This window comes from Nicotiana tabacum, chromosome 2 (assembly GCF_000715075.1).
Source record: "Nicotiana tabacum cultivar K326 chromosome 2, ASM71507v2, whole genome shotgun sequence".
NCBI lineage: Eukaryota > Viridiplantae > Streptophyta > Magnoliopsida > Solanales > Solanaceae > Nicotiana > Nicotiana tabacum.
In genome coordinates this window covers 121289044-121361132 of record NC_134081.1, presented here as the reverse complement: position 1 = coordinate 121361132, position 72089 = coordinate 121289044, and the positions used below count along the sequence as shown (strand labels likewise).

At 38.9% G+C, this 72089-nt stretch overlaps 2 protein-coding genes across 2 annotated transcripts; both read left to right on the top strand.

The window, feature by feature from the left end:
• Positions 1-9856: 9856 nt before the first annotated feature.
• On the top strand, positions 9857-11509 carry LOC107795998 (zeatin O-xylosyltransferase-like). Its single transcript, XM_016618705.2, has one exon. It carries the CDS (start codon positions 9947-9949, stop codon positions 11345-11347), a length of 1401 nt encoding a protein of 466 aa, XP_016474191.1. The 5' UTR covers positions 9857-9946; the 3' UTR covers positions 11348-11509.
• A 14370-nt stretch (positions 11510-25879) lies between these two features.
• LOC107795997 (uncharacterized) lies at positions 25880-47398 on the top strand. Its single transcript, XM_016618704.2, has 8 exons — positions 25880-26186; positions 33366-33439; positions 33524-33622; positions 45653-45756; positions 45835-46265; positions 46340-46906; positions 46990-47079; positions 47149-47398. The coding sequence occupies exons 6-8, from the start codon at positions 46367-46369 to the stop codon at positions 47329-47331; spliced, it is 813 nt and encodes a 270-aa protein (XP_016474190.2). The 5' UTR covers positions 25880-26186; positions 33366-33439; positions 33524-33622; positions 45653-45756; positions 45835-46265; positions 46340-46366; the 3' UTR covers positions 47332-47398.
• Positions 47399-72089: the final 24691 nt, after the last annotated feature.

The window sequence follows — 72089 nt, the reverse complement described above, 5'->3', positions numbered from 1 at the left end:
AAAGCCTTCGATGCCCAACGATGAAGTTTGATTAGTCCTTGAAAGATTTGACACCGATACAATCGTATGAGGTGATTCAGGGAAAAATCCAGCCCCCGGGCTTTGATGGAGAAGAAGCGAAGTAGGATTACTATATGCCATAGAGAGGGATGAATTTGACCGAGGGTGACCTGATATCTTTTGCTAAAATCAATGATCATCGGGTCGACAGGACCCAATGTGAAGGGATAAGTGTAAACACTTAAAAACCCCTCCACATGGGTGATAACGCTCTCTTCGGGGGATGGAATTTGTAACACAACCTCGGAACCCCAGTTGCAGTCTTTCCTAACTACCTCGAGATGACCCTCTGTTATAGAGCACATGTACATCAACATGTGCTAGCATCAACCCCGAACAGATGAAGGATTCTCAATCTTAAAATCGATCTTCAGAGTACACGGGCTGGGAACATAGTCATAGGTGGACGGCTCCACCGGCGCCTTGTCGCCGGACGGCCGTGAAGAAGAACCTTTCTCCTTCTGAGGTACAATTTTCGAAGTTTTGGCCATTGATATGAGAGGAAGAAAGGCAAAGGAAAGTGAAAAATTGACGACACCAAAACTCTGGTGTAGATGGCTCTGCAAGCGACGAGATAGAGAGAAAAGATAAGAAAATTTGGAAGAGTGAATGCATAAAAATGGTAAATGTTAGATGGAAGGGTTATTTATAGGCTCGCATCATGATGGTTTAACATCAAAGGTGGCCGACCGCCATCTGACAAGCATTAAATACCTTGAAAGACTAAATTGATGGGACAACTATCATATACGTCATAATCGATCCCTGTTAAAACGTCAAATTATAACCCGATCGAACCGTCGAAAATCATATCGATTCTCACCGCATTCTTCGTGAGAAACGATAGGACTATCTGTATATGGTCGAAATAGATTTCGGCCTTCCTATGTTCGATCGAGTTCAAGTGGTAAGAAATCAGAGTGGGATTTTGGGAGTGAGCTCCGAAGACAGTACTAACAAGCCTCGAGTCCTAAGGCTGCTCGAGGAGTCGGCTCGATAACCTTATCAAGCCCGTGAACAAATCGATCCACAAGGCATTTCTTCGAGGTCGGAAATACGCGATGCCCATCCCGAAGGTCGAATTCGAGTCAAGACCGAAGGACTCGACCCAGTAACGAGTTCGAGCCAGTATCGAGCTCACAGACAAGAGCCGTTGCAACCGCACCAAGAGAGAGAATCTTAGCGGGAATCGAGGAAGAGACAAATCATCATGGGTCCTCCACTATATACTTTATTTTATTATTTTTTGTTATAAATAAAGTAATGACCATCTACTATAAAAGGGGATCCTTGTAAACTATGGACATACTGAATAGACTAGAACAAAAAATATCTCCTTGTGCTTGTTTTACTTCATTTTATTCATTCTTTCTGTTCATTATTCCCATTTTTATAGTCAAGAATATTCGTATTGCTATCTCTCTATACAATTTGTATCATAATAATAATAATAATAATAATAATAATAATAATAATAATAATAATAATAATAATAATAATAATAATAATAATAATAATAATAATAATAATAATAATAATAATAATAATAGTAATAATAATAATAATAATAATAATAATAATAATAATAATAATAATAATAATAATAATAATATTTATATTAATATGCATTCTTGAGAAAGAAAATGCTATAATTGTTAGCACTAGATTTAGTGATACTGCACACACATATAGAAGAGAGCTATAATGAATTATTGTTCATTGTATCACAACGCATAAAAGTATTATTCTCACCGTAGAACAATCTTTATATTATTATTCACTATTCTTTCCGGTCCTTATTAAGTAATTTTGGTATTTTTTTTATGGTCCACAATATTTGATTTTTTCAGATATTAAGAAGGAATTAACTTCTTGTTTCCAAAGTTTCCCTTGGAGTAAAGAGTCTAGGAGTAGTTTATTATATTTCCAACGAGCAAATGAAGGTTAATATGGTTAATTTCGTTGTTAATTAATGCTAAAAGATAAATTTCTTAATATGTGTGAAAATAGCCAAAAAATCACGACTAGGGGGATACTATGAATAAATGATTGCTCGTGGCATTTACCAAACAATCCCTAATTGAATAAATGATTTCGTAATTATCGCTTGATTTATGAAAGAAAGAATGATGCAGGTAGATAGAAGTCGTAGGAGTTCCCGACGATGGGCAAAATGATTCATTTAGAAAAGATCCGATACCAAGTAAGAGCGCACTAGCTGGTTGGTGTGAATGATAAAGTCTTAAGTCAGTCTTTTTGGAACGCCACATCCTAGAATAGCTACATCCTTCTGCCCGCCCATTTTGTCTCGCCCTAAATAGAATGGCTCTCTTAGTTACGCTACGCCCCGACTCAAGTCCCCACGTCCGCTTTTCTCCGCCCGCAACCCAATAAGTTGGCAAAGCCAACACAAGATTAGGGTCGTCCCCTTCATTCTATGTTGACCCCGGCCCGAGCTGGCTTCTTGGGAAGCCCGTTCCCACCGTGCTCACGACCCGGCTGGCCTACCAACAGTAGTGGGAATTCTTCCGTTCCCTGGTCAAAGACTTAGTTGGATGCGAGATCTGTTCCACGAGGAGCGGTACAAACGTAGATGATATAATCACAACCTCTCTTTTCGTACTGCTAGGGATGCTTAACGCAACTTCGCCAACTGAGGATTAGTTCAAATGCTATCAGGAGCAGAAAACCTGCAGTGACTTTAATATAACTACGTCACAATTCCTTTGTTTTAATTTTGTTATGTCACTTGGAAGAACTAATTTGACATAATTCTGCCATTCAACTGCAAGCAGTATTTCAATAAGTTGTATTATTTTTAGTAGAATTTTCTTTCTCAGAAAAAAGAAATAAAAGGATATAAATAGAAGTGTATCAACTTGAGCAGAGATCCCTCTTTAATTTGATCGAAAAACATAGATACTATACTTATCGGTCTATAGTTTGTGTATACACTAATTTTACATTGAAGACCATTTTTCATGTAGAGAAAAGCCTAGATTTTAAACTTCTCACAAGATCTCTTCAATGAGCTCATAAATGTGGACTCGTAGAGCTATATGTCGTATAACAAATCATGGAGTACCTGAAACTGATATAGCTCAAGTCCACAAATTGACCATCGAACAAGTTACTTCTATGAAAAGTTGTCCGCTTCTTCTATAAAATAATACAAAGCACTAACTTATTAAGTTCGGGCCCGGGCTCAGCACGGGCCATTCTCCATTGGTAATTTTAGATGCTTGAGTAAGCGTATTATCATGTTCAAATCTCAACGGAGACAAAAACACATTACGTTATTCTTTTCCAAAGGCGGAGCCCTTGTTAGAAGGTTGGTGGAACTGTACAGAGAGAGGAAGAAGGATCTGCACATGGTGTTTATTGACCTAGAGAAAGCGTATGGCAAGGTTCCTAGAGAAGTTTTCTAGAGATGCCTGGAGGCAAAAGGTGTGTCGGTTCCCTACATTATGGCGATTAAGGACATGTATGATGGGGCTAAGACTCGGGTTAGGACAATAGGAGGTAACTCTGAGCATTTTCCGGTTGTAATGGATTTACACCAAGGTTCTGCGCTCAGTCCGTTCTTATTCGCCTTGGTGATGGACGCGTTAACACACCATATTCAAGGGGATGTGCCATGGTGCATGCTATTCGCCGATGACATAGTTTTGATTGATGAGTCGCGAGCCGGTGTTAACGAGAGGCTCGAAGTTTGGAGACAGGCTCTTGAGTCTAAGGGTTTCAAGCTGAGCAGGTCGAAGACGGAATACCTGGAGTGTAAGTTCAGGGCTGAGCCAGGGGGAAGTGGGCATGGATGTGAGGCTTGATTTGCAGGTCATCCCGAGTAGAGGGAGCTTCAAGTACCTTGGTTCGGTTATCCAGGGGGAAGGGGAGATTGACGAGGATGTCACACACCGTATTGGGATTGGATGGATGAAGTGGAGGTTAGCATCTGGAGTCATGTGTGACAAGAGAGTGCCAGCGATACTCAAAGGTAAGTTCTATAAAGCGGTGGTTAGACCAGCCATGATATATGGGGCTGAGTGTTGGCCCGTTAAGAACTCACATATCCAGAAGATGAAAGTAGCAGAAATGAGGATGTTGCGGTGAATGTGCGGGCACACTAGGATAGATAAGATTAGGAATAATGATATTCGGGAGAAGGTGCACGTGGCTCCCATTGATGACAAGATGCAGGAAGCGAGGCTTAGATGGTTCGGACATGTTCAGAGGAGAAGCCCAGATGTTCCGGTACGGAGGTGTGAGCGGCTGGTTGTGGAGGGCACAAGAAGAGGTAGAGGGCGGCCTAAGAAGTATTGGGGAGAGGTGATCAGGCAGGATATGGCGAGGCTCCAGATTTTTGAGGACATGACACTTGATAGGAAGATGTGGAGGTCGAGTATTACGGTTGTAGGTTAGGAGATAGTTGAGTCGTGCCTTACTTCGTACCATTGTGGGACTAGCCATGTAGGGTTTTTGTCGAAAATAGCTAGTGGCAATGTTGTGTCTTACTATTTCGCTTTTCAGTGCAGGTCCTATTTACTAGCTATCGCTTTTGCTTTGCTTCTTTCTTCTAGATTTCATGGTGTTCTTATTTTTCTTATGATTGTTGTGGTGATACTAATATTGTCTCCTTTTGCTTTGCATCTTTCTTCTGAATTTCATGGTGTTCCTATTTTTCCTATGATTGCTATTGTGATACTAATATTGTCTCCTTTTTGTCCTTTTTTCCTTTTATTTTTTTGAGCCGAGGGTCTTTCAGAAATAGCCTCTCTACTCTTTCGGGGTAGGGGTAAGGTCTGCGTATACACTACCCTCCCCAGACCCCATTAATGGGATTTTACTGGGTTGTTGTTGTTGTTGTTGTTTTTCAAAGGCGGAGCCAGAATTTGAAGTTTATGGGTGCTAAACTTGCGGCTGAATCCATAGCTCGTTATAGTTCCCGGGTTCACAATTGAATTTTATACAATTTTATTGAATTACCAAATACAAATATAGGGTTTAAGCAAAAGTTAATGGGTTCGTCCCAACCCGTACCTTATATACTCCCTCCGCCTCTATTTTTTTCTATTTGTCAAAATCTTGGTGGACAGAGTTACCTACTCAGTTACTCAGAGCGTGTCATAATCATATCTTTCGTCACACCATCAACACCAGATTTTCTCCGTTTAGCGTGGCACTTTAGGGAGTTAATATTCTCAAACCCGCCTAAACTATACAATATTTGTCAATTTCCTACCTAAACTATCGTATGTCCCTGAAAACCCCCTAAGCTATATCCCCATTCATAATAAAACCTCATGCCGCTTATGTGGCATATTGTGTGAAATAAATCGCCTAAGAGCGCATGAAGGGTGACAATAACCATTAAAATGGTCGCACCTGACAGCAACTAACGGCTAATTAGCCCCTTTTTTAAAAAACTTATATTTTCTCCTCTTTTTATTTATATTACACCTTTCTTCTCCATTTTTTCACCTTTCTTCTCAATTTCTTCATCTTAATCCATTAGAAATTCTCTCTCTTGTTATTATTGAGTTTATTTCTTATTTTTCTCGTTTTATCCATCCTTCATTCTTACTCAAATTTATTTGAAACAAGGAACACAAAAGACAAATTCAAAGTAGCACCGAAAAAACAAATTACTAATAACAAGACAAGAAGAGAGTTAGAATAAAGAATTCAATATATTTTAATACTTACTCATCTTCTATGTTCTGTTCAGCTTTTTCTTCTCTATCTTTGTTTACCCACAAAAATTATAAATCTCAACAAACAATGACAAAACCCTAGATTTAATCCCAATTTCGAAAGCAATAATTGACAGAGAAATTGATGGTAGAAACCCTGATTAATGAAGAGAATCGCTACTTAGAGAAGGTGTCTCTCATCTCCGATGAGAGAATTTTTCGGATGAGAGCAAAGAGACCATACTTTGAGAGGAGTAAATGACGGACTAGTGTAACAAAATTCCCTTTTTTTTCACGTAATTAGATTAACATATATTAATTAAGCCTATTTTTAAGATTAACATAATTAAATATCCATGTGGATTGCCACATGGCAGGTTTAAAAATTATTTTGAGTGTATATGACACGCACTAGTAAGAATGAAACGGTGAGGATTTATTATAAAGGGGATATAGTTCAAGGGGTTTTCGGGGACATACGATAGTTTAGGTAGGAAAGTGACAAATATTGTATAGTTTAGGGGGATTTGAGGGTATTAACTTCACTTTAGGTTTGACTTCTTTTATTTACGGACTTATTATGATTTTGTTGTTTTGTAACTTATTATATTAGCATCAGTTATTTACGTACTTCAGAGCAGTGATTGAATCTTGATATCTGGAGCTTCATTTTCGAAATCTTATGAGGTTGCGTTGTCATTGTTGGGGAAAGATATTTCAATAACTGCTTAGAATAATACTTGTATAATAAGTTACAAACGACAACGATCATACATAGTAGTTGAGATCGAAACTTTCTTCTGAAAAATAAAAACATATTAATGCTCATTGAATTCCGCAATCCTTTAGTCAGCACCATTTCCTATTTTGCATGTTTCTACGACTCATAATGATATGGAACAAGTCCTGAAATTTACATTTTATATCAATAGATAATTAAGCTCGCGTGTGTCAATCTTTTTGTTTTGTGCAATGGTGTATCTTCTTTTCGATATTCAAGCAAAATTAATCACAAATACAATTTTGAACTGGTATCTTTTTTCTAGAGTTTATGAGCACAAAGTTTGGAAGATAGCTTTGATAATAGCCATTTATGAACAAATCCATTCAAAGGGCCTATGCTATCTCAATTATAATGTTGTTGTTTTCTCGCTAGCTCTTTCACTTCTGCAACAGAGAACGTCCTTACCCCATGTTACATTTTGTTTCTTCTTAACTAGAGATGCATGCTAGCATGCAATTGCAAGAATATCCTTCAGTAGTAAATGAAGAGAAGAGGACTATGTCATCTCATATTCCACCAGCTCGAGCATGCATTAATTATTGCATGGTCCACCCTTGAATTATCACACCTACTGCAGTACTAGTGAAGTAATCCCAAACAGATAGCTATGCAACAGGATTGAAAATAAATAGATGATCAGTGGACTCCACTGTATGTAGTTAATTAAATGACAACATCTACACATTTGATCTCTTGCCATGGCTTTTCTACTACTGTATTTTTCTTTTTATAATTGAGATGACTGTGTTTTGCTTGAGCCGAGAATCTCGGAAACCACCTCTTTATCTTTATCAAGATAAGGTAAGGTTGCATACTATTGCAGCCAAACGCACACGCAAGTATACGCGGTCGTCAAGTAATAAAGTGACTAAAAGTCGGATGTCGAACCCACGAGGACTTGTGATTAACTATTAACTAAATTAGACTATCCTAATTATCTAAACAAGAATTAAACCTAAAAAAATTTGATTCTAAACTAATTAAATAAAAAAATATAAATAATGAACTTTGAACAGAGAAAGAGTAGATTTTTATGATATCAATGTAATGAAAACGATCTAGGGTTATGGGCTATCTAACAATCCTATTGTATTCTTTAATTGAATTGACCGACTAATTTATCTAGCTTATTGGTTGACACGGTTAATATCGCTCATAAGAATCTGTCGAGTTCTTGCCCGCCTATTCAAGCTAACCTAACGCCTATATGTCTATGGAGTTAGAATCAACAAGAACGCATTTATAATTCCTGTAAATCAACCAAGCAATGCAATTAGGTATATGTCTATCCTAACCACGAATCCGTTCCTCGATGCCCGAGTTCAAGAACTTGCTCTACTCAATCCTATATGCAATATAGAATTCCCACTTTCGAGTTCAATTCTAGATTCGTAGATAGTATTCAATTGGTGATCAAGCAATTAAATAATTAAGCGCAAGATTGAATAAATAAATCAATATGATAAATCAAGAAGGCAAAATTAATATCCGAATAATAATATTCATGAAAGAACCACAACCCTAGAATGTGAAGTTTAGCTCCACATAGACATGGTAGCCAAACTACAAATCATACAAAGAAACATAAAAATTACTAAGTTTGGGGGGAGAAAGATGGAAATTGATGAATTCCGGCCTCCACGGCGGCTCTGTGCTTGTGTTTTTTCTCTCAAAAACGTCCTCTCTCTTTTAAAATAGGTTTATGTTGGCTTTTATATGAGTTGGGGGTGTCTAGGGATCGAAATAACCGAGTCCTAGTCGAAAAAGGACACTTTCCCGTCTTGAGCGTCCAGGGCAGCGTGGGGCGCTGGCCCTGGCGCTCAAATATTTTGGCTACTGTAAATTGCGCCACAGCCAGCGCCCCACGCTGGCTGTGGCCCTCAAATCTCACTTTTTGCATTTTTGTCCCAATTTCGCTCCAATTCGCGCCTTTTCATCCCAAATTGCATCTGAATGATCCGTACACATAGAAATACCAAAATTTAGCATAAATAATCAATTAAACATCTCAAATCGTCGAGACATGAGCAAAATGTGAGGCGATATATATTAAAATATGCATACATTAAGCCGATTATTACATACACACCTTTTGTAAGAAGTAGTTTGTTATTCTTGTGGGGAATGTGAGACTTTCCCACATCAGTAGCCTAAAGCTACTTTATGGGCCTTTTAAGTTCTTGTCTATTTTATATATTTGCTTAAGAATACACACTATTACACACTATTAAGTGTGTATTAAATTAATATTTTTATTTTTTATTTCTAAAATAGAAAATCAGTTTTATTTGAATTTAAAATTCAAATAAACAGACATCTGTTAATGAAATAAATTTACTTTTTAGAAAATGCCTGACTTTTGCTCTATAAATAAACGTGAGATTCCCTACAAAGAGATTAAAAAAAATATGCAAGTATCAAATAATGACTTGTTGTATTCTGAAGAAGATTGTATCTATTTTTTCCAAATCTGTATACGGGCAATAACTTCTTTAAGGAAAGTCGTTCTCACGCCTCAATCCTTCTCAATCGCGTTTTTCAATTATTATTTTTCTAATACCCTTCTCGTACTCCACTTGTGAGATTCCACTTAGTTTGTTGTTGTTATTGACCTTCACATTTGACATAATTACATATGCATCCAGTATACAGAATATCATCTACCTGTATACATTAATATTCTATGCCAACTAACCCACAAAGAAAGTCATCTTAAATGTAAAGTCTGGCCATGCATTTATCTCAACTTCAAGAGTCCCCATGCCGAAGACCGTGAAGATGCCTTTTAAGTGGGGGGTCCAAAACGCAATGTCTTTTTCTAAGTTTGGTCCTTGTTTTATGGAACATAGTATATTTAATTAGCTTCAATAGTAGAGCACCATAGCAATATCTCTTCTTTAAATTATTTTAAAGTATGTGTTTTTCTTTAAAAAACATTTAACTAGAACGAGGTTAGATTATTTTATTTTTATTTATATCTTAAGATATAATTTTTTAATTGAGTATATATCATATTTATGTGTTATCTCTATCTTCAAGAATAATTATTATTAAGTATAAAATGGGGAAAATATAATTTATTTTATCTTGAACTTTTAAAATGACAAATAATTTGAGACGGAAAGAGTATTTTTTTTCCTCAGGTTTTTTGCCGTTATTCACCTTAATGTCTTCATTAATTTCATAACTCTTAATTATTTTCCTTGTCATTTTATGCTTTTAATTTTCCATATTGTAACGTTTCTTTTACATTTACTACCGCAAAAATGCTCCTTCAAACAACTAAGTTCGGTAGAAGTATTTAATTCATCAAAAAATATCATAGTTTTGAATTTGTCAGATTTGTAACATTATTTCTTTCTCATATATAGTGCTCCTACATATAGCTAGCTCCATTTTTTGTGTCTCTTCAATGGCTGCAAACTCTAGTAATGTAGCTGTGGTTATGGTGCCCTTTCCTGAATATGGGCACCAAACTCCATTTCTTCACCTTTCTCGTCTTATCTCTTCCTATGATATTCCAGTCCACTATGTTAGTATTGGTGCACGAAATCAAGAACTCAAACGTCGGTTACAAGGATCAAATCTTGATCAATTCCCTAACATACAATTCCATGACCTTTCAATTCCTTCAACTAAAGCTGAAAAGGAAGCGGAGGAGGAGGAGGAAGAGGAAGATGAAGACGACTATATGTCGTACTTTGCATCCTTGGAACTACTAGGCGAGCCCCTATGTGCAATTTGTCATGAACTATTAAACACTTGTAAAAGAGTGGTGATAATCCATGACTCAATAATGCTATCAGTTGTTCAAGGTGTGATTTCAATAACCAATGTCGAGACATACATTTTTCATGTCATCTCTGCTTTCACTGTTTGTTCGTTGTTCCAGCAAGTTAGCGGTTCAGCTGAAAACTATGACTTGTTCTTCCCTTTGCAACCCCACATTCCTTCATTCCAAAGTTGTTATCCACCGGAGATGCTGGAATTCATAGAGATGTTACGCGATTGGACGTTCAAATCTGGAGAAATCTTCAATACCTGTAGAGATATAGAAGGTCTGTATCTAGATGCACTCGCTAAACAAAGCGAGAAGCCATTGTGGGGTCTTGGTCCTTTGATCAATCCTGTCTATTTACAAAACGACGAGTACTCTGCTTCACCTAAAATAGTAAGCCACAGATGTATTGAGTGGCTTGATAAACAACCCAAGAATTCTGTCATCTATGTTTCATTTGGAACAGCAAGAACCTTCTCGCTTGAACAAATTATTGAGCTTGCCCTTGGTTTAGAGAGGTCAGAACAAAAATTCATATGGGTTCTAAGAGAAGCAGATAAAAAGGGGAATGATTTTACAACAGACGTTCCGAAGATTGAGTTGCCAATAGGGTTTGAAGACAGAGTAGCAGAGAGAGGAATAATAGCAAGAGACTTTGTACCTCAAATGGAAATTCTAGCACACCCTTCTACAGGTGGTTACTTATTCCATTCGGGTTGGAACTCCTTCTTGGAAAGCCTAATAATGGGAGTGCCAATGGCAACTTGGCCAATCCATTCCGATAACCCATTCAACGACGTGCTTATAACAAAGGTGTTGAAAGTTGGGCTAGTAGTGAAGGATTGGGAACACAGAGATGAATTGGTGAGAGCAAATACAATCGAAAATGGGGTGAGGGATTTGATGACTTCAACTGAAGGAGAAGAGATGAGGCAGAGAGCGATAGAGTTGAGCAAAGCTATCAAGATGTCTGTGAAAGATGGCGGCGCAATTAAGAAGCAAACGGAGTCTTTCATCGCTCACATCACCAGATAATTAACTGGTCATTTTTGAAGATGGTGTTACAAAGTCTCTTTTGTTTGAATAATCTTGAATAAGTAATGTTAAAATGTATGATTCCATGTTGAATAACTTAATTATAAGCTCGCGCGTGTCAATCCTTTTGTTTTGTCCAATGGTGTATCCGTTGGAACCAAATTATCCTATGCACAAGTTTATGCATTTCTAATTTTTTCATTTTATTTTGGTTAATTTTGATGTATGGTGGCAGTGCCCTCTATATCAAAACAAATGAAGATCAACATGAAAAGGCTGGCTCTACTGCCACTCCCTTTTCAGTCTGCAGAGTAGTGACATCCACTCTGCATCAAAAATAAAGGTTGCTTCCTTTATATCCATTTAATGTGCATATATATGAAGACTGATAGCAACAAATCTCTCACTTCTCCATGCAATGGTAGGCAGTCAACTTCTCCACATTCCCAAATATTCCAAATGATTCAGCTATAATATTAATTAATGTGACTGTATTTTATTCCAAATGACTAGCTACAATCCAAAACATACAACAACAATCCAGTATAATCACATTAATGGAGTCTGAGAAGGGTAGTGTGTACGCAGACCTTACCCTTACCCTGGGGTAGAGAGGTTGTTTCCGAGAGACTCTCGGCTCCCTCCCTCCAAGAACTCTCCACCTTGCTCTTGGGGTGACTCGAACTCACAACCTCTTGGTTGGAAGTGGATGGTGCTTACCTATATAGCAACTCACTCTTGTCAACAATCCAAAACATACGTGGGCTACATATGTTTTTCCACTAATGTGAAATAATCTATATCTATCTATATTATTATAAAATCACGAATATTCCACGCTAAATGTTGGATGACAAAAATATCCTTAAAATATTGACTAACTTTTATGCCCTTAAATAGTTAAATAATTTATTAGAAGATATCGGACAAAATAGTAATATATAGTCTTTGCCTAAATAGACATTGAATTCAACTAAAATTCAGACTAATATGAAATTATATGGACTTCTAATATCAATCCACTTTGGCATTCTATAAGTAAAATAAATAACTACAAAATTAACTTTTTTCTCAAAGAGCGCTAAGTTCCAAAGGATTAGGAATTGTAACGATCCGACCGGTTGTTTTGAGAGTAATAGCCCCGATCCCCTATTAACAGCTTTTTTCAAATCTTTTTCTGCTATTGTGACTTGCCGGGATGATTGATTTTGAGTTTCGGGGTATTTTGGGACACTTAGTCCCTAAATGAGAGCTTAAGTCCTAAGATTTGGACCGTAGTCGGAACTATGTGAAGATGACTCCGGAATGGAATTCTATCAGTTCCTTTAGCTCCGTTAGGTGATTTTGGATTTAGGAGCGTGTCCAGATTCTGTTTTGGAGGTTCGTAGCTCATTTAGGCTTGAAATGGCGAAAGTCGAATTTTTTGAAGTTTTGGACCAGTAGTGAAATTTTTGATATCGGGGTCTTTTTTTTATTCCGGAAGTTGGTGTAGGTCCGTAATATTGATTATAACTTGTGCGCAAAATTTGAGATCAATCGGACGTGATTTGGTAGGTTTCGACATCGGTTGTAGAATTTTGAAGTTTTAAATTCTTTAAATTTGAATTGGAGGGTGATTCGTGATTTTAGCGTTGTTTTATGGGATTTGAGAGCTCGACTAAGTTCGTATGGTATTTTAAGATTGGTTGGTATATTTGGTCGAGGTCCCGGGGGTCTCGGGTGTGTTTCGGATGCTTAACGGGTGAAAGCTTGGACTTAGAGGAATTTCTGATTTTTGCTGGTTCTGGTATTTTCGCACCTGCGGTGGGGAGTTCGCAGGTGCGGCCTCGCAGAAACGTGGCTTGCAGGTGCAGATGCGAGAAAGTCGAGAGTTGGCCTGAGGTCGCAGGTGCGAGGAAGTTCCGCATCTACAATGCCCGCAAATGCGCAAGGTTGTTCGCAAATGCGTAGAAGCGGAAGGGACGTCCGCAGGCGCGAGTGTGCAGGTGCGGCCCTTCCATTGCAGGTGCGAAGGAAGAGGTGGTAAGTGAGTTGCGCAGATGCACATGTTTTCCGCACAAGCGCACCCACAGGTGCGAGCCCAGGTTCCGCAAGTGCGAAAATAACTAGGCAGTGATTAAAACCGAAGGGCTTCGCAATTTTTATCATTTTTGGCTTTGCAAACTCGGGTTAGGGAGATTTTTGAGAGCATTTTCGAGGCATTTCTTGAGGTAAGTTCCTTGTGCTTATTTTTGGTCAATAATCTTGCCTTGCCATGTGTCTTTAAGGTGGAAATTGGAAGTTGGAGACTAGGGATTTGGGAGTTTGAATTGTGGATTGGAGGACCATTTAGTGTCGGATTTTAGTAAATTTGATATGGTTGAACTCGTGAGTGAATAAGCTCTCTAGTTTCATGAATTTTGTCGGGTTTTGAGACGTGGGCCCCGGAGGCCGGGTTTTAGCTAATTTCGAGGTTTGACCTAATTTTGTAGTTTTTCTTGTGGGATTCATTCCATTAGCGCGTATTGATGGTATTGTATAGATTCAGGCCATTTGGAATCGGATACTCGTGGCAAGAACGTGATATCAGGTTAATTTGAGCGGTTCGAGGTAAGTGGCTTGCTTAACCTTGTGTTGGCGATTTTTCCCTTAGGATATCTTGATATTATTCGGTGTGTGGGCGCCGTATACGTGAGGTGACGAGTACGTACACGGGCTATTATTGCAAAAATCATGTTTATCCTTTTTAAATCATAAATTGCTTCTCTTATTAATTGTACTAATATGTTTAATTGTGTAGTTTAGACTAGAAAAGCATGCTTACGTGTTTTAACTACCTAATTGACATTCTGTGCGTCATGTTCAGTTAAGTCCTTATTTGCCTTATCTGTGTCCAGTATAAACTGTATAACTCGATGTCATACCTTTCATTTCATCTTGCGTTGCATATTTAAATTGGGACTACAGACATATTCCGGGAGATCCCCTTGTACTGCATATTTACTTTGGGACTACGGACGTATTCCGAGAGATCCCCCAGCACTGCATATTTACTTTGGACTACGGACGTATTTCGGGAGATCCCCCTATACTGCATATTTACTTTGGGACTACAGACGTATTCCGGGAGATCCCCCTGTACTGCATATTTACTTTGGGACTACGGACGTATTTCGAGAGATCCCCCAGCACTGCATATTTACTTTGGGACTACGGACGTATATTTCAGGAGATCCCCCTGTACTGCATATTCATTTAAAACTACGGGACGGTATCCCGAGAGATTTCTCACTGTATTTACCTTGTTTTGAGTCGATTACTCCCTTAACTGTTAAATTTTCGAAAATTTCTTTAACCGTATTATCGTAAATCCTACTTATATCTTTTACTATTTAATTTATTATATTTACTCCGGTAGGGCCTTGACCTGACCTCGTCACTACTCGACCGAGGTTAGGCTTGACACTTACTGGGTACCATTGTTGTGTACTCATGCCCTTCCCTACACATATTTTCGTGTGCAGATCCATGTGCGAGCTATCAGCCTCGGGGTTAGTACGTGATGCTGATTCTAGGAGACTTCAAGGTACTTCTGCTTGCGTCCGCAGATCTTCGGAGTCCCCTTCTACTCTCTCGCCTAGATACTTTCTTTATTATCCTCAGACTTTTGTATAGAGCTACATAGATTATAACAGCTTGTGACTTAGTGATATTTCGGGTCTTGAAAAATTATTTTGTATATGCCGAGTGGTACTACTCTTGGCTATTTATAATATGTTGTTTATCCTTAAAATGTTGTGTTTCCTTTATATTTTTTGCAATAGTAGGCTTACCTAGTCGTAAAGACTAGGTGCCATCACGACACCTTACGGAGGGTTAATTTGGGGTCGTGACAGGAATATTGAGCTTTGGCACTAAATTTTCTCAAACCAGTTGTACTCAATTCATCAGTCTACCTAAAATATGCTAAGAGATCTCTTCCCGTTGGTATATAAAAACAAGATCTATTATTTATATTTTGTCGTTCTGGCTTTAATCTTCTATATCACATTGACAATGTGATCTCACCATGTTGGTTGTTATTAAGTTTGCTTATCTTAATTTATCAGTTTGCAGTTCAAAATATAACTTGGATGATATGGTGAATTGACTTTATTATTGCATATTCTAATTAGTCTGATGGTTGGACTAAATATTATAAGTGAAGAAACTGATAGAGGTTCTGATCAAAATTTTCTAACGAGCTATTGGCCTCCATATGAAAGTTGACAATTACAAGGTTTTAAGGGAGGGGATTTTTGATCAATAAATAAAAGTCATAATGAAATATTGATGGTGTGAATATATTAGCTAAACAATTGCCTTTTTGACATTTTCATAAGCGGCATGAAATCAACTTTTTTTTTTTGTAATAAGAGTTAGTCGAGTTTATTTATATATATCTCTAATATCTACTATGTCACGTTGCCTTTTTATTTTCTCATCTCTCTTCTTAGTTCTAAGGTTTTACGTGCGAGGCACGTACATAGAGACTAGTTATATTAAAAGTGGGAAGCCCTTAACTAAAAAATCAAATTATATGAATACCCTTCTAAAAATTCTAAATACCCTATTTTGTAAAATTATTTAATAATATAATAAAACATCATTTAAATAATCGTAAAAAACTGATTTAATTTAAGTGTCTTTTCTTAAAAGTTGTGTTTGTTCCTATTAACAACTAAGTCTTTCAAAATTAGTTTAACATTTGGCTTTGAAACGACCTTATTCAACCGTTGCCTTAAAAGTAAAACGAATTTGCATATTTAAATGCTTGTCTCTTTCTGTCGTGGGGTAGAAGTCCTAACGGAGAAGAAGCCAATTAAAGAATTACTCCTAAGAATTTACTTTCATCTGAGTAGATAATCCGATAAAAATTAGTTACTTTGGAGTAAAAAGTTTAATTGGTTGAAAAAGTCTTGATCAATGGAATCTATTTCAGCAACTACCCACAATTGTTTTTTTTTTTGTTAAAATATTTATATATAGTAATCCAAAAACAGGAATCAAACGTTTACAATTTGTCCAACAACCAAATCTAAAATTTGCAAAGTTACAACTAGCTATAATATAAAATCTAGTTATTACAGTAGATAAAATAGCCAAATTCCAACATAAGGTGTTGAGTGTATCCACATGCCAAGCGCAAAACCGTTATGTAGCACCTCCAAAGCTCTCATCGGGCGCCAAGTTTTGCATTTCAAAGGACAAAGCATCTGTGAATCTCCATTCAACACCAACAAGTTCTGGGAATGACCAAATAAGCTGCGTCTGAGTATAGCCATCCAACCTGCAATTAACAGTGTAGAAAGTGATCTGCCTCTCTCCCCTATATCATTGAATCCGTCCCAGAAATACACATGAGGATTGCTCCTATCTTCTGGATCAAGGGATGAACCAATAGATTGCTGTTGGAACCTGTGCATAAGCACCACTCCTGCATCGAGAACAACGAATATACACTGCAACAACACCTCCAGACTGGGCATGTTAGCACACCACTTAAGAGCACCACCAGAATGAGCATGATAGCATGCTAATACCACTGGAAAATGGCCTCAGCATCATACTGTTGCATTCATGATATTCCACTAATGATGTTATCTTGTTCTGCACTAAGGGATTTTGTCTGTTGTTCTATCTTTGAAGTTTCAGCATTCACCGATTAAGATCATTAAATTTTCATAGTGGTCTCGTCTTCAAATGTGAGACAAAAACTGCCTGAAGCTCTTAGCAGTAGCTTGTGAGGTTTTGTTGTAGCCTTTTTTATACATGATTATCTTGTCAATTCTGTATGTTGTTAAAGCACCCCCAGGATGAGTACGATTACATGCTAATACCACTAGGAGGTGTTTTACCAACACTCAGAAGTTCACAAGAGAGCAGCGTGTTCAGGCATTGCATCAAGTGTTGTGGCAATCAATCAGTATCCTTTCTTTTTGCTTGCCTTTGTTGTAGCATTTGTAATGCCTGTAGCATCTGTAATGCCTGCTTGCCTTACCAAATTCTGTCTGCTGTCAAATCACCCCCAAGCTGAGCATGATCACATGCTAATACCACTGGGGAGTGATCTTCTAACACACAAAAACTATTGTCTTCCAGTACACAGAACTATCACTCCAGTTGAAGCAATGTAAAACTAGAGTGATCTTCCAGCACACACAACCATCAATCCAGCTGGAACAATGTGAAATAATGTTATGGTCGTTAATGTGGAGCCTTTCTTTTTGTTACTCTAATCCTAAGATTAGGTATTTGAAATTTGTCTAGATTAATAAATCTCCTTCCTGCACTTGGTAAATCAGATAATGAGTGAAATGATATTGTACCTACAACAGAAAAATTCAGGTTAGCTAAATAATTTGCTACTGTATTTCCTTCTCTTAGTACATATTTAAAGATCATATTGTATTGATCCTTCAATCCCTTTATCTTCTTTACTTCTGTCCCAATGCACCAGGGTGGATCACACTCCCCATCAATGATCCTTTTTATAACCAAAGAGCCAGTCTCAATGATGAGAGGGTGAAGTTGTTGCTCTACACAGTGAGCTAATCCTTTACCAATTGCTTTAGCTTCAGCCACAATATTGGTTGTGTTATCAATTTATTTAGCTTCAGCATATACCAAATCTCCTTTACAATCACGCACACAAAAGCCATAAGAACTAGATCCCGGATTGCCTCTAGAAGCACTATTTGTGTTACACTTGAAACATCCACCATATGGTAACTGCCAGACTACTGTCTTGGTCATAATATAAGATTTATAATCTTTAAAGAATTTAATCATATCCGGCCATAATAATGGGATATTTAGCAACCAAGGATATCTCACCTTTGCTATGTAGTGTAATGTCCTATTTACCTCATGAATCACCCTATTACAAGATACTGATCCACCATTATTCTTTGTATTTTTTCTCTTCCAAAACTCCTATGTAATCACTACCGGTATTGCCTGAATCAGTGGCTTAAGCTTTGGAAAGCATTGAATATTCCAGCATGTCTGTATAAGTTGATGTACTTGCACTAAGTTAACTATTATACCTGTTGCTTGAAGAAATATTTTCCACACCCTTGTTGCAGTATCACTTGTGAGGAATAGGTGTTGAAATATATCTTCTTTTGGTGACAAGCAGCACCAACATTTAGACACTACCATATCGCCATATCTCCTTCAAAGGTCATCAGTAGGGATCTTACCTTTTCACAATTTCCATAAGAAAAATAAAATTCTGAAAGGCGTGCCTTTGATCGATAACATCTTGTATTCTTCATTTGTATGATCTCTTTGCCTTAGAATCTGCCATGTACTACCCACTGTAAATCTACCTGATATTGTTGGAATCCACTTAGGAGTATCCCAATATTCATCACTGCCATCAAAATATATCTCTTGCCTTATGTGATCTGCAATATCATCTGGAAAAGATTGCTCCAACATATGCTCTTTCCAGTTGTCCGGATTTCTCAAATCAGCCACTTCCTCTAGTTATTCATTAATAAGAAATTCTGGAGGCATAACATGATACAATGCACCTAATACTATCCAATTTGCATGCCATACATTGGTAGAACCCCTATTCATCTGCCATAATATCTCATATTCCACCTCTTTCCTTGCTTCTAACATTTTTCTCCATAGATGTGAATCTTTTTCTAAATTGAACTATTGTAGGTATCTCTTTCTTACAGTACTTGTTCCGCATGTAGTTTGACCATAGTGACTTTGATATTTTGAACATCCACCATTGCTTGGAAAATAGAGCCTTAGATACATCAAACAGTGACCTAAAACCTAGGCCACCTTCCTCTTTTGGTAGGCATAAGTTAAGCCATTTTGTCCAGTGCCTACTTCTTCTTTCTTCTTTGTTACTCCAAAATAATCTAGAAAAGGTCTTGTGCAAGTGTTCCAACACATTATTAGGGGGATCCAGTACTGATAGTATATGTGTTGGCGTACTTTGAAGAACACTAGTTATAAGAATTTTCTTACCATCATAAGATAGTAGCTTTCCTTTCCAGGAATGCAGCTTTGATTTCACCTTCTTGATCACCTCATTATAATAATCCTTCCTCTTTCTTGTATAGAAAATAGGACATCCTAGGTAAGTAAATGACATCTCACCTTTTTGAAAACCAGTAATTGCACCTACAGAGGAGATAATAGATCCTGCTATCTTAGCATGCATGTAGTATGAACTCTTTGTCTTGTTAATAAGCTCTCCAAAGGTTTGTTCATACTATGCGAGGACATCAACCACCTTCTTTAAAGAGTAAGGATCAGTAGACACAAAGATTATTGTATCATCAACATAAGCCAAATGGTTCAATGGATTTGTCCACTTTGGCATCCCAAATCCTTTGAAGTTTTTATCTTCAAATAACATATTCAATGATCTTGATAGTACCTCAGCTGATAGTATGAACAAAGCTGGAGATAAAGGATCGCCTTGTTTGATACCTCTTGTTGACTTGAAAAAACCTGAGGCTTGGCCATTAACAATCACTGAATACCAATTGTTTGATATTAGATTCCATATCATGTTAATGAAGTTCTCAGCAAATCCCATCTTTCTCAACACATGAAGTAAGTATTTCTATGACACCCTATCATAAGCCTTGGCCATATCCAATTTGATGACAACATTGACTCGTTTCCCCCTCAATCTTATATCTGTTACAATCTCTTGTGTAAGCAGGATATTCTCAAATATACTCCTTCCTTTGACAAATTCAGATTGATTAGAGGAGATCAAAGAAGGTAGAATCTTCTCTAATCTAACATACATTACCCTTGAGATCACCTTGTTTATGAAATTACTTAGACTTATTGGTCTTAAGTCTGAGAATGTATGAACTAACTGCTTCTTATGTATTAGTACCAGATTGGTGTGAGTAACTAATTTTGGAAGTGAGGTCCCATTGTAAAAACTCTGCAGCATGTTAACCATGTCTTCACCTACTATATCCCAACACTCTTGATAAACACTCCAATGAAACTATCAGGTCCACTTGCATTGCATCCACTCAGAGCAAAGACTGCTCCCTTAACCTCCTCTATAGTTGTCATCCTATATAGCTCCATGTTTTTATCCAGAGATGCCATAGTAGGAACAATATTCAGAAGATCAAAGTTTGATGGATCACTTTCATGACTAAACTATCTTTGGAAGAATTCTATATAGCTGCCTTGGCCAACTGGTCATGTGTTTCAATCCACATACCATCTTCATTTTGGATCCTCTTAAGTTATAGTTTCTGCCTCTTGCCATTGACATGGTTATGAAAGAAACTAGTATTTCTATCCCCTTCTGAGAACCATGTCATACCTGCCTTTTGTTTCCAGTAGTGTTCCTCTAAGCTCAAGTATTTCTTCATTTCTGCATGTGCTTTTTGGAGCACAATTCTGTTGTCAATTGTTGGTTCCTCCTCAAATAGCATCTCCTTGATTCTAATAATATATTTTCAAATTGCCAGCTACTTAAATATATCTCAAAATGTGAGCTTACACCATTTAGATAGTGCAATCTTCACTCTTTTCAATTTTTGCTTGAGCATCAGGAATAGATCTCTCAGGAAGTCTGCAAACCAATTCTGTCTGACTATATCTTTGAATGTCTCATGCTTTGCCCAGAAATTGAGGAATCTGAAAGGCTTCAGAAATTGTGCTGCATTCTTTCCACAATTCATCAATAAAGGTGCATGATCTGAGCCAGTTCTTATCATATGGTCTACCTCAATGCTAGGAAACAAAGTTTGGAAAGGCTAATTAACAAATATCCTGTCCAACCATTTGAACATACACTCTGCATTTGCCCTCCCATTCCACCAAGTGAAGGGACTGCTTGTATATCCAAGATCAAACAATCCACATGAGTTAACACAAAAAGAAAAGTCTTTATATTTTGGAGGATGTACCGGCAGTCCTCATATCTTCTCCTTTTCACTAAGAATCATATTAAAATATCCTCCGACTACCCAAGGCAAGTCCATGTCACTTGCAAGATAATATAGGTTATCCCACAGTTTTAATCTTTTCAATGATGAACATTTTACATATACAAAAGTCATCATGATATGGTTACCTATATCATGATAATACACCTTGATGGTCAGCTGCTGCTCAATATCAACCAATAAATCCCATTCCACCGATGTATCTAAGAATAACCATATTTTCCTATTGACATTTGATATAGCATTTTCCATGCCTAGTTTTCTCCTGTATTTCTGAATTAGTCTTTTCTTTTGAAATGGCCCCATAAGTCCTACGATGAAAACCCATGTTCCTGTTGCATGTTGATGACTCTCTGAAAGTCCTGTTGTGTCTTAACAGACCTTATGTTCCATATCAACGTTTTGATCATCATTTAGTCATTGAGACTGCCCTTTTGGGCAAGATTCTTGTAGGGTGCAGAGCTTCTTTATTCTGTTGTTTCTTACTCTTCTTACCACTTCTAGCTGATACTCTAGGTGATAAGCCTCCTTCTCTAGCTACTGCTTTAAAATTCCCAGTAGTAGATTCATCATCTCCCTCATATTGTTGTTGTTGCTATTCCACCATTGCAATGTGACTTTCCACATGCATAACCTTGTGGGTGATTATATCATGCAACACCTACTCAGGAGATTTTGATGGCATACTGATCTATATTTGCATTGGGTGTCCATCACTTGAGGCCCATGCCAAAGGCATTGTCTCAATTACACTTGATTCCTTTGGTATTATGGATTGTTTAATTTCATCATTATACCTCTTTGTTACCTCATTTAGTATTTCAGAGTGCCTCTCCATGTCTCCCCCATTCCCCTTCAACACTTGAAGATCGTATATGGAACACATATTTGAATTTACTGTGTTTGTCTGTACCTCGTTCTCAAGCTCCTTATGTACCAAAGCCCCTTCATTCTCTAGCTCCAACATCATGAATTGCGCATCCTCTCCGTCTACGTCTCCTTTGTTGTAGTCAAATTCATTTCCAGTATTCATGTTCCTGGATTCATCTTTGTCAAGTATGCAGTGAGAGGACTTGTTGAATTGACATTGTTGCAAGTAAGTGTTACATCCCGTGCTTTGATATTATGATGAGTCGTAGTAATCCATATGAACTTGAAGGGATTAAAACCATTCATGAGATTATAGAGGATTTGTGACTATGTTATTATAAGACCCCGTAAGTTTAACAACCTTGATACCGTTATATACATTTGATATGGTATTTTGAATGGAACATTTTTGTAAAAGAAGGTTTGAAAAATATGATTTTATATAGTTATTAATATTACTACTTTCGAATATGCTTTAAATTATACACATAATATGAGAAAGTTTATGAGATTTTCTTTATTGTAAAGATAGCAATTATTTTCTCACAAGAAAAGAAGGTTATTTTTTTACCATTTTAAGAATTAAGCGTATGGAAATTTGTATTCTTTATATGAGACTAAGAAAATTAGAAGTTGAGAAAATATATGTATTTTTACATGGATGTTGTAATGAAATAATAGTGTATACATTGATTTTATATGGTACCATAATTTATTAATATTTTAATAGTAGTATTTTAAGTAATTTAGGATAATTCTCATTATGAGAATAATTAGATAATTATTGATTTAATGAAAGATTAGCAAGTTAATTAAGAAATTTATGGATAAGCTTAATTAAGATATTTGGATAAGCTTCAACGTGACAGCAAGGCCTTAGGTCATTGTGACTCTTTGGTCTTGATAATTATGTGGTATGTGTAGGGAACTTTTGGATAAAATAATCCCCAAAAGTGGGGCCCACAAAATTCTATTTTGGATAGAATTTCATATATCTTGTAAGTAAGACACTTATGTTGCTAAGCAACGGGTGAAAGTCTCAAACAAGATTTCATATGAATCTTTTATAAAGTGAGGAAAGAAAGCATCAGCAAGTATGATACAAATTTTGGCATGGCAACATGCGTACTTCATCAAATTCATACAAGACTACAAAGTCACAGATGGAATTCAAGGATTTATATGATCCCTTACAATGCTTAGCAACGTGAGAATTGCAATCTTAAGGGAATACGGTGCAATCTTTCTCAAGAATATCATACGGAGTTTTCCCTACTCCGATCTTGCCATCACGTATTTTATCGCGATTGTCGTGTGTTAGAGGGATTGTCAAGAGAACCGACTCAGGTATGTTAAGGCTATCCCTTATTTTTTTTGGCATGATCCAAGTAATGATACGTAAATGTAATGTTATTCCATAAATGGTTCTACTCTTAGCAGTTAAGGATGTCTATGTTATTCATTTCGGTAAAGTTATATTCAAGTATGTCTAAGTACGTTCCTAAGTCTCTATTGAGGTATATGATAAAGATGTTAATGTTTATAATATAGTGATATATGCATCTTTATACATTTACCACCGAGCTACGCCCGGTCGGGCAGTCATACATTTACCACCGAACTACGACCGGTTGGGCAGTTACATATTTACCACCGAGCTACGGCCGGTCGGGCAGTCATGCATTTACCACCGCGGCAGTTACCACTAATCAGTTGGGTAGTCATGCATCATACGATATCAATAATAGTCTCAAAGAGAAGCATTATATATATAAGTATACTAAGTATGTATATATGGTGGCACTTCAGAGATTCGGGTTGATTCTTGTATGTCTTTAATTAATGTTGACTTATTGTTATGTTTCAGTTCCGCCTTACATTCTCGGTATATTATTCGTACTGACGTCCTTTTATTGAGGACGCTACATTCATGCACGCAAGTCCTGATAGACAGGTTGAAAGTCCTCCAAGTAGGTTATCAGCTCAGCGGAAGGTATTGATGCACTCCATTTGTTCCAGAGTTGCTTATGTGGTCAGTATGATTAGGATATGTATTGATTAGTATGGCGGGGCCCTGTCCCAACCTTTATGACATTTATATATCCTTAGAGGCTTGTAAACATATGTCGTGTACGTGAAAGATTGTACGGCCTTGTCGGCCTATGTTCAGTGTAATTTTGGTCTTATAGATCCAATGTCACATATATAGGTTTTTATGTTAGATTGGGTCGCCTTATATTGAGTATAATCCTTATGTTTATTCCGGTTAGCCCAGTATAGCCCGTTTGGCCTATTTGCCAATGATAGTACTATAAGTAAGATATGTTACGTTGGTACTCAGTTGAGTAAGGCACTGGGTGCCCGTCGCGGCCCATCGGTTTGGGTCGTGACAAAAGTGGTATGAGAGCAAGTCGTGTCCTAGGGAGTTTACAAAGTCGTGCCTAGTAGAGTCTCAGTTATGGGTGTGTTACGCGCCACATTTATCATTGAGAGGCTATAGGGCATTTAGGAAATATTACCCTTCTTTTTGTTTCCAGATCGTGCCATAGAGCTGAGTCGTAAGAAGTCAGTATGAAGCTTTCACAATATTCAGTATGCACCAGAGGTGCAGGTATCACAGTAGAGCTTTAAGGCGTAATTTCCACCTATGTGGAAGGGAGGTTATGAAAGAAACAAAAGATATGACGCGAGATTGAAAAGTGAGTAACGTAAAGGTGAAGAAGGTACGAAATACTCAAGTACAAAAGGTTGTGAATAGTCGAGACATCAGATAGAGGTTGGATTTTAGTTTAGTTTACAGAGGAGACCCTAGCAAAAGTTTTGTAAATCTTTAAGAGTTAACATTCGAGGACGAATATTTCTAAAGGGGGGAAGGATGTTACATCCCGTACTTTGATATTAGGATGAGTCGTAGTAATCCATATGAGCTTGAAGGGATTAAGACCATTCATGAGATTATAGAGGATTTGTGACTATGTTATTGTAAGACCCCGTAAGTTTAACAACTTTGATACCGTTATATACATTTGATATGGTATTTTGAATGGAACATTTTTGTAAAAGAAGGTTTGAAAAATATGATTTTATATAGTTATTAATATTACTACTTTCGAATATGCTTTAAATTATACACATAATATGAGAAAGTTTATGAGATTTTCTTTGTTGTAAAGATAGAAATTATTTTTTCACAAGAAAAGAAGGTTATTGTTTTACCATTTTAAGAATTAAGCGTACGGAAATTTGTACTCTTTAAATGAGACTAAGAAAATTAGAAGTTGAAAATATATATATATTTTTACATGGATATTTTAATAAAATAATAGTGTATGCATTGATTTTATATGGTACCGTGATTTATTAATATTTTAATAGTAGTATTTTAAGTAATGTGGGATAATTCTCATTATGTGGATAATTGGGTAATTATCGATTTAATGAGAGATTAGCAAGTTAATTAAGGAATTTGTGAATAAGCTTAATTAAGACATTTGGATAAGCTTCGTGGCAGCAAGGCCTTAGGTCATTGTGACTCTTTGGTCTTGATAATTATATGGTATGTGTAGGGAACTTTTGGATAAAATAATCCCCAAAAGTGGGGCCCACAAAATTCTATTTTGGATAGAATTTCATATATCTTGTAAGTAAGACACTTATGTTGCTAAGCAACGGGTGAAAGTCTCAAACAAGATTTCATATGAATCTTTTATAAAGTGAGGAAAGAAAGCATCAGCAAGTATGATACAAATTTTGGCATGGCAACATGCGTACTTCATCAAATTCATACAAGACTACAAAGTCACAGATGGAATTCAAGGATTTATATGATCCCTTACAATGCTTAGCAACGTGAGAATTGCAATCTTAAGGGAATACGGTGCAATCTTTCTCAAGAATATCATACGGAGTTTTCCCTACTCCGATCTTGCCATCACGTGTTTTGTCGCGATTGTCGTATGTTAGAGGGATTATCAAGAGAACCGGCTCAGGTATGTTAATGCTATCCCTTATTTTCTTTTGGCATGATTCAAGTAACGATATGTAAACATAATGTTATTCCATAAATGGTTCTACTCTTAGCAGTTAAGGATGTCTATGTTATTCATTCCGGTAAAGTTATATTCAAGTATGTCTAAGTACGTTCCTAAGTTTCTATTGAGGTATATGATAAAGATGTTAATATTTATAATATAGTGATACATGTATCTTTATGTATTTACCACCGAGCTACGGCCGGTCGGGCAATCATGCATTTACCATCGAGCTACGACCGGTTGGGCAGTTCCACATTTACCATCCAGCTACGGCCGATCGGGCAGTCATGCATTTACCACCGCGCTACGGCCGGTCGAGCTGTTACCACTGATCAGTTGGGCAGTCATGCATTATACGATATGAATAATAATCTCAAAGAGAAGCATTATATATATATATATATAAGTATACTAAGTATGTATATACGGTGGCACTTCAGAGATTCAGGTTGATTCTTATATGTCTTTAATTAATGTTGACTTATTGTTATGTTTCAGTTATGCCTTACATACTCAGTACATTATTCGTACTGACGTCCTTTTTTTGGGGACTATGCATTCATGCCCGCATGTCCTGATAGAAAGGTTGAGAGTCCTCCAAGTAGGCTATCAGCTCAGCGGAAGGTGTTGGTGCGCTCCATTTATTCCGGAGTTGCTTATGTGGTCAGTATGATTAGGATATGTATTGATTAGTACGGCGTGGCCCTGTCCCGGCCTTTATGATATTTATGTATCCTTAGAGGCTTGTAGACATATGTCGTGAACGTGAAAGATTGTACGGCCTTGTCGGCCTATGTTCAGTGTAATATTGGTCTTATAGGCCCTATGTCACATGTATAAGTTTTTATGTCAGAATGAGTCGCCTTATATTGAGTATTCCCTTATGTTTATTCTGGTTAGCCCATGACGGCCCGTTTGGCCCATTTGCCAATGATAGTACGATAAGAAAGATATGTTACGTTGGTACTCGATTGAGTAAGGCACCGGGTGCCCGTCGTGGCCCATCGGTTTGGGTCGTGACAATAAGTTTGTTGTTTCTCCCTGTTGACACTGTCAGTATTCTCCTTTGATGTAATAGATCCTCTCAATTTGTTCTTATCATTCTCCTTAGGCATCTCATATTTTTTATTTGCAACTGTGGTATGCGACTGAGTTTCTGGCCAGGATTTATTAGTGGTAGGTAAGTTCCCATTAAAAGTTCTATTCACCTATTGTGCAGTAGTCTCTTTTAAACCTTCTCCAATACTGCCTTTGCTTATTGAAGCCGCTGCCGTAGTATTCTCTTTTAACCCTTCTCCAGTACTCTCTTTTAAAAGTTGCTGGTTGTTCTCAGCCAGGTCACTTTCTTTCATCTCAAGTGCTGCATATTTGTTAGCAACTTGGATTAGTTTTTTGTTAGATGCATCTGTTTCCCTTCCAGATCGATCAACTTCTAGTATTTGCCTGCCAGTCTTTCTCTGAACCTCCGTCTGCTTTGTATCATTTTTTATCCGATTATCTCTTACTTCTTTCCATTGTTCCCCTATGTTACCAACAACCTTACCACTTGACAGGATCTTAATTGGACGGTTATTACTTGTCTTCTTCCTTCCATTTTGCTCAGCACCTTCCCCACCATGAACAGTTTGCACAGCGCGTTTGCCTTTATCATTGTGGTCCATTAATTCTGGATGAATATGCCAACATTCAATTTGATCATGCCCTTGTAATTTACATTCTTTGTAATACTTAGGAAGCTTATCGTATTGAATTTTAACCCACTCAGTCCTTATCTCCCCAGTTGTCTCATTAAAAATATCCATTCGAACTTTCTGAGGTAACTCAGCTAAAAGATCAATAAGGAACTTAACCCTCGCACAGCTGGGTCTCGTCTTGTTGATAGTAGCCCTATCCAGATGCAGGGGCTTCCCCACTGCTGAAGCTAAAGATAATAAACTTTCTTTGACAAAATAAGTCGGCAGTAAACCTGGAAACGAAATCCAAGCCCTAGCCATTGGAGTTTCTTCCCCAACTTTGAATTTTGCATCATAGATCAAAGGTCGCAATTGGTACTCACACCCATCTTTAGCTTTAACATAGTAGGCATTTTCGGACGTAAAATTAATGAAATCTTCCCATAATGTCAATCTAATCAAGACATGTCGATCTCTTAGGAGGCCAACACTACATTCCCCTTTGATTCCATATTGGCTTGGAATGCTTGTACGTAACTCCAGGATGTCTGGCCAACCATACGACAATTTTCCGACCATTGCATATTGTAACCCTTCGATTATATTCATGCGATCAACCTCAGCTTCTGTAAATCTGACAACAAGTTCTCTATTTAAAATAGTAGCCCGTCACATTGGGATAGGATAAACCGTGGGTGTTGAATAATGGTTCAAGTGCTTGGGACTGTTTTGTTGAGCTGGTTTCAAAATGTTACTATAATCTAAAGGCTGGGATTTGTTGTTTGTGGTCGTAGTAGTTGGGGCGATGGTTGTTGAAGGCTGGTTTAGTGGAGCTGGTAATTTGTTTATCTAGAGCTGGGTACTTTGGCTAGAAATTACAAATGTTTTAACAGTCTGTGGGTTCTTTGGTTTATCAAAATTGGTTGAGATATTTAGGTATGTGGATGCAAGTGATGACTTGGTGATTTGGGTTTGTATGTTGGGTTGAGGGACCTGTGCAACATTGTCGATAACTGCATATTTTGGTAGAAATTGTTCACCACAGTTGTGAGCTAAACCTTGAAATGCGACTTGACGATTAATCTCCTGATGCCCCTGGACAACATACGGGATGGCTTTATCCCCTAAAGGCACTGTAGCGTTGGCTTTGACATTTTGTCGAATAGCTGGCAGGCTCAAATCAGCGGGAACCTCTTTTTGTATTGTTTTGTAGTTTGCCTCAGAAGAGTGTGGATGTGAAATGTTTGTAGCAGTCTGCTTATGGTCTTGAGCTAGTTGGATTACCACTTCTCCGTTTAGCTGTTTCTTGTTGGATAATTGTAAGTCTTCTTTGTGTGCGATTGGGGCATTGAAATGTTCTGAATCTATGCGGAGATGAAGAGCATGAGCTGGAAAATCTCCACTGTTTGGAGTCTCACAATTTGTCGTGATGGGCATCAATGTTTCGCCCTAGTATGCTAGTTGTTTTTATTAATTAAGTTTACATGTAGCGAAGATTCTGTTTAGAGCCGAGTGGGAAGCCCAAATCAAAAAGTTAAATTATCATTATACCTCTTATATATATTTATATTTATATTTCATATTTTATAATAATAATTAAAGAACTATTACATTTATATTGTGCCTTTTCTAAATAGTTGTGTTCTTTCAATACTAACTAATTTTTAAGAAAAATTATTTTGTCGTTAGAAAAGAACCATTGCTTTTCCAAAACTACATGTGGAGGGCCTGCTTTTCAACTAATACCCCTATTGAATTATATTATCTCATTGCAGAAAAATTGGAAGAATAGAAGCGTAACTTTCCAGTACATGAAGACATGGGAAAATTGATGGAGATGACATTTTGTCATATACTTATGACTGCTTATTGAACATATAAATGATGCCACTAAACAAATTATTTTGCTTTTAGCAAAAAAGAAAGTCAGTAGCAGGGATTTACTTGGTTTACATCTAATTATTATTATTGTGAATTTTATCTTGATTTAAGAAAAGGATAGAGATCTATGTGGATTGCATTTGACGTATTAATTTTATTTCCTTCCTCTAGGAGTTTTACATTATGACGTAACAAAAAACTCTGGAAAAATGCATGGTTGACATGTAATCATCCAATTTTCTCAACGAATTCACCTATCATAGTATAAATTATATATTCTTAATTTGTTTTGAAAAACTCGTGACATTAAAGAAAAAATTCCGGATAAAGATCTTCCAAGTCAGAAGGATTACTGGGTGAGAAGTTTATGCAGTGAATTTCTACATACTCATTACATATGCATATTAGTCTACTTATCTTCATTTACATGTGAAGGTTTAACGGGTTAATTTAGTGAATATGAAACACTGAAATAAAGGACCGGCAGTAGTTTTTATTGTCGATACTAAGTGTAACGACCTCGCCGGCCGTTTTGAGTATTACAGCCTCGTTCCCTATTTACTTCTCAATTTATGATTTATAGTTGTTGTATGACTTATCGGGTTAGTTGGTTCGGGCCCGGAGAGATTTCGGAATGAATTGAGACACTTAGTCTCATAATGGAAAGTTTAAGTTGGAAAAGTCGATCGAATATCGATTTATGTGTAAACAACCTCAGATTTGAATTCTGATGATTCCAATAGCTCCGCATGGTGATTTTGGACTTAGGAGCGTGTCCGAAAAGCTATTTGGAGGTCCGTAATGGAAATAGGCTTGAAATAGCAAAAGTCGAATTTTGGGAAGTTTGACCGGAGATTGACTTTTTGATATCGGGATCGAATTCCGATTCTCGAAATTGCAGTAGGTTCATGGGGTTATTTAGGACTTGTATACAAAATTTGAGGTCAATCGGATATGGTTTGATAGGTTTCGGCATCGTTTGTGGAATTTGAAAGTTTAAAAGTTCTTTAGGCTTGAATCCTGGTGTAATTGGTGTTTTGATGTTGTTTTATGTGATTCGAAGGTTCGACTAAGTTCGCATGGGGTTATATGAATTGTTGGTATGTTTGGTTGAGGTCCCAGGGGCCTTGGGGGTGTTTCGGATGCCCATCGGAAGGAAATTTAGACTTAGGCATTGTTGGTTTCTTCTGGTGTTCTGGTGTTTCGCACCAATGGTGGGAGTCCGCAGGTGCGGCCCCGCAGAAGCGAAGAGGAGGACGCAGATGCGGGCAAGGCTGGATTGGACTGGAAGCGGAGGTGCAAGGTTAGGAGTGCATTTGCAAAACCGCAGATGCGGAAGGAGAGGCGTAGATGCGGAAAAAGGCTTGAGTAGGAAGGATCGCAGAACCGAGCAGGGCCCACAGGTGCGCACTCGCATGTGCGAATATGTGACCGCAGATGCGGAATCTGGGAGCTTAAGTGGGATCCACACCTGCGATGGAATTTTCGTAGGTGCGGCATCGCAGATGCGATAGGAGGTCCGCAGGTGCGGTTTTTGCTGGGCAGAACCTATAAATAGAAGACTTTGAGATTTTTTTCACCATTTTCACATTTTGGAACTCGGATTTTGTAGGATTTTGAGGAGGATTTTGAAGTGTTTGCTGAGGTAAGTTTCTTGTGCCTATTTATCTTCAATAATGGTGTTTACCCACTGATTTTACACTTAGTCGGTGAGTTTTTGAGGTGAGATTTGGGAGATTAAGGCTTGGGAATTGGAGTGGCTTTTGGGGATTTGGAGGATCAAATGATGTCGGATTTTGATAAATTTAATATGGTTAGAATCGTGAGTGGATGGGTGTTCACATTTTTGTGATTTTGTTGAATTTCGAGACGTGGGCCCAGGGGCATGTTTGAGCCTATTTCGAATTTTGGCTTATAGTTTCATGTTTTTCTTGTGGAATTAATTCATTTAGCTTATATTAATTATATCGTAATGCTTGTGGCTAGATTCGGGGCGTTTGGATAGTGATTCGAGAGGCAAAGGCATTTCGGAGTAGGATTTTGCACGGTTTGAGGTAAGTAACAGTTTTAATATGGTCCTGAGGGTATGAAACCCCGAATTTATTAGATTATGTGAGTATATTGGAGGTGACGCACATGCTAGGTGACGGACGTGTGGGAGTGCACTGTAAGAATTGGGACTTGGTCCATTCCGTGGAATTGTAAAGTTGAATAACTTATTGCTAGCTATATGGTTTCCCTGTGTTATAGAAATTTGATTGCAAATCAAGTTAGAAATCATGCTTAAGCTACGTGATGGTACTGTTGGGACCCACAAAGGTCGCGTACATGTTGAACTATCTGCTTAATTGTTATTTTGTACTCAGTCACAGTTTATTTTTTTCTTTACCTCAGTCTCTATTGTTTATTATTGATGCATCATATTATTATTGTTTGGGCTAATCTTTATGATTTCTGAGAGCCCGAGAGACTAGAGAGATTCACAACTGAGTGAGGCCGGGAGCCTGTTTGTGAGGTATATGATACGGTATCACGTGAGTTGTCCGTGCAGCATGTGAGTTATCCGTGCGAATTCTGATATGATACTATAGCACGTGAGTTGTCCGTGCGGATCTTGATATGATACTATAGTACGTGAGTTGTCCATGCAGCACGTGAGTTGTCCGTACGGATTATAGCGCTTTGGCTGAAAGGAGCCCCTCCGGAGTCTGCACACCCCCAGTGAGCACAGGTACCTATTGAGTGTGAGTAGTGAGGGCTGAGAGCCGAGTGATTAAGCTGTTATGACGAGTTGAGTGTCTATTGCCCTGAGAGGCTGTTCTTATTTTTTTTTTCATTTGTTGATGCACTTAGTTGCTATCTGTTATTGTTGTGAAATTTTTGAAAGATTCTATATCCGGATTACCTGCACTGTAACTGTATAAACTGATTTGACTTGAACTGCCAGATTTGAAAACATGTCTATTCTTTGCTGGAATTATTGAAAATGAACTGTAATTGTATAGCTCGTCACTACCTTCTCAGTTCCTTATTTATTTTTATTACTTACTGAGTTGGTTGTACTCACGCTACACCCTGCACTTCGTGTATAGACCCAGGTATTCCCGGTCGTAGCGGGTGTTTATATTTGAGCAACTGATTCCAGATACTATCGAGATAGCTGCATGGCATCCGCAAGCCTTGGCTCTCCTTCATTATCTTATTCGCATTTCAGTTCTTATTCTTTAGATGTTATATTAGACTGCTCCTGGTATAGATGCTCATGTATTCAGTGACACCCCGATGTCGGGCTATTTTTCTGCACTTATGCTTTGGGTTTTACCCCATTTTTATGAAAGACTCCGGTTATTTTAAATATATTAATTTATTTCTGTTAAATGTTGAAAGTGTTTTGGAAATGTCGGCTTGCCTAGTATCACGATAGACGCCATCATGACGGGTTAGGTTTTGGGTCGTGACACTAAGGAAGAAGATAGTCTTAACCACTTCTCATTTTTTAATTGTTGATACATTTGGTTTGTGCACCGTTATGTTATTAGTTTCTTTAATCTTTTAAATATTTAATTTATATTTTGGATAGATTGAGGTCATTGGAGGCTATTTAGTTGGTGTTTTTTTATACGTTGCAAGGTTGGAGAACTTTCCGTTAGCGAGGTAAGTGAGACTTTAATCTTTGATTCTTGCGTTTTCTAAACCTGTTTTGAAAATATATTTTGTCTGCTTGGTCCGTTCCTTCAGATTAGAGCAGTTTTGATTATTGAGGTAATCAAAGAGACAATGTCAAGGCGACGACGCAAAATTTGGAGAGCTTGAATATATTTGATGTCGTTATACCGGGTTCTACTTTCTTAACTTTATTTATTATTTGTTTCTCTATTACGGGCTTATTATTTTCTTATGAAGTCTTAAATTCTATGAATGATAGGGTAAATATCTCATAAAAGCGATTACCTCAAAATATATCATGTATGCATCATGTTAATTATTATTAAAAATAGCATATTTAATGGTTATAGTTGTTATTATATGAAAAAATGCAAATAATTAGTTGGCATATAGATATGTCACCTACATGAAATTATGTGAATTTTAATTTCAAGAAGTAGAGTGACATGAAGTATATTATTTGAGAAGAATTATCGCTACACTTAAAAGTTGTTGTATTGTTTTAAGATCATGAAATAAAAAGATATTCTTATTTAGATATTATTTTGAGTTTCTTTAAAGGTTGGAGACCATTAATAAATTTGATGTTGTTCTTGTGATAAAGAACATAATATATCCTTGATTATTAGATTTCAAGTTTAAGTATATGATAAATGTTGCTTTATCATCTTAGATGTATTCTTTGTCATGTTGAAGTATACATATGATCAAGCCATACTGTCACGATCCAAAATTCATTAAAGGTCATGAGGGCGTCTAACACCGCAGTCAGGGAAGCCAACAATAAAAGATTATCTTAATTACTCATATTAGTATTTGAAATCATAATTTTCTTCAATTACATAGTACAAAATGAGATTTACAAAGTGAATGAAAATATTTTTGCAACTACATTAATGAATAACCCGTAAGCACCCCCAAAATCCGGTGTCACAAGTGCATGAGCATCAACTAGGAAGTAAAATAAAATACAGCATCTATCCGGGAGACAAATTAGACAAAAAAATACAAATAACTCTGAAGGAGACTCTGCTGGCTGTGGATCGTAACCTGAAATGAAGCTCACGGCAAGTCCCCGCATCATCCGTGCCTCCGCGCCCAAAAGACCACAGGACATAAAAGTACCTGCACAAAAATATACAGCAAGTGTAGTATGAGTACGTAAATTCACGTGTACCCAGTAAGTATCTAGCCTAACCCCGGAGGAGTAGTGACGAGGGGTCGATATCGACACTCACTAGTGGTCCAATAATATCAGGTGCAGTAAAGAGGCGAACAAATATGAGGCAGAGTAAATAAATAAAATAAATAAGTGTAAATATGTGGTACAATTCTTCTCGCTACAATAAACTCAAGCTCTCAATTAGCAAATTCCTCCTCAACTGGAGCACATATAAATATGTATAATGGACCTCACCAAATAGGTTGTAATAATTCGAATCAGGGAAAAAACTCACAGATACCCTGGCTTCTTGCCAAATATTACGCATGATTCCATGAGTATATTTAATAGAAATGCCAAGGCGTACAACCCGATTCAACATAAATATTAAATTGTGCACTGCCGAGGGTCGAACAGCACGAACCATAGATGCGTCTATTAAACTGCCGAGGCGAATGTCGCGCTCCCATGAGAGTATGGTACATAATCCTGTCGAGGCGAACGTCCCGATCCCATTAGAATAAGAAGCTTTAACGGGTCCTTGACCCCACTCACGAATAAACGTATGAGTTATATTATTTAGGAAAACCTTTCGACGAAAACGCATAGCGCGGGAGATATCCGTAAGAGGAACACAATTATTCCTCGGCTAATCATGAAACTTGTCAAATCTCTACAATAACAAGTCTATCACTCTTTGCATGTCTAGTCTCAAGTCGTAATGCGAAATAAAGGAATTAAACGAGCAAAGATAACCCCTATAGTACAAGTATAGCATGGTGTGAACCTAAGTCTACCCGGACAGTAACATGAATATAGTTACGTACAGACTCCTGTCACCTCGTGCATACGTAGCCCCCACAACAAATAACACATATCATATACATCACCTAGGGGTAGTTTCACCCTTACAGAGTTAGACAGGAGACTTACCTCATCTCAATGCTTACTTTCCGGTCCAAAATTGTGCTTTAAATCCTCAACTCGGTGCCAAATGACCCGAAACTAGTCAAATGTTATATAAAATAGTCAATACATGATCAATAGTTCATATCCCAACTATTAAAGAGGTTTTTCCAACCCAAATTGAAGAATTCCTAAAATTCACCCCCGAGCCCACGTGCTCGGATTCCGAAAATCTTTGAAAAAAATTGTTACTCATAACCTCATGAACTCAAATATATGATTTTTATCTAATTCCATAATCATTTTCGTGGGTTAATCCCATTTTTATCAAAACCCTAGGTTTTTAATCTAAACCCTTGATTTCACCAATTTGTTTACATGTTAATCTACCCCTAATCTATGTATCTACCCTGTCAAGGTCGCAAATGCGACTGATTTCTCGTAAATGCTAGCTATGCCCAGATCAGGTTTCTTCGCAAATGCAAGGTTCGCAAATGCGAACTATTTCTCGCATTTGCGACACCTGCAACACCAAAAAAGTAATACCAGAAAACTGAAGCTTCATCCTTCCGAACATGTCCGAAACTCACCTGAGCCCTCGGGCTCCACAGTCAATATCCACACATGTCTAAAAAATATCATACGAACTCGCTCGCGCGATCGAAACACCGAAATAACATCAAAATTCACGAATCGGACGCCAAAATGCATGGATTAACTCATGAACTCAAAAACTTCTAAAATACTTTCACGCGTCCGATTCCTATCAAATCAACTCAGAATGATGCCAAATTTTGTGTGCAATTCTTAAATGATATTACAGAACTATTTCAGGTCTCAAAATCCTATTTTGATCTCGATAACACCAAAACTATTCCAAACCAAATTTAAAGAACTTCAAAAACCTTCAAAGAGCCAACTTTCACTATTAGGCGCCGAAACGCTCCTAGGTCATCCAAAACACGATCCATATATACGCCCAAGTCCGAAATCATCATACGTACCTATTGGAACCGTCAAATCTCAATTTCGAGATCGTTTACTCAAAAATTACACCTTAGTCAATCTTTCCAACTTAAAGCTTCCGAAATGAGAATTTTCTTTCCAAATTAACTCCAAACTCCCCGAAATTAAATTCCGACCACACGTACAAGTCATAATACTTGAAGTGAAGCTGCTCATGGCCTCAAACCGCCGAACGATGCTCTAAAGCTCAAAATGACCGGTCGGGTCGTTATATTCTCTCCCACTTAAACATACGTTCGTCCTGGAATGTGCTAAGAACTGCTCTGGAATTTGCCGAAAGCATTGGTCAACACCTCGTACACCTACCCGTGCTACCACAACTCAGTTGAGCACATTAGCTCAAGCCAGTCCGAAGATCCTCCCTTTTACTTAGTCAAATAAGCCTTAGAGCCAAATTCCAACATCCAAAATTCTCTACCAGGCCTGTTTCCAACATACGAACACCGTATCAGCCATTACTCGATGTACCAAAACATGATTATATACTTGTTCTGAATTCACACCATGCACCGCGTAATTCACATGACTATAATAACATCCTCTGACAACAATATCCACAATTCCAGGAATCTGATGCCCACAACACACCTCATGACACATATAAGTCATGTTCCAACTCTTGCAATACTTCCACGATGGAAGAGATGTGCAAAAATTTATAACCAACTGCTGGGTCAACAAATCATTGAGTTTCTCCTCCTGACAAGAACCATTACCTCATTATGAACCAAATAACGATATTGGCCCTTTAATATACCCTTTATAACTCCGATCGCACTGATCTCAGGTCCAATAACCTCACCTCGCCCAGTACAAGCCGCTCAGGCAATAAGCCATCTCAGACACTGCCAAAAGTCTCATATGATTCCATCAATGTGCCAACAGGCCACCACTCAAATATGATATATAAGGAAAAATGAACCTTGGGAAAGAACTACCCAACACACGTAACTAATACGACCACTGAAAAGATGTTATGAACCTTTTTCAGAGAATGAGAAACAAAATGCACAAGAATAGATATAGGGAACCATACCCATCATCTCGCTGTTGCGGCGTGCAACCCGATCCATACGTGATACCGTTGTGGCGTGCAACCCGATCCAAACAACATATCTGTGGCGTCGTGCCACCCGATCCACACATAACAATAAGTAAGAAAATACCCATCAAGCCATAATTCTAATACCTATGAAATACTCGAATATCGACCACAAGCACGACAAGTGCAGAAACACAACCCTGGGGAGACGGATAGCGCCATATGCTACAAAACCCAAGCACAACTAAGGTGCAATAAATGACCTGCATCTCGAGAGCCATCCTGCTCTCACAACACCAAAGACTTCATGGGATCTCAATACATGCGCGAATAATCAAATCATCTCACAACCCACATAGCACAATAGAGATTACATGGAATGGCTGACGATGGAAATGACATCCAAGGTTTGAAGACTCCTCCGTAAGCAGCTATGTTGAAATGAACACATTCACATTTAGATCCATCCACAGACCTCAAGCCGATTTTGATCGTACCGTACTGGGCTAATAACCTTTCAAGGATCCACAATAACCTTTTCCCATGACACACAAGAAGAACCGTCAATTCCAGAACAAACTCACAGGTCCACAACCCAAGGAATAAAATGCCTCTCAGGCGTAAACTCTCGCACTTGCGATATTACCATGACTTCCATATTTGGTTTCAATCTTTAACAATCAAGTGACTGACATGTCACACTTATACAAATCTCCCCATGGGGCATGCTCCTACGACCATTCCGCTCAGGTAGCAAAGTCCGCACATCCATGCCACCAACCGTTCTAATTCTGTAAAGTGAATCAAAAATCCGCAAGTCAATACACAAAGCCTCTTCCATATGACACCGACCTCAGGTGATGCTAAGGACAATAACAACTTACTATAAACATCCGAATTCTTTCCTGCTCATCCGACCTCGTAACATTCTTCTCAATACTGAACTGCAACCTTGATCCTCAGTTTCTAATTCACATGCCGCTCACTGCGCCTATTATGCTAATACGCGCGGGTACAAGAATTCCATCATAACTCATGAACCACTAATATAATAATCACCCCATCATATAGAGACCTTTTACTTAACTCATTTCAGGAGGACCATTGCAACACGCGACTGAATTTCCATAACCGCAGAAAATACAAACCTCAAGTTGTGGTCTAAACCACCGTAACTTTTTCGGGATCCATCTATACATAATAGGCCTTAATAATTGAATTCCTCCAAATAAATCAATTTACAGCAGCCATCAAGCCTCGTACGTACCACCACCAATCACTTGTATAACTTCACACGCTGAAGGAACTGATCATTGCCACCATCACACCGATTCAACTATTGCTAATCGAACCAACTTCTTCTAATTTACTCTGGACTTGCCTTAGAAGTAATAATAGCTCCATTAAAAATATAACGAACTCAATCCGCACTCATCCTGAGTGACCCAATTCACGAGACCACATTGTCTCAAAACCCACGAACCATCTCATACCCTTCATGTGCGTACAATAACATCTTCAACTGGTATACCCATTCTGATAATTCCTCTACGAGTTCGGAATTATTTTCTCCCATTTCTCAAATGCTGCACTACAGACCGATGATAACATAGAACACTCCAAGTCCCTTTCATAATCCACTGCAAAAGCTCGATACTTAACCATACCACAGACTCAAAATCCTTAGGCACCACACTTTAATTTTTTGAACCTACTAGGACCGTTGTTGAGAGTCACCCACTCTGACTTGGTCCCGAATATAATCAATTCCAAGGCTCTGCTATCACATGAACACCCTCTCAAAGAAGCAACCGGCTGAATTCCCTTCCTTGTACATCACATCCACACAAAGCATAAACTCTGAGTCTTCCCAAAACCTGAACATGAATCGATGAGGCCAAATATAGTACACATCCCTCAAATCCTTTGCTCGAATTACCACTGATGTTTTCTTTCCTTAGTCGTAATAACCCACCAATACACCGATAACCAGAAACCTCACAAGTAGACAACCATGCAATCCAATTGTAGATGGTGGGGATCCCCCACTTAGCTTGAAGCTACAATTACTTAACCCTGGAACCCACCAAGATTCCTTCTTTCCCATTGACATCAACTGAAAGTCCAGCAATACATTCCAAACTCGAATTCATGTTGCATCCAAATAAAATCCGTGGACCTAGTCACTTCCCACCATAAATACCAAATCACTCTAAACTTTTCCCAAGGCATGTAGCTATCCTACCACAGAACCCATATGATACTCTGCCATTCTCCCACTTAGGTTAAATCCTCTCTTTTAGGCAACTTCCCGACTTCTGCTTTTCATACTTGACCTACTAGTAATCCAACCACCACGAGACTCCTTCCGCCATGTACTTCCTCATCCTTCGCTGCCCAAATACTGCCTCAAAGCAAAAATCCATCTCTGTGGCACCTGATCTGACCAATTGCTATCAACTCTAAGCCTCCTCGAAGATCATCTTTTTCGAGCCATTAGCATTAGGAACGCTGACTCGATTCTGAAGCCAACATACACCTTCCATATCTGACAACCGTTTCTTAGGCACTATTTCACAACATCCTGCCCCGAAGGCAATTCAAAGAAAACCATAACACCGGCGAATCTTAAAGCGTTCCAACAAGGACGACGACACCACATCAAAATGAGAATTCCACCACACTCGGGAGCATCAAGTCTCGCTACTCCATCAACCAAAGCCTGAGCATTCATAGGCCGATTGCCTTTCCTCCGCTGGAAAAAAATCACTGAAGTTCTGAATCATGCACTGAGAAAAACCTCCTTTCAAGTTGCTCACTGCCCCAACACATAGACAAACATCTTACCATCACATCAATACTGTGCGATAACAACTCATGAACTTCATAACAATCTATGCATAGCCTCAAGAACATCGAAAATACAGCTACTGAGCTGAAATGACAGAACACCCTTCCGCAAGGCAACGACATTAACCCAATCGAATACACAGGGAGAAACATCCTGCACCACCTCAGCCGTGCCATCACAATTTCTCGATCCCCAATTGATAACAAGCGCTTCACGTCGCATAAGATTGAATAGGAAAGAAATGAAGGCATAAGCCTCAAAGGAATCAAGTCGCACGATGAGGAATCAAGAAGGGAAGTGCTCCTAACAGCCATGTAGCCTCTCGAAGATAAATACAGGTGTCTCCGGACCGATCCGCAAGACTCTACTAGACTTGCTCATGACTCATGAGACCTAAGTGAACCTAGTGCTCTGATACTATGTTGTCACGACCCAAAATCCATTAAAGGTCGTGAGGGCGCCTAACATCGTTGTCAGGCAAGTCAACAATAAAGGATTATGTTAATTACTCATATTAGTATGTGAAATCATAATTTTCTTCAATTACATAATAAGAGATTAAATTTACAAAGTGAATGGCAATATTTTTACAACTTTAATACAGAACAACCCAAAAGCATCCCCAAAACCCTGTGCACAAGTGCATGAGCATCAGCTAGGAAGTAAAATAAAGTACAACATCTGTCCGGAGTACAAATTAGACAGGAAAATTACAAATAACTCTAAAGGAGACTCTGCTGGCTGCGGATCGTAACCTGAAATGTTGCTCGCAGTAAGTCCCTGCATCATCCATGCCTCCGCGCCCAAAGGACGCACAAAAATGTGCAGCAAGTGTAGTATCAGTACGTAAATGCACGCGTACCCACTAAGTATTTAGCCTAACCCCGGAGGAGTAGTGACGAGGGGTCGACATCGACACTCACTAGTGGTCTAATAATATCAGGTACAATAAGGAGGCGAACAAATATGAGGCAGAGTAAATAAATGAAATGAACCAGTGTAAATATGTGGTGCAATTCTCCTCGCTACAATAAACTCAAGCTCTCAATTAGCAAATTCCTCCTCAACCGGAGCACATATAAATATGTATAATGGACCTTACCAAATAGGTGGTTACAATTCGAATCAGGAAAAATAACTACAGATTCCCTGGCTTCTTGCCAAATATTACGCACGATTCCATGAGGATATTTTATAGAAATACCGATGCGTACGGCCCGCTCCAACATAAATATTAAACTGTGCACTGCCGAGGGTCAAACGACACGAATCATAGATGCATCTATTAAACTGCCGAGGCGAACGGCCCGTTCTCATTAGAGTGTGGTACATAATCCTGCCGAGGTGAACGGCCCGATCCCATCAGAATAAGAAGCTTTAACAGGTCCTTGACTCCACTCACGAATAAATGTGTGAGTTATAATATTAAGAAAAACCTTTCGATAAAAATGTATAGCACAGGAGAAATCCGTAAGATGAACACAATTATTCCGCGGCTAATCATAAAACTAGTCAAATCTCTACAATAGCAAGTCAATCACTCTACGCACATCTAGTCTCAAGTCGTAATGCAAAATAAAGGACTTAAACGAGCAAAGATAACCTTTATAATACAAGTATATCATGGTGTGAACGTAAGTCTACCCGGACAGTAACATGAATCTAGCTACATACGGACTCCCGTCACCTCGTGTGTACGTAGCCCCCGTAACAAATAACACATATCATATACATTACCTAGAGGTAGTTTCCCCCTCACAGAGTTTGACAAGAGATTTACCTCGTCTCAAAACTTACTTTCCGGTCTAAAATTATACTTTAAATCCTCAACTCGGTGCCAAACGACCCGAAACTAGTCAAATATTATATAAAATAGTCAATACATGATCAAGAGTTCACATTCTAACTATTAAAGTGATTTTTCCAACCCAAATTAAAGAATTTCTAAAATTCACCCCGGGCCCACGTGCCTAGATTCCGGAAATTTTTGAAGAAAATTATTCCCAATAACCTCATGAACTCAAATATATGATTTTTATCTAATTTCATAATCACTTTCGTGGGTTAATCCCATTTTTATCAAAACTCTATGTTTTTCATCTAAACCTTGGATTTCACTAATTTCTTTACATGTTAATCTACCCCTAATCTATGTATTTAACTCATGTTATGTAGAAATTACTTATCTCAAAGTGCTAGGTGAAAATCCTCTTCCAAGAGCTCCAAAATCGCCCAAGATATGAAAGAAATGAGCTAAATGGCCTGAGTCCTGCATTTAATAAAGTTGTGCACAGTTCTCCGATATTGCATTTGCGACATCTGGTTCGCAAATGCGAAGGTCACAAATGCGAACTGGGCTCCCACTGCCAAGGTCCCAAATGTGACCAAGGACTCGCAAATGGGAACCCTGTCAAGGTCGCAAATGCGACTGATTTCTCGCAAATGTGAGCCATGCCCAGATCAGGCTTCTTCTCAAATGCGAAGCCATTCACGCAAATGCGAGGTTTGCAAATGCAAACTATTTCTCGCATTTGCGACACCAACAAAGAAACACCAGAAAACTGAAGCTTCATCCTTCCGAACATGTCCTAAACTCACCCGAGCCCTCGGGGCTTCACACCCAACATCCACAAAAGTCTAAAAAATATCATACGAACTTGCTCGCGCGATCAAAACACCGAAGTAATATCAAAATCCACGAATCGGACGCCAAAACACATGGATTAACTCAAAAACTTCTAAAATACTTTTGCGCGTTCGATTCCTATCAAATCAACTCGGAATGACGTCAAATTTTGCGTGCAAGTCTTAAATGATATTACGGAACTATTCCCGATCTCGAAATCCTATTTGGACCTCGATAATACCAAAACCTATTCCAAACTAAATTTAAAGAACTTCAAAAACCTTCAAAGAGCTAACTTTTACTATTAGGCGCCGAAACACTCCCGGGTCATCCAAAATCCGATCTGAACATACGCCCAAGTCCGAAATCATCATACGGCCTATTGGAACCGTCAAATCCCGACTCCGAGGCCGTTTACTCAAAAATTACACCTTAGTCAATCTTTCCAACTTAAAGCTTCCGAAATGAGAATTTCTTTCAAAATTAACTCCGAACTCTCCGAAATTCAATTCCGACCATACGTACAAATCATAATACCTGAAGTAAAGTTGCTAATGGCCTCAAACCACCGAACGATGCGCTAGAGTTCAAAACGACCGGTCGGGACATTACACATGCAAATATTACCTTGTGAGTTATATATATTTAGTATTAATTTTGTGAGCTTATGCTTCTACATGGTTAACATATACATTTATTGAAATCCATGAATCGATTTATAAAATGCGGATTTATAGTACGTGTGCGTGAATTATTTGCAACCTCAACAACTATATTTATATTTACAAGAGTATAATTGATCTTATAAAGTTACGTACTATATGGTATAAAATATTTGAGATTAATGTTTATATTCAAGTAATTTGAATATAAGAATATCAATATTTAGTATGTGGGAGCATATGATCGTACTTTTGTATTGGTTGGAGTATATGCAAAAAATTATTTTTAACTAAGTGAGAAAATAAAGGTAATATTAACTTAGTTGATTGTGTACAACTACAAATTATAACAATGATCGGAGTAAAAAAGAATACTACTAAAAGACGTCTCATTCTCATTAAATTTAATAATTCGATTGTTCATCTTCGCAGGTTCATACGATATCCAATCATTTTGACCTCGATAAAAGATACAACCTACATTGATCATTCAAGGAAACAGACTTTGTTTTAATGTATGACTATATAATCAAAGCTTTCTGATATTATTTTAAATCAACAGCATCTGCAATCAATACATCTGTCTTTATTTTCAGACAATATTAAATTCAATTGAAAATACAGTACTAAAATTAACTTCATCTACCTACCTAGACTGCCCTCTCCTTCATTTAATTGATTTTGTCCTCTTATAGCTAGCACTTCCATGCAACACGTACTCCTTCATGCAAGAGCGTAGAGTGACAAGTGGTTTTTTTGGACAAGTATGGCAAAAATATGTGTTTAAAAAAAAGAATGATATTTTTATATATAGCACTCTTTTAAAAAGCGCTATATTTTAACGGAGTTTTGGCCGTTAAAGTATAGCGCTCTTGCTATATATATAAAACGCTCTTTTAAACCGCGCTATACAGGATGCATAGCGCGGTATATAACCGCGCTATATATGTATAGCGCAGTTATATACAACGCTATACATAGATAAATAAACGGTCTCCCTCCTTCTTCCCCACACTCAAACTAGACGCCCCTCTCCCCCAAATTAAAAATTCTTAGCGCCCCCCCCCCCCCCCCCAAATTTTCTTCTAAAAAAATTATAGTGGACCCCACCCGTCACACAAAAGGATAAGATTATAGGTCCCACATCCTAGCCAATCCTTCTATTGTTGTGGTTTCCTCATTTCGGGCTCAAATTTTCAATTCATCGACTTTCCGAAAAACATAAATCGAGGTATTCCGATTTAGTTTATGTCGAAACTCGTATAATAATGCATATTAGTTATTTTGAATGTGTTTTCATATTATTTTGTATTTTTTTTGCGATTAAACTAGTATATTATTTTTATCCGGACTAAGATATTAGTGTTTTATGTTTGTTTTGTGATTAAAAAGTATTTGTTATTTTTATCTAGTTTAGATTATTTATTTGCTCAAAGACTAGTGCCCTTTTAGCGTAGTAAAATGTAAAACCTTTTAGCGTAGAATCCCTGTAGTTTAAGTATCTTTTATACTGATAGATCAAATACAAACTCTGTCCAATTAAATATGATAAAAATTAATTATTTAATTTACAAAACAAACATACAAAATTATGAAAATATCAAAATTGACACATACAAGAATTTAGGATAGCTTGGTGCTACTGGGCCTCAAATATCGAGCCTGGAACCCATAAGTATATACTCTGTCCAATTAAATATGATAAAAAATAATTATTTAATTTACAAAATAAACATACAAAATTATAAAAATAATAAAATTGACACACACAAGAACTCAGGATAGCTTGGTCCTACTAGGCATCAAATATCGAGCCTGGATCCCGGACCAATTAAATAACTTGGTCCAATTAAATATTGTATAATTATAAAAAATAATTATTTAATTTACATGTCAAACATACAATTAATATTGTTTAATTTACAGTATACGACATGGACGTGCCGCCTATGCATCCCGGACCTGTCTCCGATGAGCTATTAGTGTTACGGGGCAATCATAGGTCCGCCTACGTATGGGAGGGCACACAGGTAAATGTGTACCTAAACTTACTTGGTATAGCTTCACATGTGTTTCGCATACTCATGTTTTCTGTTTTTATTTGATAGTTCATCTGGACGCCATACAACGACGACCTGATAGGTGGCCTGCCCGATTATTGCTCGGCCGACTGACTGATTTGGAGCACTTCCATCCCGCTTATGTGCCTCAATATTATGGAGAATCATGCCACGTAGCGGGTACTTCGCTAGTTTGGCCGTCCGCAGTATATACCGAGGGGGCCTACATTGGAGGCCACACATTATCAGTGGGATGATCGTTCCAGGGCGGACAACGCATATGTAGCATGGCTAGAGGCGCAGGTCCATACTTGGGACGGCCGAGCTGACCTAATTCCGGCCCCCCTTCGCAGATCCAAACAGAGACTATTCAGCTCTATATGCCCTGGTACCGCCGCATTACCCGACTTTTTATCGGAAATCCTATTCATCAAGCTGGCGGTCGGTACGTTCCATACGGCGGGCAGCACGAGGCCCTGGTATGTTTTCTGTTATTATTAATTATATAACTGTAACTTAGTGTTCTGTAGTTTATATTTTATACGTTGTGCAGGCTATTGGCCTACATATAGTATAGCAGATGGGACTGCAGATGCAACAGCATGCCGGCGAGGGAGCGGCCGCTTTGCACGATTACGGCCGACAGGTTGCAGAGGTGGCTGCCCGGACACTGCAGCGAGCTCGAGAGGATCAGCGCTTGGGACACGACCCTGCTTATGTGACGCCAGAGCAATACCAGCAAGGTAGGGGTGTCGCACGAGGGAGGGGTGCCCCACGAGGCAGGGCTGCCTCACGGGGTCGTAGTGGGCGGCGAGGAGGTGGTCCCCAGCAAGGGGGCGTTGAGGCCCCTATTGATGAAGTTGGTGCTGATCTACCGGGTGACCTACATGAGCCAGACGAGTATCCCACCAGCATGCCGTCATACAACCTTGGGATGCAGCTCATTCCAGGGACTTCGCAGGTGACCCCGTCAGGTCCGTTATTGATCATGGGCACGGACCTTACCGGAGAGGATTGGGAAGAATACTTCCCAGGGTCATCGATCGCTGCTGAGGATCGGCCGACCCGAGATTTGGATAGTGGGCGACGGTTGAGTTATGGCTCATCTTCACAGGGGCGGGTATGTTTTTATTAGTATTAAATTTAAATTTGTTTTTTCTTTTCTCATTTATTTTCCATAACTTTATTAATTTTCTTATTAAGGCTTCATCCCCGCCCGTCACGGAGGCCCATTTGTGTGATGTTGACATGGTTGCGACGGATGATTATATTCAGGAGCCCGACGAGACCATGGTAAGACAATTTAAATTGTTGTGACTTAATATATACTTTACTATACTGAGCTGACTTATTCTTCTGTAGGTTTCTACTAGACCGACGACCCCTTCTACCAATCCTGCCAGCACCACTGATGATCATGCTACAGCGCATCCTGTTATAAAGAGGCGCCGTGATGAGGATGATCCTGATAGCATAGCCGGGCGGGATGGTATGCGCCTCAGGCCAGCAGCTGCATTGAAGCACACATGCTGTAGGACATATTGATTTTTTGTTTTTGTATTTTATGTAAATATTATTTTATGTAAATAATAACAATAATTTTTTATGTTTACATAATATGCGCATTATGTTTTTATTTTTCCGTTCCTTCTTTATTTTAATATTACAACACAAACACAAAATATAATAACTTAACATAATTTAAATTCAGTACAACTAATGAAAATACATGACACAGGAAGTATAAAGATAAAGTAGTACACTCAACACATACATGTCATTGTTTAGTCACTGCCGCCTATTATTCTCTGCTCCAACCACTTAAATTTCTCTTCCATCTTATTTTTTTCTTATTCTACCTCTTTCAATTTCTCCTTCAACTCCGTAATTTCTCGTTTATATTCTTTTTCATATTCACACTGTTTTAAGGTCAAATCATGAAGATACTACAAAGATCGTTTGTAGCATTCCTGCTTACAGGGTTCATCAATCCATACCTCAGAATTGCAAAAAGGTTCATCGGGAACCCTATAAACTTGTCCACACACATCCAGTAGCGGCGTCCAACTTCACCATCATCCCAACAGTCATTCATCAAATATTTTTTGCCGCACTGGCACCTTAGTACATAAAGGCGTTCAGACATTTGTTAAAGCGTTAAAAAAACCTTGCTTTTATGAAAAGTTTTGCTATTGGTTATTGTTAACCGCAGAAAATAACTAGAATGCGCCCGTTATTTATAGGCAAGGCAACACACATAACATAATATTTAACCGCGCTATATATATATATATTCACATAACGTAGTATTTAACTGCGCTATGCTTTGCGTGTTAAAGATGATTACGGATACAAAACAGCTTTTTCTCAGACGGGCAGCTTTTCAGTTCGACAAGACAATACACATAATGTAGTATTTAACTGCGATATATATATTCACATAACGTAGTATTTAACCGCGCTATATATATTCACATAACGTAGTATTTAAACGCGCTATGCTTTGCGTGTTAAAGATGATTACGGATACAAAACAACGTTTTCTCAGACGGGCAGTTTTTCAGTTCGACAAGACAATATACATAACGTAGTATTTAACCGCGATATATATATTCACATAACGTAGTATTTAACCGCGCTATATAGATATATATATTCACATAACGTAGTATTTAACCGCACTATGTGTATTCACATATTTATCAGAAATCTAACTTTAACTCAACTATTTTTGAACTATATTTATCAACTATATTTATCAAATATATTCACATATTTTTCCATTTTTTAATCCAATACTATTTTTGATTACGTGAACGGGAGGGAGAAATGCATTAATTTACTCAACTGAAAAATATTAAATATCAATAAGATTTAATAACAATGAAAACATAATTTTATTTAATACATCTTGCAACATAAATAAAATATCTACTTATTACAACATAAACTCATTGATAGTTGAGAACATTAGAAGAACACCCACCACGAGCTTGACTACCACCGCCACCCAAATCAGCCGAAGGACATTTTCGACGGTCGTGTCCTGTTTGCGAGCATATACCACATTTGCGCTCATAAACGGTATCGCTAACATCCATTTGGTTCCGTATACGCGTTCTCTTCTGCACCTATATTCAACGCAAATAGTCCTTGTTATACACCATTTTAAATGGTTCCGGTGGCCAATAATGCTTAGCACCCACTGGCTGTAACTGCCCACTATAGGTGCTTAAGTAAGCAGCGATACTATATTGTTTATCAACGTAGTTGGTTGGCCCTAAACCTGTATGTTGAAAGCACCTGATGGCATGTGAGCACGGCATATGGTAGATGGACCATTTCCCACAAGCGCATAACCTTCTAGATTCATTTATGGTATGTACATTATTCCCCCGATTTTTATGGATAGCGGTGCGAACTTTAAAAATATTTCTGTCGTGATCATACTACAAAAATGAATGCCAATGTGCTCGCTGCCTGCATTTCTCAAATCTCTTCATCGGCAGTGGCATAAATTCAACACCCCTTTCTATCAATGACGTTGCAGTTGCAATCCTTTCAACAAACCTCTCCGCCATCTGCTTGAACGACATCCGCACCATGGTAGTGACAAGCAATCCTCTTGCTGACTTCAATAACCCGTTGAAAGATTCTGACACGTCTGTAGTCAGAATTCCCCATATTCTTCCACTATCCGCATGCAAAGTCCACTTCTGAAGCTTATGTCGCATCAACCAATGATAGGTTCTCTCGTCTTCCTTCCTGATAGATTTCATGTGCCTCCGAAATTTATGCTCTTGGTGGTCTGTTGCTGTCATCCACATCAAATCATGCAAATCCTTGTTGGGATGTGCCTTCTGAAAATTGGCCTTAAAGTACCTCACACAGTAACAGTGGTAAGCATAAGGTTCTTGCCATGCAGGCAAGTTCTCTACAGAACTTAAGATACCACCATGCCGATCAGATATTAGATAAATGCCGGAACACTGTTTGACAACGTGCTCTTTCAAATGGTTCAAAAACAGCGTCCACTTCTCTTGGCTTTCATTGGCAGAAATAGCAAACACTCGAGGAAATATTTGTCCATTAGTATCTACTGCAACGGCTATCAATAGCTTGATATCATACTTTCCATAGACATGAGTGCCGTCTATGGATATTACCGGCCGACAATGCGGAAAACCATCAATTGCTGGTTTAAATGCCCAGAACACGTAATTGAATATATATTCTGATTTTTTTGGACTACGCTCAAGCTTCCATTCAACAACCGTCCCGGAGTTAAAGTGTTGCAGTGTGGCCATGTACTTGGGTAAAACTGCAAATGACTTATCCCAGTTACCATAAATAATTTCAAACGCACGTTTGCGCCAGAGAAATGCCTTTCTTTTGGTAATGGTATGACCATATTTCTGGTGGACTGATGTAATGCACTCTTTGATTTTATACCTTATGGACGCTTCAAGGTGTGGAATAAGGACAAGAGAAATCAAGTCAATATCCAAGTTGTAGTGATTCCCATTGAATGTGTCCATTTCACATCTGTGAGTGGGAATATGTTTACCCACTTTCTATAGACCTGTGTTCTTCTTGCTTGCACGCAGCATCCAATGACAACTCGTAAACCATCTGCAACAAACAACCTTGTGTACATCCGGACTTGACTCCCATACCGTCATCTCATGACACTCTTTTATGCTGTACATTTTCGCTGCCCTGCTTAGACGCACTTTATCAGGAAAAAGCATGCCCTTTGCTAGCACCGTTGGTCTAGAATCATCCCACATTGCTGTCCGAATTTCATCAAAATTCCTTGTGAGAGCATCCACATCCAGCATACTTGGCAGGTTATCAAGGTACGAAATCTTCCTTGAATGAAACGGCACTTGGGACTCATACACTCTTGGTCTAACGGGGGGTGGAGCATACTCCCTCGTCAAATCAAGTCCTTCATTCTCTTCCTCCTCATCACCATCCTCACGAGGGAAGAGTGTGTCGTCTCTGGAATCATTGGCATTGTTGTCATAATTATTGTTCTCTTCCTCACTCTGTGCATCTGCCAGATCCCGATTTAATATGTCGTCTTCGGGCAATTGAGTGAGGACAGGTGGTTCAACTTGCTCGTTTTCACTGCACAAACAATAAAATAATAAGCTACTGAAATTAATAAATACTTTTCATATAGCTGTATCCATTCACTTACAAGTCGTAACGTGTTGACATTCCTTGATGGACATTATCATGTTAGTGATGACTCCCGGATGGACCACCATGATCCAACATACCAGAACTACGCATATTCCAACTGGCGCGTTGGTTCATAACTTGTAAAAGTCATATCTGGTTGGTACCCCCTGTGGAATATATGAGTGTTAATACAAATTCAATACAACAAAAATATACATCGTAACACTAAGAAAAATTGAAGTTTACCACTCGTCTTGTAGATTATGTAACGCATGAGAGAAATTATTTTCTCGCTCCTCATTTGCCCATAGTGATAAGTTTAAATCAGGGCAAACTCTTTTATCCGGAACCTGTCCGGCAAAAACTACTCCAGAATAACCACCCGATGACTGAGGGTTATCCCTACTATGCACAACCTCATTATTGCGAATGTTTTCGACCTTGACGTATATTTTCAACATTTTTATCACAAGAAATTCCCGGTATTCATCCAGAGTTCTCAAAAAATCCCTCAAAGTTTCATCATTGTCGATGTTAAACTCAGCGTAACAAGCAACCCCTTGAGCAGTGACGGAATACGGATATCTTCCGGTTACTTTAAGGTTCACCAAACGTTTTCTCACACTCATTTTATTACATAACAACGATACCAATCTATCGTACTCCATTGTAAGTGGCAACTTAACATGACACTATGGAGATAAACTATAGCTCACAGAGTTATTCGCCACCACAACCTCACTCCCCCTCCCCCTCCCCCCCCCCAATATAATGAAACCCTTACTTTTCGTTCTTCAGACATTATGAAAAAATGCTTGAGAATTTAACAAGAAGAAAAATTTGAACGAGAGTTAGGAATATTTTTGAATGGATTTTTGTAAAATCCTAACGCCTTTAAATAAGGCAATGCCTAGCTCGGTGGGCTGAATTTTTTTAGGTATAACGCTCTTTTAAAAAGCGCTATACCCATTTGAATTATTGTTATATCAGTTAAACGCAGGAGACTTATTGGTGAGCCCACAAAATAGGTATAGCGCGGTTATATACCGCGCTATGTATATAACGCGGTTTAAAAGAGCGCTCTCTATATATATATAGCGCTCTTTTAAAGAGCGCTATACTTTAATGGTCAAAACTCCGTTAAAGCATAACGCTCTTTAAAAGAGCACTATATATAAAAATATTACTCTATTTTTTAAACATATATTTTCATCACACTTAGTTCAAAAGAACCACAAATGAATTCTGGACTCCAAGAGCGTAATTGTCGTCAACTTTTCCCCGTACTATCTCAAATAATCCGAAGGATGCAGCTCTAACATTTATGTGACATACAGTTTACTAGACTAATTCATTATTACAGGCATTTCTTAGAAGTTGAACAACACATTTATTCAATCTGAGTACTCACTGTAAATCTCATTAATGGCTATAGCTACAGATGCCATGTCATGTGCATGTATATTTTATTTTTTAAAAGAAAAAAATAAAAGGATTCCACATGATATTGAAAGTTGTATTAAGGGTCTGTTTGGCCACAGTTTTTTTATTTTCTTTCAGAGAATTTTTACTTTTTTTCGGAATCAGTGTTTGGACATGAAAATATTAAATTTCACTTGAATTTGAATTTTAAAATTTTTCAAAAATTTGAAAAACTCCAAAAGGCTATTTTATTTTTTAATTTTCACTTCAAATCACTCACAAAAATTCAAAAACCGTTCCAAATTGTGTTCATGTCCAAACACAATTCTAATTTTTAAATATCTATATCAAAACAAATGAAGATCAATATGAAAAGGCTGGCTCTACTGCCACTCCCTTTTCAATCTAGTAGCGACATATAGGGGTGTTCGTCGGTTGGTACGGTACGGTATTTAGACATTTCGGTTTGGTATTTTCGGTATTCGGTTTCTTAAAATGCAATACCAATACCGTACCTAATTAAATTTGGTATGGTTCCATTTTTTTCTTCCGGTTTCGGTTTATTCAGTTTGGTACTTCGGTTTATTCGGTTTGAATACTAACTTGTGCATAGAGTCATAGACTGTAATATTCTAAATTAAAGTACTCAAAAGTACAAAACTAAAAATATTTATTGACAAAAATTTTGTCCAAAACTAGCAAATATCAATCGAGAGAGAGAGAAAACTTTACATAAAAGAATAAATTTGATCATTAGAAATGCCTTGTTACTTGCTTAGAGTTAATTGATGAATTTAGAGAATAACGGAAAGTAAAATTTTAGATTTTTATATTTATGTTATAATTAATAATATGTTTATTGTATAATATAATATATATTTCGGTATGGTATCGGTATTGCGGCATTTTATTTTATAATACTAAATACAATATCTAATACCAATATTTTTAAAAACTAAAATCAAATACCATATCGAATATCAAAATATTAAATACCAAATACCAAAATTTTCGATTTCAATACGGTAATTCGATATTTACCAAATTATACACAACCCTAGCGACATCCGCTCTGTATCAAAAATAAAGACCGCTTCCTTTATATCCATTTTAATGTGCATATATGAAGACTGATAGCAACAAATTTCTCACTCCTCCATGCAATGGTGTAGGCGGTCAACTTCTCCACATTCCCAACTATTCCAAATGATTCAGCTATAATATTAATTAATGTGACTGTATTTTATTTTTCAAAGCAACTTACTTAAGGTCATTCTTTAAGGCATTTGTTGGAAGTTGAAGGTTAAATAAAACATTAAATAGATTCAATCTAAGTAGTCAATGCAACCTCGTTAATGACTAGCTACAATCCAAAACATACGTGGGGTACATATGTTTTTCCACTAGTGTGAAATAATAATAATAATAATAATAATAATAATAATAATAATAATAATAATAATAATAATAATATATAAAGCCAATCTGGCTTGCTACTGAAATAATATTAATATACATTCTTGAGAAAGCTAATGCTATAATTGTTAGCACTAGATTTAGTGATAGTACACACACATATATAGAAGAGAGCTTTAATGAATTATTGTTGTTTGTATCACAACGCATAAAATTATTATTCTCACCATAGAGCAATTTTTATATTATTACTATTCACTAGAAGATAATTCTTTTATAATTTAACTATGAATCAAACAATCCCTAATTGAATAAATTATATCGTAATTAGTGGCTTTCTGATACTTCACATAATCAATACCTTCTCCGTCTCAAATTATCTATCGTATTTGTATGTTACACCCTTAATAAAATTATAATTAAGAGGTATTTTTTTTATTATTTTATTCTTATTTATGTCTTATTGATATTTGAACAATCGTAATATTAACTCATAATTGAGGTATTTGTAGTTTTCAAGAATAATTATTATTGAGAATAAAATAGAAAAAAATAATTAGATTTGTCTTGAACTTTTAAAATGATAAATAATTTGAGATAATTATTTTTAGAAACCAGCGACAGATAATTTGATACGGAGTGAGTAATATATGTTTGTGGCATTGACCATTCAGAATATATTAAATCAACATCATCAATACATCTGTCTTTATTTTCAGACTATATTAAATTCAATCGAAAATACAGTACTAAAATTAACTTCATCTACCAACCTAGATTGCCCTCTCCTTCATTTAATTGATTTTGTCCTCTTATAGCTAGCACTTCCATGCAACACGTACTCCTTCATGCAAGAGCGTAATGGTCGTCAACTTTTCCCCGTACTATCTCAAATAATCCAAAGGATTCAGCTCTAACATTTATGTGAAATACAGTTTACTAGACTAATTCATTATTTCAGGCATTTCTTGGAAGTTGAACAATACACTCACTGTAAATCTCATTAATGGCTATAGGTACAGATGCAATGTCATGTGCATGCATATTTTATTTTTAAAAGAAAAAAAAAAGATTTCACATGTTATTGAAAGTTGTATTAAGGGTCTGTTTGGCCACAATTGTTTTTTTATTTTTTTTCGGAGAATTTTTACTTTTTCGAAATCAGTATTTGGCCATGATAATATCAAATTTCGCATGAAATTGAATTTAGAAATTTTTCAAAAATTTTAAAAAACTCCAAAAAGCTATTTGTTTTTTTTAATTTTCACTTCAAATCACTCACAAAAATTCAAAAACAGCTTCAAATTGTATTCATGTCCAAACATAACACTTTTTTCAAATATCATTTTCACTTGAATTTTTTTTTCACTTTTTTCCCGAAATTTCACAATTCTTATGTCCAAAAGCCCACTTAATTTGCCCCTCGTTTGGAAATGGTGATTCATTTTTAAATAAATGGAGTCTTATACTTGTATAGGTCAAAATCTACCCTAGAATATTTAGGGCAATATAGCTCTAAGGATTGGGTCAGTCGAGGTCGACCACGAAGCAGCGAGGTTCGTGGTCGAAATGTCAACAACGGACATGATCGAGCACCATTAGTAGAGTTGTAACGACTAGTTTTCAAATTGGGATATTAAAGAGAATATTCTAGTAGATATTCTCTGCACTTGTACTATTAGGGTGTGTTAGAGGTATGTCTCATATATATAGGAAAAGAGACAGTGATGTAGGGGGAGGTAATATTCATTTTGTAAGAACACACGTTGATAAAAAGATTCTCTTTCTCTTACCAAGAGACAAACAATACCTTTTTATTAAGATTCTTGTCCACATTATTCCATACTTCCCACCAGATCCGAGGATAATTCGAACATTCAAGATTTTATCTGTCATTCATCATTGTGAGAAGGAATAATATCCATCTTCTCCTTTCTTGGGTGAACCTTTTCTTTATTTACCCAAATGTCATTTATTATTGTTCATTGCTATTTATTGCTCATTTATTATTCACACTATTTAAGATGATTGTTATACATGGTTATTATTCTTCTACTAGATCTGCTCAACATTAATCACACTTTCTAAACTCGCATCTAGAAATATTATTGTTAATTAGGTTTAACCCCTTAATACATAGATTTAATTACTTGAACCAAAGATCACTCTTTTGGGTCAAATAATTTGGCGCCGGCTGTGGGAATTTTCTAATTAAATTTTTAGTTTCTTCTAGATCTATCACTGACGCAGATCCCGAAAGTTAAAAAAAATATGATCTCCTTTCTTTGTGTGCACAAATCCCAACATGGCAGATAACAGGGAAGAAAGGGCGAGGATAATCAATGACCTCCCAACTAACCTCATGAACGTCATCAACGAAAGCTACGAAATTGCAGGCAAAGGCGCAACGCCCAATGCCTCCCCTAGGCGAGATGGGTCACTGCCCCCTCATTGCAGCATCACAAAATCCCTCGGTAAGGGAGCCTCCACATTTGTGAGACGCCCCCAGCTGTAAAAAAGCTCCTCGAAGCATGGCTAACCGACGCGCTAACTGGAGTCCTTAACTAGTCCGCCCGAGATGCGGTTGTGGAAAAAGCAATGATATGCACTATACAACAGGCGGACAAACAGTGTGATCAACTCCCTCCACCTCCAACGACAGGTATTACTCACAACGTCATTGATAATGTGGGTGATAACGCTCTTGCAACCATTTTGAAAAGGATGGAGGAAATAGAGAACGAGAACAAGGTACTCCGAGATCAAATGAAAGAACACGAGAAAGGGGTCGATAAAATACCGAGCGCCCCAAAACTGTTACCAAAGAGAGACACCGACCGATTTGTCGAGCATCTATACAGTGACGATACAGCCCCGCATGCCATACCGAAAACCTTTAAAATACTGCCCTACCTAAAAATATATGATGGCACGACTGAACCAAAAGATTATGTGACTCACTACGTCACCGCCGTGAAAGGCAATAATCTTGCCAAAGAACAAGTATCCTCCATTTTGTTGAAAAAATTTGGTGAAACCCTCACAGGATGAGCATTGACATGGTATTCACAACTACCTGCACGCTCCATTGAAACTTTCGAAGAGATGGTCGACAAGTTCGTAACGGCCCATGCTGGGGCCAAGAAAGCCGAGGCAAGAGTGAACTACATATTTGCTATTCAATAGTCTCCGAGAGCGGGACTAAGGTATTTCCTCACCCGTTTCAACCGAGTAAGGATGACCCTGCCGAACGTGTCAAAAGAGATGGCAGTCGCAGCCTTCCAAGGACGGTTCGAGGGCGACTAGAAAGCTATTGAGTTGACTAATGAAGTACCCCCCCTCCCCAACCACTTGGGATAAAATACACAATGCATATTGTGCCAAGGTCCGAGCAGACGAGGATGACTCAATGGACCAACTCATCGATTGACCTCGGTACAGGCCGAATCCAGAAAAGATCGAAGAAATGATACCAGAAGGGGCTCGCTGCTTCACAACCCAACAAGGAACGACATCAACCATATGTCAGAACTGCCGTTGCGCCCTCATCCCGCCACGAAGAAGGCCCACCCAGATCAAGGACAGGGACTCACCGAAACGAAAGAGGTATGCCTCCTTTATTATCCTCTCACAACTTTTGTGTGTCACATACAGAAATAGTCTATGCCTTGGAGAAGCTCGGACCAAAGGTGAAGTAGCCACAAAAGATAAGTTCAGACCCGAGTACCAGAAAATCGGACGCCCTTTGTGAGTTCCATCAAGAACGAGGGCACAAAATCGAAGATTGCATCGCCCTAAGGCAGGAGGTCGTAAACATGTTATGACAGGTACACCTCAAAGAGTTGATGAGCGACCGGAGAAGGACCAACTTTTCCAGAGGACGCGAACAACATCAAGGACTGCCAAAACCACCCTCACTGTCCCTCACCATCCACATGATCATCGGTGGCGGCAAAGATGCTTCCATCAACATCGTAAAGTTCCCCACTACCTACAAGCTCAAACGGTCAATCACCCATGGGCGGTACGACGAACTCGAAGAAAGTATCATCTTCGATAAGTCAGATACCAACGATTTGGTTTTCCCTCATTATGATCCCCTTGTTATTACTTTATGAATTTTAGATAGAGATGTGAGACGCATTATGGTAGACGATGGGAGTGGCGTGTGCATTATCCACCCTCAAGTACTTGCACAAATGAAACTCGAAGATAAGATAGTGTCGCGTTGCATCACGCTAACTGGTTTTAACAATGTAGTTGAGCAAACATCAGGTGAAATCACGCTCCCCGTTCTGGCCGGTGGCGTCACTTTGGAGATCACATTCCACATCATGGACCAAGACACAACGTACAACACCATAATAGGGAGACTATGGATACACACCATGAGGGACATCCCCTCCATCTTATACCAGGTCATTAAATTCCTGACTCCCTGGGGATATTCATCATACGAGGGGAATAACGCATATCCCAAGAATGCTACCGCATCACCCTAGATTGCACGACCACTCAACAAGCGAAGGACAAAGAAAAAGAGGCATAGAACTCAACAGGGTCGAGGTCGATATGTGATGATAGCGAAGACATCATCAGATACCTTGATATGGTCGAAGATGCGGAATTGACTATAGAAGACCTCGACCCCATTCAATTAGACACCAACGATCACAACAATAAAGCTTACATCGGCTGCAAACTTCAAGAACCAGGTAAATTCCATCAGTTCTTTACTACTAACACGAATTGTTTTTGCTTTCAACCATGCAGATATGTCGGGTATCCTAAAGGAAATCGCCATGTACAAACTGAATGTCAATCCATTCTAGCCCCCCCGGTGAGGCAGGTCAGGCATAAGTTCAACTCTGCGATAAATGACGTGGTACGAGAAGAGGTGTAAAAACTATTGGAAAATGGCTCCATCAGGGAGTCGAAGTATACCTAGTGGGTCGCCAATGTGGTGATGGTGAGAAATAAGAATGGGAAATGGTGGATGTGCGTGGATTTCACAGATTTGAACAAAGCATGCCCCAAGGATTCGTTTCCACTACCCCATATCGACCAACTCATCGACTCAATGGCAGGGCATGAATTACTGAGCTTCTTGGATGCCTATTCAAGCTACAATCAAATCCTCATGGAAGGAGAAGATCAGGAGAACACCACATTCATCACTCACCAGGGGACGTAATGTTACAGGGTCATGCCCTTCAGGCTGAAAAACGCAGTGGCAACTTACCAAAGGTTGGTGACGAGGATGTTCAAAGACCAGCTCAACAAAATGATGGAAGTCTATATAGACAACATGCTAGTCAAGTCCAAAAGGAAAGAAGATCACATCGACCATCCGAGAGAAACCTTCGACATACTCAGACGATACGGAATAAAACTGAACCCTGAAAAATATGCGTTCGGCGTGGCCTCGGGAAAATTTCTGGGTTTCCCGTTATCACAGCGAGTAATCGAGGTCAATCCTCATCAAATCAAAGCCATTGAGGGGATACCAGAACACTTGACCACCAAAAAACAGGTTCAGAGGTTGACATGCCATATCGCTGCCCTTTCAAGATTCATCTCACGAGCTCCAGTGGACTTCTGAGTGCGTCCAGGCCCTGAAGGAGTTGAAAGCGTACTTGTCATCACCACCACTGCTTTCAAAGCAGGAGCTAGGGGAACGTCTCCTTGTTTACCTCGCTGTATCCAAAGTAGTTGTAAGCGTAATCCTGGTTCGAGAAAATAAAGGTACGCAGTCTCTCATCTATTACATTAGCAAAACATTAGTCGACGCCGAGACGAGGTACCTTCACCTCGGCCACTGGCCTTAGTCATAGCTTCGCGAAAGCTTAGACCATATTTTTAGTGCCACCCCATCTCAGTCGTCACGACTTTCCCCCTAAGGAGCATTTTGCATAAACTCGAGCTGTCGGGATGGTTGGCCAAATGGGCCATCGAACTGACCGAGCACGATATGACATATCAACCGCGAACAACGCTAAAATCGCAAGTCCTCGCTGACTTCGTCGCCGACTTCAGCACAAAAGTAATGCCCGAAGTTGAAAGAGAAGCCGCCCATGCTTCTCCCCAATTACACAGACAACGCGTCTAATACGTTAGGGTCCTGACTGGGACTCGTAATCGAAGTCCCAACCGACGAAGTGATTCGCCAGTCCATAAGGTTCCCAGATATGACTAACAACGAGGCTGAGTATGATGCCGTAATTGCAGGGTTAAGGCTAGCACTCAAGTATGGGGCGAAACGGATAAGACTACGCTGCGATTCCTAACTCGTAGTCAACCAAGTCACAGGGACTTTCCAAATCAAGGAATAAATGTTATAGAAATATCAGACAGAAATCTGCAAGTTAGTGCCTGAGTTCGATGAATGTCAACGTGACCAGATCCTATGAGCACAGAACACCGAGGCAGACGGTCTCGCCATACTAGTCGCGACCACCTGCAACCAGAGACAGAAGTGTGGTTCACCTTCTCAACTCGTCGCTAGACAAAATCGAGGTAAGAACCATAAACTTGACTTGGGACTGGCGCAACCGCATTGTTACCTACTTGCAGGACGACGTACTCCTACATGATAAAAAAGAGGCCATAAAAGTAAGAATGCAAGCGGCCAGGTACAACATCATCCACAATGACCTGTATAAGAGAACGTACGGCAACCCTCTGGCGAAATGCTTGGGCCTAAATTAGACTCGGCGCGTCATTGAAGAAGTCCACGAAGGCCATTGCGGAGCTCATTCAGGCAATCAGGCTTTGGTCAGGTGCCTCATACGGGCAGGGTATTACTGGCCCACCATGAAAAAAGAGGTCGCGGACTTCATGAAAAAATACGAGCAATGCCAAAAGCACGCCCCAATGATTCACCAAGCAGGCGAACACCTCCACTCAGTCACCTCACCTTGGCCGTTCATCAAATGGGGAATGGACATCGTGGACTCCCTCCCAGCAGGGCGAGGTAACGTACGATTCCTTCTATTTTTAACTGACTATTTCTCTAAGTGGGTAGAAGCACGAGCATTCGCCCAAATACGTGAACATGAAGTGATCACCTTTATATGGAAAAACATCGTATGCTGGTTTAGCCTCCCCAAAGAGATCAACTGCTATAACGGACCCCAATTCACGGGGAAGAATGTCGCTGAATTTTTTGAGAAGTGGCGTATCAAAAGAATACTTTCGACGCCATACCACCCACGGGCAACGGGAAAGCGGAGTCCTCTAACAAGTCGATACTGAACATCATGAAGAAGAAACTCAAAGACGCCAAGGTACTGTGGCTGGAAATATTACCAGAAGTATTGTGGGCCTACCGAACAACGCCGAAGACAAGCACAGGAGAGACGTCCTACTCTTTAGTCTATGGGAATGATGCAGTAATACCGGTCCAGGTCGGGGAGCCCAGTTGTCACGACCCAAAATCCCTTAAAGGTCGTGATGGCGCCTAACACCACTGTCAGGCAAGCCAACAATAAAAGTTTAACTTAATTACTCATTTTAGTATTTTTTTGAAATCATAAATTTCCTTCAATTTAATAGTAAGAGATAAAATTTACAAAGTAAATGGCAATATTTTTACAACTTTAATACAGAACAACCCAAAAGCATTCCCAAAACCCGGTGTTACGAATGCATGAGCATCTACTAGGAAGTAACTAAAATACAACATCTGTTCGGAATACAAATTGGACAGAAAAAATACAAATAACTCTGGAGGAGACTCTGCTGGTTGCGGATCGTAACCTGAATTGCAACTCGCGGCAAGTCCCCGCATCATCTGTGCCTCCGTGCCCAAAAGACCACCGGACATAAAAGTACATGTACAAAAATATGCAGCAAGTGTAGTATGAGTATGTAAATCCACAAGTACCCAGTAAGTATCTAGCCTAACCCCGGAGGAGTAGTGACAATGGATCGACATCGACACTCACTAGTGGTCAAATAATATCAGGTACAGAAAGGAGATGAGCAAATATGAGGCAGAGTAAATAGATGAAATAAACAAGTGTAAATATGTGGTACAATTATCCTCCTTACAATAAACGCAAGCTCTTAATTAGCAAATTCCTCCTCAACCGGAGCATATATATATATATATATATATATATATATATATATATATATATATATATATATATATATATATATATATATATATATATATATGTATGTATGTATAATGGACCTCACCAAATAGGTTGTTATAATTCGAATCAGGGAAAAACTCACAGATACTTTGGCTTCTTGCCAAATATTACGCACGATTCCATGAGGATATTTTTATAGAAATGCCAAGGCGTACGATCCGATCCAACATAAATATTTAAATTTTGCACTGCCGAGGGTCGAACGACACGAACCATAGATGCATCTATTAAACTGCCGAGGCGAATGGCCCGCTCCAATGAGAGTGTGGTACATAATCCTGCCGAGGCGAACGGCCCGATCCCATTAGAATAAGAAACTTAAATAGGTCATTGTCCCCCACTCACGAATAAACATGTGAGTTATAATTTTTAAGGAAAATGGTTCGATGAAAACGCATAACGTGTGAGAAATCCGTAAGAGGAACACCATTATTCCGTGGCAAGTCATGAAACTCGCGAAAGCTTTACAATAGCAAGTCTATCACTCTACGCATGTCTAGTCTCAAGTTGTAATGCGAATAAATGAATTAAACGAGCAAGGATAATCCCTATAGTACAAGTACAACATGGGGTGAACCTAAGTCTGCCCGGATAATAATATGGATCTAACTACGTGCGGACTCTCGTCACCTCGTGTGTACGTAGTCCCCGCAACAAGTTTCACACATTAAATATATCACCTAGGGGTAGTTTCCCCCTCACAGAGTTAGACAGGAGACTTACCTCGTCTCAAAGCTTACTTTCCGGTCCAAAATTGTGCTTTAAATGCTCAACTCGGTGCCAAACGACCCGAAGCTAGACAAATGTTATATAAAATTGTCAATATATGCTCAAGAGTTCACATCCTAACTATTAAAGTGATTTTCCAACCCAAATTGAAGAATTCCTAAAATTCACCCCTAGGCCCTCGTGCCCGGATTCCGAAAATTTTTGAATCGCCCAACCAAGAGAGAAATGGGCTAAATCCCGCTTTTTAAAACATTCTGCCCAGCACAGTCGCCCCTTCTTCGCGTTCGCGACCAAAGCCTCGCATTCGCGATGCCTTCAGGTCCCACTGCTTCGCGTTTGCGGTTGAAGCTTCACGTTCGCGAAGGCTAAATGACTCCAGGTCCCCCAGTCCTATTCCTTCTTCGCGTTCGCGACCCCTGTATCATGTTCGCAAAGGTTTGCCCAACATCTGCCTCGCATTCGCGTCAATTGCCTCGCATTCGCGAAGGCCAATTCCCAGAAGCCCCAAAATTCCTCTTCGCGAATGCGAGACTCCCTTCACGTTCGCGAAGGACAAAACTAGAACCAACAACAAAAGTTCCAAAATAGCTCGACTTGATCCGATACCATCTAGAAACACACTCGAGGCCCCGGGACCCCGTTCAATCACACAAACCAGTCCCATAACATAACACAGACATACTCAAGGCCTCAAATCACATCAAATAAAGTCAAAATCATGAATCACACCCCAATTAGAGCTTAATGAACTTTAGAACTTCGAACTTCCACATTCGATGCCGAAACCTATCAAATCACGTCTGATTGACCTCAAATTTCGTACACAAGTCACATTAGACATTACGGACCTACTCCAACTTTCGGAATCAGAATTCGGCCCTGATATCAAAAAGTCCACTCCCGGTCAAACTTCCCAAAAACCTTCAAATTCCAACTTTCGCCAAAAGACCCCAAAATGACTTACGGGCCTCCAAATCCACATCCGGACGTGCTCCTAAGACCAGGATCACCATGCAGAGCTATTTCCAGACTCGGAATCCCAAACAGACATTGATAACATTAAAATACACCTAAACCCAAATTTATGAAATCCTTCCAAAATACCAACTTTCCACAATATGTGCTGAAACTCTCCTGGGTCATCCAAAACCCAATTCGTATATACGCCCAAGTCCAAAATTATCATACCAACCTGTTGGAACTTTCAAATCCCGATTACGAGGTCGTTTACTCAAAAGTTAGACCTTAGTCAATTCTTCTAACTTAAAGCTTCCGAAATTAGAATTTTCTCTCCAAATCAACTCAGAATTTCCCGAATTTTAATTCTGACCACACGTGTAAGTCATAATAACCGAAGTGAAGCTACTCATGGCCTCAAACCGCCAAATGATGCGCTAAAGCTCAAAACGACCGGTAGGGTCATTACATTCTCTCCCACTTAAACATACGTTCGTCCTCGAACGTGCTAAGAACTGCTCTAGAATTTGCTGAAATTATTGTTTTAACCCCTTGAGCACCTATCCATGCTACCACAACCCAGTTGAGCACATTAGCTCGAGCCAGTCTGAAGATTCCACCATTTATTTAGTCAAAAAGCCTTAGAGTGAGATTCCAACATCCGAAATTCCATACCAGGCCGGTTTCTAACATACGAACACCGTATCAATCATTACACACTGTACCAAACATAATTGTATACCCTTACTGAATTCACATCATGCACCACATAATTCACATGACCATAATAACGTCCTTTGATAACAATAACCAAAATTCCACGAATCCGATGCCCACAACGCACCTCATAACACATATAAGTCCTGTTCCAACTCTTGCGATGCTGCCATGACGGAAGAGATGTGTAGAAATTCATAACTAACTGCCAAGTCAACAAATCATCGAGTCTCTCCTCTTAACAAGAACCATCACCTCATTATGAACCAAATAACGAAATTTGCTCTTTAATATGCTTCATATAAATCTGATCGCACTGATCCCAGGTCCAATAATATCGTCTTCCTCAGTACAACATGCTCACGTAATAAGCCACCCCGGACACTGTCAAAAGTCTCATATGATGCCACAAGGTGCCAATAAACTACAAACTCGAATGTGATACGTAAGGAAACAAACTCTAGAAAGAGCTACCCTACCCACGTAACTAGTTAAATAACCGAAAGGATGTTATGAACCTTCCTTAGAAAGTGAGAAACAGAGCACACAAGAATAAATATGGGGAACTGTACTCAACATAACGCTATTGCGGCATGCAACCCGATCCACACATGATACCCGTGGCGGAGTGCCACCCGATCCAAACAATATCTCGGTGGCGGCGTGCCACCCAATCCACACATAATAATAAATAGGGAAATATCCATCAAGCCAGAAATATTTATACTTACGAAATACCCGAATATCAACCACAAGTACGCGAAGTGCATAATACAAATCCTGGGGAGACAGATAGCGCCATACGCTACAAAACTCAAGCATGACTAAGGTGCGATGAATGACCTTCATCTCGAGAGCCATCCTGCTCATATAACACTGCAAGCTACACAGGATCACAACACACACGCGAATAATCAAGCCATCTCACAACCCACAAGGCACAATAGAGTATTACATGAAATAGCTGACTACGAAAATAACATCCAACACCCGAATGCTCCTCCATAAGGAATGCTATGCTGAATGAACACACCCAGGCTGGTGTAGAGCACACATCCACATCGAACTTGTCAACGTACCTAAAACCAATTCTGATCATAACATGATTGGGAAAATAACCTCTCAAGGATCCACAACGACCTCTTTCTCATGACACACAAGAACAACTATCGAATCCGGAACAAACTCCCACAATTCACATCCAACTAAAGAGAGCACCCTTCAGGCCTAAACTCTCACATTAGCGATAGTACCAAAATCTGCATACTTGGTTTCAATCTTTAACTAATCAAGTGATATATGTCACACTTATAAAATCTTCTCATGGGATACGCTCCCCCGACCTTCCGTAACAGGTAACAAGTCTGCACATCCATTCCACCGGCCACACTAACGCTGTAAAGCAAATCAAGAATCCGCAATTAGTACACAAAGCCTCGTACACAGGACGCCAATCTCAGGTGATGCTAAAGACAATACCAGCTTACTCTAACCAACTGAATCTTTTCCTGCTCGTCCAAGCTCGTGACATTCTTGTCAACACCAAACCACAACGTTGATCCTCAGCTTCCAATTTCCCATGCCGTCCACTACACCTAACATGCCAATACGTGAGAGTACCAGAATTCCATAATAACCCCTGATCCACTAATAGAATAAACACTTCATCATATAGAAAACTTTTACTTAGCTCATTTTAGAAGAACCAATGCAACACGCAACTAAATCCTCAAACCGCAGAAAATACAACCCCAAGTAGTGGTCTAAACCACCACGACCCTTCCGAGATCCATCTACACATAACATGCCATAATAACTCGAATGCCTCCAAGTAAAATCAATTATGGTGGCCATCAAGCCTCGCACGTACCGCCACAACCACCTGTAAAACTTAACACGTTGAAGGAACTGATCATTGCCAAATCATACCGATTCAACCATTTCTAACCGACCCGACTTCTTCTAATTTACTCCGGACTTGCCTTAGGAATAATAATAGCTCCATTCAAAACATTACGAACCCAATTCGCACTCATCCAGAAGGACCCTATTTCACAAATTCACGTTGTCTCAAAACCAACAAACCATCTCATACCCTGCTTGTGCGCACATTCACGTCTTCAACTGGTACGCCCATTCTGATATTTCCTTTATGAATCTGAAGTCATTTTCTTCCATTCCTCCAATGCTACACCGCAGATCGAAGATAACATAGAATACTCCAAGCCCCTTTTCCTAATCCGCTGCAAAACCTCGGTACTTAACCATAGCACAGACTCAAAATCCTTAGGCACCACACTTTAACATTTTGAATCCACTAGGACCGTTGCTGAGAGTCACCCACTCCAACTTGGTCCCGATTATAATCAACTCCAAGGCTCTGCTAGCACATGAATCACTCTCTCAAAGAAGCACCTGACCAAATCACTTTCCTCGTACATCACATCTACACCAAGCATAAACTCTGAGTCTTCCCAAAGCCTGAACATGAATCGATAAGGCCAATTGTAGCACACATTCCTCAAATTCTTTACTCAAATCACCACTGATGTTCTCTTACCTTAGTCGTAATAACCCATCAATATGCCGATAACCAGAAATCTCACAAGTAGACAACCATGCAATTCAATCGTAGGCGGTGGGGCTCTCCCACTTAGCTTGAAGCTACCATTACATGACCCTGGAACCTACCAAGATTTCCTCTTCCTCACTGACATGACCTCGTGCAATCGACCCGCCAAATTCCTCGAAATCTTCCTGTTAACCATTTCATGAATGCTTTGAATCCCTAGCCACATTCACATGTTCGACCTCATACCGGGTAGCTAGTAGAATTCTTCGCAAATGCTTCGTCAACACCACACAACCACTAACCTGCTCACAAGAGATATCCCACCTGTGGAAATTCCATGCTGACCTCTTTCAACGACGTTGTACCGAGTACAATAACTACGAAACCAATAAACTATTTTGAGCCCGTGCCTGTCCGCCAACTGTGCAAGTCCGTTCACTCCCCATTGACATCAACTATAGGTGCGATGATACATTCCAATCCGAAGTCATTTTGCATCTCTATTCATATCAAGCAACTCCTTCCTGTCGTATCCAATCTTCCTCAGTATAGTAGCCAATATTCCAAATTAGTCTGTAGACCTAGTCACTGTCCACCATAAGTCCCAAATCACTCTAAACTTTTCCCAAGGCGTGTAGCTATCCTACCACAGAACCCATATGATACTCTGCCACTCTCCCACTTTGGTTAAACCCTCTTCTTTAGGCAACTTCCTGACTTCTGCTTTTCATACCTAACCTACTAGTAATTCAACAACTGCGAGACTCCCTTCAGCCATGTCCTTCCTCATCTTTCGCTTCCCAATTGTTGCCTTTAAATCAAAATCCATCTCTGTAGCACTTGAATTGCTAGATCGCTACCAACTTTAAACCTCCTCGAAGATCATCTTCCTCGAGCCATCAACACTAGGAACACCGATTTGATTCTGAACCACTGCACACTGCGATCTCTGACAGCCGCTTCCCCAATACTATTTCACAATACCCTGCCCCAAAGGGGAATTGAAGAAAACCATAACATCGACGAACTTAACACATTCATCAAGGACGACGACACCACATCACGGATGAAGAATCCACCACGCTTGTAAATACCAAGTCTCGCTACTCCATCAGCCCAAACCTGATCATTCTTAGTCCGATTGTCTTTCCTCCGCTGGAAATAAAACACTGAACCTCTGAATCATGCATTGAGAAAAACCTCTTTTCAAATCATTCACTGCACCTACACATAGACAAATATCCTACCATTAGTTTAATACTGTGAGATAACAACTCATGAACATCATAGCAATTGGTGCATATCCCTAAAAACATCAGAAATAAAGCTAGTGAGCTACAATGACAGAACGTCCTTACGCAAGGTGATGACATTAACCCAATCGAATATGCAGGGAGAAACATTTTGCACCACCTCTGCAGTAAAATTAAAATTCTTTGATTCCCAATTGATAATAAGCGCTTCACGCCGCATAAGATTGCATAGGAAAGAAATGAAGGCATAAGCCTCAAAGGAATCAAATCGCACGATGAGGAATCAAGAAGGGAAGTGCTCCTAACAGTCCAGTAGCCTCTCAAAAATAAGTACAGATGTCTCCGTACCGATCCGCAAGACTCTAAAAGACTTGCTCATGACTCGTGAGACCTATGTTAACCTAACACTCTGATACCATGTTGTCACAACCCAAAATCCATTAAAGGTCATGTTGTCGCCTAACACCACTGTCAGGCAGGCCAACAATAAAAGTTTAACTTAACTACTCATTTTAGTATTTTTTTGAAATCGTAAATTTCCTTCAATTAAATAGTAAGAGATAAAATTTACAAAGTAAATGGCAATAATTTTACAACTTTAATACAGAACAACCCCAAAAGCATCCCCAAAACCCGATGTCACGAATGCATGAGCATCTACTAGGAAGTAACTAAAATACAACATCTGTCTGGAATACAAATTAGACAGGAAAAATACAAATAACTTTGGAGGAGACTCTGCTGGTTGCGGATCGTAACATAAAATGCAGCACGCGGCAAGTCCCCGTATCATCCGTGCCTCCGTGCCCAAAGGACCACCGGACATAAAAGTACCTGCACAAAAATGTGCAGCAAGTGTAGTATGAGTACGTAAATCTACATGTACCTATTAAGTATCTAGCCTAACCCCGGAGGAGTAGTGATGAGGGGTCGACATCGACACTCACTAGTGGTCCAATACTATCAGGTACAGTAAGGAGGTGAACAAATATGAGGCAGAGTAAATAGATGAAATAAACAAGTGTAAATATGTGGTACAATTATCCTCCTTACAATAAACTCAAGCTCTTAATTAGCAAATTCTTCCTCACCAAATAGGTTGTTATAATTCGAATCAGGGAAAAACTCACAGATACTCTAGCTTCTTGCCAAATATTACGCACGATTCCATGAGGATATTTTTATAGAAATGCCGAGGCGTACGACCCGATCCAACATAAATATTTAAACTGTGCACTACCGAGGGTCGAACGACACGAACCATAGATGCATCTATTAAACTGCCAAGGCGAACGACCCGCTCCAATGAGAGTGTGGTACATATATCCTACCGAGACGAACGATCCGATCCCATAAAAATAAGAAGCTTAAATAGGTCATTGTCCCCCACTCACGAATAAACATGTGAGTTATAATTTTTAAGGAAAATGGTTCGATGAAAATGCATAACGCGTGAGAAATCCGTAAGATGAACACCATTATTCTGTGGCAAGTCATGAAACTCGCGAAAACTTTACAATAGCAAGTCTATCACTCTACGCATGTCTAGTCTCAAGTTGTAATGTGAATAAAAGAATTAAACGAGCAAGGATAATCCCTATAGTACAAGTACAGCATGGGGTGAACCTAAGTCTGCCCGGACAATAACATTGATCTAACTACGTGCGGACTCTCGTCACCTCGTGCGTACGTAGTCCCCGCAACAAGTTTCACACATTAAATATATCACCTAGGGGTAGTTTCTCCCTCACATAGTTAGACAGGAGATTTACCTTGTCTCAAAACTTACTTTTCGGTCAAAAATTGTTCTTTAAATCTTCAACTCGATTCCAAATGACCCGAAGCTAGACAAATGTTATATAAAATAGTCAATACATGCTCAAGAGTTCATATCCTAACTGTTAAAGTGATCTTTCAACCCAAATTGAAGAATTCCTAAAATTCACCCCCGGGCCCTCATGCCCAGATTCCAGAAATTTTCGAAGATAAATATTACCCATAACATCATGAACTCAAATATTTGATTTATTCTCAATTCCAGCCCAAATTCGTGGTCAAAATCCAAAAAATATCAATTTCTAGGTTTTCTACCAAAATCCTAAATTTTCACTACGTTTTCATGAATTTCCATGTTACAATCTATATATAATCCAAGTATTTAACTTGAAATAGGTGGGAATCACTTACCTTGATATAGATGATGAAAATCTCCTCTTCAAAAACTCCAAAAATCGCCCAACCAAGAGAGAAATGAGTGAAATGGGCTAAATCCCGCTTTTTAAGCCCCTTCTTCGCGTTCGCGACCAAAGCCTCGCGTTCGCGATGCCTCCAGGACAAATGACTTCGCGTTGGCAGTTGAAGCTTCACATTCGCGAAGGATAAATGACTCCAGGCCCCCCAGTCCTCTTCCTTCTTCGCGTTCGCGACCCCTGTGTCGCGTTCGCAAAGGTTTGCCTAGCATCTGCCTCGCGTTCGCGTCAACTGCCTCACGTTCGCAAAGGCCAATTCCCAGCACCCCTAAAATTCCTCTTTGCGAATGCGAGATTCCCTTCGCATTCACGAAGGTCAAAACCAGAACCAGCAACAGCAGTTCCAAAACAGCTCGACTTGATCCGATACCATCCCAAAACACACCCAAGGCCCCCGGGACCCCGTCCAATCACACAAACCAGTCCCATAACATAACACGGACCTGCTCGAGGCCTCAACTCACATCAAACAATATCGAAATCATGAATCACACCCCAATTCGAGCGTAATGAACTTTAGAATTTCGAACTTTCACATTCGATGCCGACACCTATCAAATCACGTCCGATTGACCTCAAATTTTGCACACAAGTCACATTCGACATTACAGACCTATTCCAACTTCCAAAATCAGAATCCTACCCCGATATCAAAAAGTTCACTCCCGGTCAAACTTCCCAAAAACTTTCAAATTCCAACTTTCACCAGAAGACCCCAAAATGACCTACGGACCTCCAAATTCACATCCGGACGCGCTCCTAAGACCAGGATCACCATGCAGAGCTATTTTCAGACTCGGAATCCCAAACAGACATCGATAACATTAAAATACACCTGAACCCAAATTTATGAAATCCTTTCAAAATACCAATTTTCCACAATATGTGCTGAAACGCTCCCGGGTCATCCAAAACCCGATTCGTATATACGCCCAAGTCCAAAATTATCATACCAACCTGTTGGAACTTTCAAATCCCGATTACGAGGTCGTTTACTCAAAAGTTAGACCTTAGTCAATTCTTCTAACTTAAAGCTTCCGAAATTAGAATTTTCTCTCCAAATCAACTCAGAATTTCCCGAATTTCAATTCTGACCACACGTGTAAGTCATAATAACCGAAGTGAAGCTACTCATGGCCTTAAACCGCCGAATGACGCGCTAAAGCTCAAAACGACCGGTTTGGTCGTTACACGAGTCTGAGATACTCCCATGAGAGAGGACCAAGAAATGATGAAAGTAGAAGGCAGGAACTGGATGAAGTCGAAGAATGAAGAGACATGGTCTACATAAGAATTAACGCCCAAAAATAACAAGAAGAACACTATTACAACAAGAAGGCAAAGGTCAGGCCGATCAAAGTCGGGGACTACGTGCTTAAAGCTAAAACACAAGCAAGCAAAGATCCACGGGAAGGCAAACTAGGAACAAATTGGGACGGTCCGTACAAAATCATGGCAACAACGAACAAAGGGTCATTCCAACTAGAAACAATGGAAGGAAAGCTACTACCAAAGAACTGGAATATTACCTACCTCAAGTACTTCAACTTCTAAGAGATAAAGCGTCCCCCAAGTCGTATTCTTTTTTCCCTCACTTGAGTTTTGTCCCAATTGAGTTTTCTTAAGGAGGTTTTTA

Coding starts and splice junctions, on each gene's coding strand:
- LOC107795998 (XM_016618705.2), top strand. CDS start 9,947: ATGGCTGCAAACTCTAGTAATGTAGCTGTGGTTATGGTGCCCTTTCCT.
- LOC107795997 (XM_016618704.2), top strand. CDS start 46,367: ATGGGACTGCAGATGCAACAGCATGCCGGCGAGGGAGCGGCCGCTTTG. Junction 46,907..46,989: donor GCTCATCTTCACAGGGGCGG/GTATGTTTTTAT, acceptor TTTCTTATTAAG/GCTTCATCCCCGCCCGTCAC. Junction 47,080..47,148: donor AGGAGCCCGACGAGACCATG/GTAAGACAATTT, acceptor ATTCTTCTGTAG/GTTTCTACTAGACCGACGAC.